At 45.3% G+C, this 71,381-nt stretch overlaps 1 protein-coding gene across 1 annotated transcript; it reads left to right on the forward strand.

Moving 5' to 3' along the window:
* The first annotated feature begins 858 nt into the window (after positions 1-858).
* On the forward strand, positions 859-44,673 carry IFT43 (intraflagellar transport 43). The gene is made up of 9 exons (XM_059474534.1): positions 859-942; positions 1,318-1,407; positions 17,306-17,373; positions 29,729-29,761; positions 30,254-30,300; positions 41,671-41,743; positions 43,169-43,244; positions 43,585-43,647; positions 44,429-44,673. Exons 1-9 carry the CDS (start codon positions 889-891, stop codon positions 44,537-44,539), a joined length of 615 nt encoding a protein of 204 aa, XP_059330517.1. The 5' UTR covers positions 859-888; the 3' UTR covers positions 44,540-44,673.
* Positions 44,674-71,381: the final 26,708 nt, after the last annotated feature.

A 71,381-nucleotide genomic window follows, 5' to 3' on the forward strand; every position in this document is an offset into this window, starting at 1 on the left:
TGAAATCTAGTGCCATTAGTAAAAGGTATTCCTAGGAGGCTTAAAAGTTTACTTAGAGAGTCAATTTTCATCATGGCAAAGTGTTAGCAGTGTTGTTTGTGGTGTGGTACAGTTCTCTATTGTAGCAGCAGAAGAAATTATTTAGGCTAATGAGGATAGGTGAAAATTGTGAGGAATGTGAGACAGGAGAAAAAGAAAACATAGGCAAAGGGACAAAGTATTGGAAAACTGAATGTTTGTTCAACATGTGGACCAAAAACCAGATTTATTTACAATTAATCTGTACATCTGTCCAGCCAAGAAACAGACTGGAGTCGTTTTATACAGCTCAGTGGAAATCTCTGCACAACTCACTTGTGAGAAGCATGTGTGCAATGATCGTTGTGCTTACATTTGATCCTTGGCACCGCCTCCACCGTGGGCTCTGGGGACCGGCTGCCCCATCTGGAAAGCTGTGTTAGAGAGCCAGGGAGAATTGGGAAGAGCATCAGAAGCCATCAGGAGACTGGCTAAAGCCTCTATCATGAGACAGATGTGTAAGGCTAGGATTTATCTGCCTTAGTGGGAACTTAAAAAGTGTCTTCGGCAACAAGCTGGAGAAGGCAGAGCGTCAGACTGTTCCTGGCCTGCCGCACCGCAAGTGGAACTAGAAAGGGCTAGCAGAGTACCCGCATGAGGTGCTGCAGCACAGGTGTGCCCCTCAGTCAGGCCAAGGTGTTAAGAGTGCGCGGGGGTGGACGTCTCCGTGGCTGCCAGGCGCCGGGTGCTCGGCCCAGCTCGCGGGGCTCGGTGGCCGGGCGGCGCGGGGCAGCCGGTGGGGCCGTGCCCGCGGTTGCCGGGGCGGCGGGGCGGGCTGTCCGCCGGAAGCACCGGCGGCCGCGGCGGCGGATGGAGGCTGAGCCGGAGCGAGTGGAGGCGCCGCGGAGAGGCGGCGTCGCCGGGGTGAGCGGGGCCGGGGCGGGCCCAGCCTCTACGAGCGGGGCCCCGGGGCCTCGGACCGCGGCCTGGAGGGGGCGCGGGGTCGGCGGCACGGCTGCCGTGGGGCACCATGCAGCGGAAGGGCCGGGCCGGGCCGGGGCGAGCGGCCGGCGGTGGGGCCGAGCAGCGCGGCTGGCGGGCCGGGAGGGGCGGGAGGGCTCACACCTGCGGCGGGCGAAGCCTCTGCGTTGTGAGGGCACCGCGCTTCGCTGCGGGGCGGGGCGTGGCGGCAGGGCCGTGCCTGGCGTTCCGCTCCCGGCGTTCCGCTCCCTTCCCTCAAACAGCTTTTGTCAGTAACTGTGTGTCCTCTGCTCCTTCGTGTTTCCCCCTGCACTACAGGTACTAAAGATGGGCCGTCGAGCCCGCCAGGACCTCTTTTCAGGTGAAAAACTCAGCACGAAGAATTCCCCGTCTGCTTCTCTTGGAGAGGTGGGTGTCCTGTCAGAAGGGCTTATCTGTTGTCCTGCTGTTGTCTCCAATGGAGAATTATTAATTTCTTCTGAATTTCCTTCCTGCATGGTGTGCTTTGCCCTTTGAATTTTGTCCTTAATTTGGGACTCATGTCACTGCCCTGTCCCTTTCCTGGTGTTGCCCTTTGTAGAATAGTTTCCACACAGGAAACTATTGGACTATGGTTTCTTACATGTCAAGTACGGAGAGTAGTATCATACAGGACTTGAGGCCCCTCCGTTCTGTGCATACATATCTTCCTGATATTTTAATTTCTAGATTTAAAATGTGGGCAGGCACATACTTTTGTGACCAGTTTTGCCACCACCTACAGTAGCAAGGCAGATAAATAGATGCCTTACTTTTGTGCTTTGTTTGCTAGAGCCAGAGTACATCTGACATGGTCTCTATCAAGTTTGTGTAGTAATGCTCTTTTTCATTTTCTCTGTGCACGGCTACAAAGGTCGTGCTAGGAGCCAGCTTTGCAGCATCTGAGACTTTTCCTTGGGTAATAATGTGCAAACTCAGCTCCCACTTGTCTTTGGAGGAAAACTTTGGTTCAGAGGCTGTTCTATTAGTACATCTTCAAATGGTAGAAGGGGGTCAGGAACTCCTCTTTCTCAGGAGAGTGAGGCAACATCCTCAAGTATTCAGAAATAGATCTGAACTGTTTCAATTGATTTTTTTGCTTAGTGTTGCAGAATGCTGAAATCCTTCCTGGAAGTTTGCTGTTGGATGTTAGCACAGCACCTCCACAGACATCTCCTGCTAGAAGGTGCAGCTCTCAAGGAATGACATACGAGTTTTGCTCCCTGACACATACCAGATGGAAAAAATGTCATCTGACTTCCACCTTGTTGACAGTGATATTTGTTTAAATTAGGTGATGCTTACTGTTTTGCAATGCCAGTCAATGGTCTCCAGCATACCATATTCCTGGCTTCTTTAAACTGGAAATCATTCTGTGTTGCTGGCCACCCTGGCACCACCTCTGCTTCAGGCTACTCTGCTCAGAGCCTTAGGACCTTCTGTCTTGGAGTGACTACTCCCTGATTCCCTGTGCAGTGACAAAACTTTCCTATTACACTGAGTAGCTGTGTCCCAGACATCTGTGCCAAAATGATTGTGGAGGGGGGATTTTTCTTTTGAGACCCTGTGATGCTGTTGAAAATAGCACTATTACAGCTTAGCTTACAGTAACACCTCATAGAGCAGACTTTTTTCCTGGAGAAAGTATGCTCTTTTCTTTTGGTAGGCATAATGGAGAATCATCTTCCACCTAGGGAATCTCCCCTTGGATATGCTGTAGGCATTCAGGATGGATTCTGTGAGGGAATGTGCAGAAGATGTGATTTAAGAAAGAGATGTAACCATCGACCTCATAGGTAAAGAAAGTCTTAGGGGAACCAACTGATGGTTTAAGGGGGTGTAATCATTAGCTGGCCTCCACATTAGGGTGGCTCACTGTCAGATTGTTCTCTTGTGGTTCTCTTGCTGGAACTGGCCATCCTAGTTCATGGTCTGATTCTCTGGTTTTAGAGAGACCAGGGCACTATGTAGAGGTACAGCTGATGGACTGTGACTTACTGCAGTTTGCTTGGGCTTACTGCTCACATCACAACCATTTCAATAGCTGGGAAGAGGTCATAGGGGCTCCAGGACTTGGGCCAGTCCTGAGGAAGACTAAGAAATATTTACAGTGTTCTGTTTGAGAGCAGTGAGCTTTTCAGCGGCAGAAGGGTGAGGACTTACATGTCTTACAACATTCAAATATGTTAGTACTGGATCTTAACCACCAGGAAGGATAGTTTGTGTTAATAGTCTCCTTCAGACAGGTCTTTGTTGCTAAATGTTTGTGTTAATCGAGAACCTCGGCGGTACTGGAAGAAAGACAAAATCCACTGTAAATAATCCTCAGCCTTTTCCCTTGCTCCAAAATTGGAGGCTTTTTATACGTGACCACGTTTGTTACCAAAGTGAGTATTTAACAAAACTAATATTGTTTTTTCCTTCACCCTAGATTGGCAATCCCCTTTTACTTTTCTGGAAGCTTGGCCTTGGCTTGCTTTTAATTGGTGGGGTTACAATGGATGTCTCATTCAGCCCATTTTGAAGCCTTTATAAGAAATCTTCCCAAAAGAAATGCAAGATTAAAAAAAAACAAACCCAGTCCTTTTAGTTTTTTTCTGGAACTGGCAGTAGTGGATTAGGCACTATGTAATTAATTTTAGCAAAGAAGGTTTTATTCTTATTACTGATTTTGAAGGCAAAGGGGTTTGTCTTAAACCTTTGCCATATTCATACCCTCATATGCATTTCACATTCAGGTTAGTGATTTTGCCTTCAGAGCTTTCTCAGAGTTTTAAAACTGATTTAATTCACCTTGACTCTTTTTAATTTTTTTTTTTTCTAAATTCCTTGCCAATCCAACCAGTTTCCACCCATCTCAAATTTCTGGTATGAACATACCAATTGTGCTATTGTTTGGTCTTTTCATGACACTGAGAAGCATCCAGGAAGTGTTTTCCAGTCACAGCAGCTTGCTTGAAGGAAGCAAAAGGTACCTGTCTATCCATGTTTCAACATCTGGGCTTATTACAAGGAAATTCACTTAGAGGGTGGACAATTATTGTAATTAAAAAGATCTTTGTTTTGAAGTCAATAGGCAAATCATCTGACTTGGAGCACAGATCTTATCAGGTTACTGCTGATCTCTGCTTGGCCTGGGCTCTCTCTCCCAAAAGACAGTGCAAACTCTGTGTTGTTCTATACAACAAATGTATGTTAAAGCCTCCTTCCCCAGGGTGTAGCTGCAATCTCTTATGCCTTGTAGCCTAATCTACTTCCCCCAAACTCTATGAAAACACTATGATATCTTAGTATTTTTTCAGAACCTGCTGTTTGTATGTCTCTCCCACAAGAATATTCTTAACTACAGCTGCAAATCTCTAATTCCTCTGCCCAAATCTCTACTTCATAATTCCCATTCTGTGTGGAAGTACCTGTATTATCATCAAATGTAGACCTCCTCAAGGGGCTCATGAAAGGTCACAAAGCTCACACTCTGCCCATGTGACATGCAGAGCATTCCTGCCTTTTCAGAAGTACAAGTACTAACAAACAACACTGCAGCTATGTGTTATTTCACCAGGCAAGATGGAACATGATTAGTTGCCGTAATTGGTGCAGTTGGCAGCCTCCTGCAGCAAAGGCTGTGTACGTTCCTGCCCTCAGAGCTCCTTGGCAATTCAGCAGGCACTTCTTGGGCACCCAGGGGAATATGCTGTAAGTGGGAATTCCTAGAGATAAATCTGCTTGCTGCATGCCAGAACACCACATTTCAAACATTCATTTCAGAGGGGTAATGTATCTCTTTTTCCATTGAGAGGCCTTTCCCATCCCCTGGCTTGATGTAGTACATTAACTCATCTTGATGCTATCAGGTTTCTGACAGTATGGGAGAATGTCAAGCTAGTTGTTTTATTTGTATAATGAGATGGACAGATCATGCAATGAGATCTGTTGAAGATCTTTGCTATCCCATCCTAACAGGACTTCTGGACACTTTTACAGAATTAAAGTCAAACCTTTTTCCTGGCTCTAATATCACTGCATCCAACAGCCTGAATGCTGGCTTGATGACATCCATCAGAAGTTGTTTGGCCAGGTTTGGAGCTCTTGATGAGATTGATTTGGAAAGCTGAGTGGAAAAGTCTTTTAAAAAATGTATCAGCAGATTTTTCCTTTCTTGTTTCTTCTCTCAACAAGAGTGAGCTATTTGTTGTCCTGTAAGAAATCTGTACGGAAAAATATTTTAATGTTATCCTACTTCCATGGTCTATTTTTCTTTATCCTACAGTGATGTGATTCCCATGGGACCTTGTTCAAGAGTTCCCTGGTTTCTGCCTCTTGCAGTCTCAGTATGATTTTGCCAGCATGTCTCTGGCAGCACTCTGTAGATCCTTTGAATGGAGACTGCTTTACTAGGCAATGGTCAGCCTAAAGGATGAAGGTTTTCCCTATTTTCAAAATATTTCCACACAGGTAGGACAAAATTACTTTATATCAGAGTTTGCCCAAAAATCAAGTTCCCTGCTGGTTGTCTCTGTCACATTTCACCACAGCCTGGGGAAAGGCTCTGTACTTTCTCTTCTGAAAATATGTTCTTTTGTTGTCCTAGCTGGTATTTGTAAGCTTGCTTATTTAGTTGTGGTCCTTGGGTGGTAGTAAGAAAGCAAATAAGAATTGCTGAAGGTGAAACACAAGTGAAAAATTGCTCCAAGAAGAGATTATTTAAATACTTTTCCAACATGTGTTGCGCAGCTGGATTTTCTTCCATGCTAGTGCAAGTCTTGTGCCACTTGGGCTCTGTACATCTGGAGAAGCTTAGGTCATGTTGGACCCCACAGAAGCCTTTCTGCTTTTGGCTGTGGGAAGAAGCAGGCTGACAGATACATGTTTCCAACAGATTTTTACCAGTTGGGCAAACCTGATTTCACTTGTGCTGCTCATTGGTAAGGACACCTTTGTACCCCAGCTGCTCTAACCTGCATGTAGCCCCCCTCTGCTCTTACTGCAGTAAGATGATAAGACCAGATGACAGCAAAGACACAAAATGAACTCAGATACCAAACCACTTCCATGAGAGATATATGCAATTTATTAATCACATGGATTCCATGTTCCACAGGAGAGATGTTTTAATCCAGAACAAAAGTCAGGTGGGTTAGTGGAGTGTTTCCAGCTATCCTATGCATACTCCTGGTGGAGGGTCATAGATCAATTTAGGATATTCTAAATTCTCCTCCTGAGTGCTTCTGAACACTGTGATTTCTAGAATAGAAGTGGATTCTTAATTACCTTCTTGCATTTGGTGCCTAATAGCTCTGGTTGCTGCAACTGCTGGTGCTGAGTCTGCTCATCTAAAAGGTTCTCAACCAGTTTGCTACTTTCAGAGTGATTAACAGGCTGATTTTTTTGAGTTCCTTATCTATATAACCAAGCTGCTCCCTTACAGTGTTAGCTTTAGATCATCTGGTGAAGCTAACACATGTAGGGGGACAGAATATAAGAAAATAAAGGTAGTATAGAAAGTAGTCTTACCCCTAAGGAGTTGCAGCTGAGCCAATTACTAGTGATTAGGAGCAGGCCTGACTTTAACAGGCCACAGCTGTAGCCAATGAGAAGAAGAGTGTTATAAAAGAATGGGTTGGTTGATAAAGAGGGGAACTGGAGTCAGTTGGCTGCTGTGAGAGGGGAGAGTCAGTGCTTAGAGGAGCTGACTACGAGAAATATCAAGGAGGTATGAAACTCTTGCAATAAGGAGACAACAATATGGAACCTTTGTAATATAATGATAACAAATGGTGGCCCCAACGCAATTTAGGAAAAAGGACTTAAGTATCAACCAACATGATCCCGTGGTGTTTTAGGAAAGAAGACTTAAACATTAAGCAACGTGATTCCATGGTGATGTGGGTAGAGAACTGTATGAGGAAAAGCAACAAAACTGAGAGAGGAGTGGGAGGATTTACTAAAGTAACTGTAAGAACTGGAAAAAGAATAGTTCTATTATTCAGTACAATGTGTTTATTGATTGGTGAAATATATCAATTGCAGCTGTTAATGTTTGTTAAACAGGAGTATAAAAGATTTTGAAGATAAGTACTTTGTAAACTGAGAAAAGCTGCAAAATGGAACCAACACTCAGAAATATATACATATTTGTACTATAATATGTTGTCTGAACATTTGTATAACTATTAGTTCTGAATGAAATATATGAATGTGTAGTAATGTTAATTTATTTGAACATGTCCTTCTAGAAATGCTGCAACTCTGTAATTAAAAGAAAAAGGGGGGATAGAATATAAGAAAATAAAGGTAGTATAGAAAGTAGTCTTAGCCCTAAGGAGTTGTAGCTGAGCCAATTATTAGTGATTAGGAACAGGCCTGACTTTAACAGGCCACAGCTGTAGCCAATGAGAAGAGTGTTATAAAAAGAGTAGGTTGGTTGGTTGAAAGGGGAACTGGAGTCAGCTGGCTACTGTGAGAAGAAGGAAAAGTCAGTGCTTAGAAGAGCTGTCCATGAGGAACATTGAGGAGGTATGAAACTCTTGCAATAAGGAAACAACAATATGGGACACTTGTAATGACAACAAACATGGATGGTAGCTATGTCTATTTTACACTAATTGCTGCAGCCTGTGCTCTCAGGGGAGAATCTGAGGTTGCCTTGAGAAACAGTAGCTTCTGAAAAAAGGGCTGTAGCCTGCTACAGTGTATAGCCTTTAGTATGACTGGTCCACCATCAATACTGGTTCCTGGCATGGCTGCAGTGACTCTACACACCTGAATAATTTTTTATTATGCTATAGGGCGAATGAACTAAGTCTGTTCTCTTCTTGCTCATGTTTGGGTTTTGGTTTTTTTTCTTTAAGTATCACAATTGGCATCTGCATAAATGGCTAGATATAAAATGTTATAATGTAGGATCAGCTTTGTGGTTTGCTCAAGTGAATAAGGTTGCAAAGCACATGCTGCAGGACAGTCATAAATGTCAGTCTTCAAGCTGTTTTGTGCAGGCTTCCATAGTGCTTCCTTTTAACTTCTTTCTCTCTTTTTCCCTTCTGACCCTTCAAGGATGAAGACCATCAGGAAAAGGTTGACCGTGTAAGACTAGAGGCTTTCTAGGTAGATGCTGGCTCCTCTGAAGGGGACTAGTAGGATTAACCTATTATCTGTCTGGAGACTACCTTAAGAGGGTACTCTAGTATTTGAGAATAATATAAAGTTTGCTTTGGACGCAGTGCCTTTCCTGCATCCTCTGTTTCTGTTGCTGACGGATTTTTAATTATCTTTGAAACAGCTGCTCTTATCAGCTGCTGCATCTTGTTTTGAGGTTACAGATGTATATGTGGCCACTGAAAAGATACTCTGTTTTCATTTAAAAGTCAGGACAGCAATTAGCTAATAGAGTACAAAGCCTGACTTAACCTAGATTGCTGTCCAGTATGGTTAGTTTGCTCTTGTAGCATGAAAACTTCTCCTTAGGGATGATGAAGTCTTGCTAGTGCCCCAGAGGAGAGGGCCAGGCAGGAGTAACAAGGACATGTGCCTTTAGATTTTCTATGTGTCTTTTCTTTTTATTTCACCAGCACTGAATGCCAGAATCAATAATAATGTCATAGTGCTTCTTCCCAGGCTCCTGTTACACACAGAGAAGGAATACACATATCCTTTTTTTATCCTGCACTAAAGATAAAATACACCTTAGCATTAATTTAGCATTAGGAGCCAGGATAATGCCATTCAGAACAACCTGAGAAGTTCTACCTGTTTCTGTTGAAGTCTCTGGGCTAATTGCCTTGCACTCTTCCTAACCATGGAATTGGTGTTGCCCAATTTTTCCTGTCTAGAGTTGCTCTGTTAGATAATTAAAACACCCTCTCCTGTGCTCTTAATTCCTTCTGCTGAAGGACCACTCCAGTACTGGTAGCACAGTAGATTCATCTGTGAAATTTAAAGCCCAGAAAAGAAACCCCTATCACCCATCTCATTAATTCTGGCTCAGAAGGGTATGCTCATCACAAGGAGTCAAGACTATTCAGATTAGCTCAGTTTTCTCTTGGTAGTGCAAGAGATGATATTGTAAAAAAGCTCCACTGGGTTTATTTGGCAGTGATGGATGGTTCAGGACTATGCCCAGAGCACTTTTCCATTTATCAGGCAAAGAGACCTCCCACTGATGAGTATAGTTTTGAGGACTGGTTGCCTAATAGAAATTTTTACTGATAATTGATCTAATCTTCCCCCCCCCGCCTCACTGGAACCGGTCCTTACAGTCGTTTCACTGGAACTAATTCCACCTCTATACAGTGCCCTAAATCATTGATTCCCAAGGTCTGCTGTTGAGTGCTGACTGGTCACATGCCACAGGCCCCTTCTTGCTTCTGGCTGCTAAATTTCATTAAAATAACTTTACTGATGTGACTCTTCCACATGAGCAATTGTTGCTTCAGGGATGTTATGCAATGGTGCCTGGCAAGGAGATTTTACTTAGTATGAGGGGTTCCTGCTTTGAAAACCATTTTGTTTGGCTAATTCCTGTGTCTTTTATTCAAGCTTGTGCTCTTAAGTATGACAGTCACACTTTATAGTATTTTTCCATTTGTAAAAGTTTGTAAATGGTATAAAGTGGTTAACTGAGTTCAGAAATCTGACTGATCAGTAAGCTGCTTGTAACTTATACTGCAGTATGCTTACAAACTTCTGTTAATTGTATCATAAGTCTCTGTCAAATCAACTGCTAGTGGAACTTTGTTATAAAGTGTGATGCAAATCTTGTTGCAGTATATCCCTCCCTTAGTCATTGCCTGGCCAATCTGAAATACTTGGCTTCTTGAATCATTTGTCCGAAGTTGGCTCCTTCGTCCCCCGGATGGCTCATATAACCCTTCTCTGAACTCCCTTTGGGCTTCGCTGAGTGTTACAATCTGAACTCTTCCTGGATTTGGTCCCTCTCCTCTTGCTGTGCTGAAGATAACTTTGTAGCTGCTTGAATATTAACAAACAACCTCTTCAGGGTTGTGGATGTGAACATACCTGCTGAAGTCCTGCCCTCCAGACATCTGCCTGCTCTGAAACTTGTTTTGCATCCTTTGGCAAACCACTCGTCTTGCATCTGAATTTTTGCCAGTTGAATCACTCATTTGGCATCACCTTCCAGGACTGCCTGGGATATTTAGCCAAAGGCTGTGAGGCTAATCAATGGTATAATAAAGGGTGTATCCTAATATTTCAGTTAATTTGCAGAGGCAGAATAAGCAGGAGTACGAATGTGGTTGTTAGCCAAGATTTTGCTGGTTTCTTTTTGTGGCTTTGCCATAGGTTTTCTTTGGGACCTTGAAGAAGTCCTTCCACTAGTTTTCTTTAGTCCCTATCTAAAAGCAAAGCTAGAGCTTTATGCAAAAGCACTGTGACTATTCCCTGAATAGACCCACAGGGGGATTTAAATGCCTTATCCTCATAACAAAATCTATATCCTGCTCTGGATGCCTGCATAGTATGTAGATAATCTCAGGATAGACTGGTGGATCTGTTGGGATGATAAAGAGTAGCTGGGAATGGCAGTGTGTCTGAAACCCTGTCCTTCTGTGGAGTTCTGGCCCCATTCTGTGAGCTCTGGGGGTGCATGTCCTTGCACTATCAGTGGGGGACCCTGATCCCCATCCTGTGTTTTCTAGCCTTCAGAAGTAGAGCAGGGCTTTTCCTTGCCTTCAGGGACCTCCAATTCCTGATAAGCAGATGTTCATTTCAGTGTTGGAACCTCATGCTTTAGATGTAGAGATTAAACTGGCCATCTCTTTTCTAAGCTGGAAAACACTGATTTTTATTGTCCTCTTTCTTCTCTGAGAAAGATGTAGCAAGTAATGTTTACCACCTCCATAGGGAATATTATATGTCATGACAAGTCTATGAGCTGTTCTGTGTCTGAGAAGGCTCTCAGTCCTTTCTCCTGAAGCTGCTCTGCTTTGCAAATGGAATCAAAAGAATTTTGATACCATAGGGAAAGACTGTCTAACTGAAGGCAACAACATTTGAGTGGGAAGACATCAGTTCCAATGGGTCCCTTGGGGACCTCATCCTCTAGTTGTGTTTTGGTAGATGTGCCATAGGTAGTCTCAAGGTCCTTCACAGACTAAAAACAGGGACAGCACCTGATTTCTGACCCTTATTCTGGTGAATGCTGGCCTCTGTGCCTCTATATCACTCATTGTTTGAGTGACAGCATGCTTTAAGGTGACAACTGGAAAGAGGATTTGAAGATCTGACCTTTCCAGAGGGGGCATCAAAGTCCTTTTGTAGCTCTAGTTGCCAATGCTTCTGAAACATTTGGGTGGAAAAATAGGCTGTTGCTTTTTAGGTTAAGTCAACATGCCAGCAGCAATTGTTTTCATTAAATGTTTGTTGGGAGAACAACTATAAAAAGGAGGTAAGTACCTGAAATATAAAGCCAATTATGTTCTTAAATTGCTAGGTCACCCAATTGGGTGAGGTCGAGTGAGTGTATTTGCATTCTAAAATACAGTGCAGAATGATGTGGAGATCCCCTGGTGAGAAGCAACCTGCGCTCTACTTGGGGAGGTACTAGCTTTGTTACCAGAAGTACCTAAAACGAGACAATTTCCAGACTTGGGCTGACTCATGAGGATCCTTGTGGATGCTTGCAGGTGTGTCTGCACCTGTGGTGTAGACATGGCCTGGGGCTTGATATGATCAGGACCTTTAATCAGAGCCGTATTTTCCTGACCCAGTTCTTACCCTTGCACAGTGGTTGGCACCCAGCTCCAAACTCTCATTCCATTGTCTGGTCTGGATCTGTGCAGCAGCCACCCCCCAAGTGCTCTCCCCTACATTCCCTGAAACTAAAACATCCAAGTGAGGAACCCAGCACCAGCTGTACTCAGCTGAGTGTTGATCAGGGGACCTTATTTGTGTAAAAATAATCACAATGGTTTGGGCACTGTCCTTCCACTCTGGTTTAGAGAGTTCATGACCTAGGAAGTCATAATTGTAATGCAGTCACTTACAGTCATTTCTATATCTACAATTTGTACTGCAATAAGATCTAGAGAGTGTTGGTATATGGCTGGAACAAAAATTTCCTATTCCCAAAGACCTTACAGTCTTACTGCAATGTTTTTCTCTAGCATCCTGTTCTCCCCTGTTATCCTCAGCTTGCAGAGGAGCCTTCAGCTGGGGTAGCAGCATTTTGTATACGGCATGTTGCCAGGGTTTTGCTTTCTTAGGCATGCAGTTGGGAGTAGGGTGAACTGGCAGTAGATAGCTCTTGAAGCAATTGGCATTTCTGAGAACCTGGGAGGGTTCTCTGAGGCAGAATTTCCCATAGCTATTGCACGCTGTGAATGCCCTCCCATTTACGTGGCCATCCTGGGCTGAGCTGCATTTGTCCCTCCATGTCTCAGAGTTTGTCATGTGTTTTGATTCTTGCATTATTCTAGTAAATACCCTCCACTGAAAGGATCCAGCATCCAAGGAAGCACTGGGTTTTTTACCTGCTTTCATTTTACAGGATTTGCATCTTTTTTTTTTCCCAGAGGTTTTCTGGTTGCTTGTAGAAATGCTGGACTCCCAGACTGTTCCTGGGGACCTCTCGTCTGGAAGTTGGCCAGATTCTCCAGGAGGAATCTCAAAAATGCAGCTGAACTTTTGTTCCCTAATTAGGCCAACTTCCCCAGTGTGAGCCCTTGCACTGCATGGCCTGGAGCTCCCCAAGGCCTTGTGCAGCCTCTGTCCCGTGCACCCCGACTGGCTGACCGGCAGGGCAGTTATTTTCAGCTTTCTGAGCTTATCTCCTTGCCTTTTGATGACATCTTCTGAAATAGCATTTCTAGTCAGCCATGTTTCCCAGCCTTTCCAGTAGTACCCTGCCTGCTTGTCTGCCTTGAAGTGGATTAGGGACAATCTCATTGAAAATAATTTTATTAGAAGCTTTTCCTTTTCCACACATTTATTTCATACTTTGAGTGCTTCTGGACCTACATCAAGGCAACAAAAGAACTGTAGGAGGTGGGAAGGTGGATGGGAAAATGTCTGACCATAAGTAGCATAAAGTGATAGCAAACTGAGAAATGTTCATGCTTAGGAAGACTGGAGAGGCACTTCCCTATGACTATGGATTGTGAGAGGATTCTACCTGGTGACCCCTTGTTCAGAGAATCAGATTGTTGTGTGCTGATTCACTATTTTCCTGCAGGGGAGAGCAGTAATTCCTTAGACAGGTTAAGGTGCCAAATGCTGCAAAGGTGACAGCTTTCCTCATGGGTGCGTGTCAGCTGACAAATAGCTGGCCACTGCTTTGGGAAAGCAATTCCTGATAGTTGGTAAACAATATGAACTGCTCCTTTACCTGTGATAGGTGGCAGAGAACATTTGAAGGCCCTCAAGAGCTTCTGTTTCAGTAACACTTTCCCTAGTAAAGGAAAGCCAGTGACTGTGAAAAGGGCAGTTTGTGGATGAAATGCAAATCCAGTATTTTCTGCCCAGTATTTAAGACATGCAGAACTCCTTGGAGGGTATTCATTAAAATCAGAGGCACTATTTGAACCATCCATGGACATGATAAACAGAGCCAGCAGAGATGGGTTGTTCTTTGCAAAAAAGCCCAGGCTTGCATGGATCTTGGAATTGATGTGGTTTTGATATCATACATGCTCTGAGATCAGTATAGATGATTTTATGTGGCTGTTTAGGAGCAGTGGGGCTATTTGACTTATAGCTCCTTAAATGGCAGCAATCAAAACTAATTCATCAGGCCTGGTTGTGTAGACTTGCTTTTCTTCAGTCAAGGGAGCCTCTGGCATCTTGCTGGAGAGGAGAATTGTTGAGACTGCCTGTACTTGTTTCTTTCCACTTCTCGGTCAATATTGGATAAAAACAAGACACCTACATACTGTGTAAAAATCTCACAGTGTTTGTATATTGGAAAAACATAGATCTACATATTTTAGGGGAAATATGACATAATAGAAGAATTGTGTCCTCTGTTGCTTGCTCTCAATGTCATTTGAGTCCCTGCATCCCTGCACAGAGTGCTCAGTGTTCCAAAGGAGTTGTCATGTTGATGAAGGTAAATTAATCCATATTTCCAGACCCACCTGAGAATTTGAGGGACTGAACATGCCCATAATCTGCCTCTGTTGTGGTTGGTCCTAAAAGAAACTTTGCTGGACCTTCAGGATTCAGAGACACACAGGATACTTTCTTCCATGAGGGAAGCAGCATCCAACTGGCACCTTCAGAACTGTAGACGTGATCTGACAAGTAGCCTGGAAATTTCTGCTTTAATGGGGAAGTCAGATTAGAATTCTGCATCTGTCTGATAAGAAAGGGCCTGAAAAACAATAAAAAAGAAGGTAGAGTTTCTACTTTGATGCAGGAGAGATGGAATTCAGGCCAGTCAGTTTTTCCAAGGGAGAGATAAAATACTGATTATGGATGTATCAAAGTATCAAAGTGTTGGTATGGAAGGTGGCCTAAGAAATACTGGAAAAATGCCTGAGCTGAATTTCTGAGGAAAAAAAAACAAACCACAAACAACAAAACAAAAAACTTGGACCATGGCAGTTTTACTTGGGAAAGGGACAATCTGCAGAAACTCAAGTAGAGGAGATCCTCTGGAGATAAATAATGGACAAAACTGAAGTGGAAAGGAAAATTCCAGCAAATGAGTGATTAGCTGATGCTGTGAAAGAGACTGAGCAGCAAGGGCTGAGAGACAACACAGTTGTCAGGAGCTGGTGGAATCTGTGTTTTGAGCGCTAGACTGTTTGGATGTATGGCTTTGCATTTGGGAACATACGTATAAATCTTGCCTAAGGTATAACAGTAGGTACCAACAAGTTCTGATCATTTAAATCCCCCAGTCTTTTTCACTAAAAAGGTATGTTTAAAAGCACATTTGCTGCATTATAGAAGGACCGTGTACTCTATTTCTGCTCTCATCCCTCTGGGGTTGACATTTGTCCCACTTTCTGTCTCAAGCTCTTGCTTGCAGCTGCAAAATCCCTACCTGTCACCATATTATGGTAAAGCACAGCATTGCATTCTCAATTGTAAATTATGCTAGGATTTTGGAACTGTGAAAGTATATGAAGGTAAGTTTATTTACTTGACTGAAGTGTATGTGGCATTTAACCTTATTGCAGCACTTTCCAGGCAGCTAACAAAGAAAAGCTATTTCTCCTCAGCTGACAGTTAACATTGCCTTTCCTGTTGCTAGTGTTCCTGTAGGCAATTCAGAAAGAATTACCTGATTTTTTGCAAGAGGAATAAATGACCTGTAGGTGTATGTGAGGTGTTTTTCAGGATCTGACAGACATTCAGGCTTGCCTGGTGTGTATGATCAATGAGAACATGGTATAACATTGGTAAGACATTGGAATCAAACCCCTAGATGCCCTGGAGTCATGCCTTGTGCAAAGACTGGGCCAGACATTGTCATCACCCTCTGATGTGGTGTGCCCCACTTGAGTTATCTTTGATCTGAAGGCTAGTTTTGATGATGAGTAAATTAAATTACAGGGACATTGATATGCCCTGGACATGCTGCATTTTCCCTCAGCCTTATGGCCCAAGTTCTTTGGTGTCATTTTTGTATCCCCATGCACCTTTGTGAGGAGTTGTGAGGCTGTGTGTTGGAAAGAGGCTCGCTGGCTATCAGAGGGATAGTATAAGGGGAAAGGGGGTTATTGCATGGGAAGCATCTGTGTGGGAAGGAGTGTGGTTTTGGGTTAGGGGTGTATGTAATGGGAATAAGGATGTTTATGTGGGCATGCACACCCATATGTGGTGTGTGTTCCCACTTTTTCTTGGGCTCTGGGTGTGTCCAGATCAACTGAATTCAAAATGCTCCTTTTTTGGCACTGCAGCCTCTTCTCTGGTTTGGCATCTTAAGAATCTGGGGGAATCATTTAAAGATCAGAAAACTCCATTCACTTGGGCCCCTGAAGGCTTCACATTCTGTGACATGGTCATTCCAGTCGGCTGAGCTCTGTCCCCCACGGATGAGCCCATATAAGGAGGCTGTTTCCTGCGTTTCACGCTCCCTGCCTGTCCCTCTGCCCTCCTGTGCTCCCTTTGCTGAAGAAAGTTGGTATTTTGGGACTGCAGCTCCTGCCTCATTCCTGCTCCCTGTTTATTTTTGGAGGATGACTATTTTTGCTCCTATCAGAGAGCTATGCAGGGTCATACCCCCTCTCTGCAGCAGGCAGAGGCTGCCCCTGGCAGGGTCTCTTAATTTCCCACACTCACAAACAATGCTTCTACTTAAAGAAATAAACATGTGAGACCCCTACCATCAGGGGTCAGCGCGGCCCTGTCCTCATCTGTGGCAAGAGGCTATTTGGCTTTGGCTCAGGGTTGACCCCACCACACATGCAAGGTCCTCTCTGAAGTCAAAACTCCTCGGGAGTCATCCAACTCATTCACTTCCTTAATAAAAGCTGTGGGAGCCACCTGTGCCCCCACCATTCCTTTGCACTGAGCAGTTTTTCTCTGTTTTGGGATGTGTTTCATGCAATCACTCTTTCTCACAGTGGTCCATTCACGGGTCCCTGTAGTCGATCTTCCCTCACTGGGCACCATCAGTTGGGAGCTATGTAAGCTGGGTTCACTTTGCCTCTGCTGTCATCATTGCCTGCCATGTAGAACACTGAAGGCAGTGTGTACAGAGTGCCTCAGGCTGGGGGAACCAAGCCCAAATCTGTAAATGGCAATGGGCAGCTTCCACATGATGGGGATTCATGGCCCCATTTGACAATTCCATCATAAGCCCCAAGCTGAATTCCCATTTTCTCTTGCCATATGGCAGAGTGCCACACAAGACAATGCAAGAAAATAGTAGGGAATGTCTTTAGCTCCAGATGATCTTCCCCTTTGGATTTCAGTGGTGGCAGTGGCGGGATTCATCCCAACTAACTTTGGAAGAGTTTGGGTATGGATCACTGTGTCTGAACTTGGCATCTATCCTCCTATTCTAAGCAGTGGGCAAAACCAGACTTTTTAGGAACAATTCCTCATCTAAAACAAGATGTCTAAAACATGCTGTCTTGTACCCTAGGAAAGGCATAATGTGATACCTCCTACTGCTAGGTGGGCAACAGTTATGATCTTTTGTTTACAGACAAGCTTAAAAACCCGTCCTGTAGTTTGTCTTCCTTTTATTTTATGATTAAAGAGCATTTTAAATGCTACCTCTCCATTATTTGGTAAAGCATTACATTAGTGTGTGTGGAGCTGGTGTCTCAATTGGCTTGACCAGAGCTGTCTGTAACATCTCTTCTCTTTATTGAAGGTTCCACCACCTAAACCCCCACGCCGGCAAGGAGGATGGGCAGATGATCCTGTGCAGGCATCTACCAAGTGAGTCCTCATCTCTTTCCTTATTGAGAGGGATTTAGATGTGGAATAAAGGAACATCACTAGTTGGACCTTCCTCTCACAGACATTGGAACAGTTTTCCTGGGTTTTACAGGTGGTCTTTCTTTCCAAAATCAATGTAACTTGTTCAAGCCATTTGAAATACTGCTTTTGCTTGGTTCCATTGGCTAATTGGCTTGGCAAGGTTTAGAACAGTGTTCGTGTCCCTGTTTGCCAGAGGCAGCATATTCCTTACCTGGTACAGTGCCTGGAAGGAGTCAAGAGCATAATAAGCATGCTAAATGCAGGAGCTGGGATGGGGGAATTTGACTGGTTCTGTCCTTTCTGGGAGAGTGACACATGACAGCACCACACTGAGAAGAGTGCAATGAATACATCAGGATTTAGTGATCAGCCTCGACAGTAAAGGTGAAATTTGTCAATGCTTATGTGTGTATGGGGTTATGGTATAATGGAGATGGATGGAGATGGTCAGCAAGAAGAGATGGGAGGAAAAAGTATACAAATTGTAGAATGTGTGTTGAGAAGCCCAATGCTTACATGAAGGACATGTAAGACAAAGTATCTGGACATGGTATTAGAACAGGTATGAAAACTAGAGGACAGTTCAGACTGGGAGGAGATTACTTGCTTTCAAATAGTTGTGGTTTTCTAAGCTTAGAAGTTATGCTGGTGTTGTATTTCGTATTCAGAGAGCTGAAGGGCTGAGCTGGGAAGTGATGTGAGATTGTTTGTGTACTTAAAGGCCTATAGTAAAAGTCTTAATATATACTTTGGAGGCACTCTGAGTTATGAAAAGTTATGTGTTTTCTTGTCTGAAACTGAGAATGGATGAGGACATCCAGAAACCTGTTATACAGTCAGTGTTTTTTGGGAGGGGAGAAAGATGGTCTGTATTCTGGGGTAGCCTTTCCAAAAAAACGTACTTTTCTGGGAAAATTATCACTCCATTTGTCTCTGAAAAATAAATAGTCTGGAAATCTGGAGACTAGAATAAAGCAAGGGAATAAAGATCTCAGCCTGAACTCCTGTTGCTCTCCAGTTTAACCCTGGTAATGGTTATTTTTCATAGGCTGGCTGTACCTAGAAGTTGTCATTTCAAAGATGTATCCACCTCAGGGTATTAAAAAAGTGCCATCAAAGATCCTGGATCTTTGTAGGACCAAGCAGAAGCTTTATGGAAATGTGACAGCAGACAAAAAGGTTCAATTTCATTGTTTAGTTATGTAATTGTTGGTTAGGTGAGGGACTGGGTTGGAGGTAATACATATGCAATATATCTGTGCCTAATGTGCCCTGAAGGACAGTGAACAAGTTCCTAATGTAACAGCACTGTGCCTTGTGCTATTTTACCATGTTTTCCATTGTTTGACATTACCCTATAGATTTGCAGCAGCTGTAGGTGGTGCTCCCCCAGCGTCTCAGCTGTGTGGGTTACAACGCATTGTAGGTGTCTGGAGTAAAGGCTTCTGTGCCACTGGATGTGGGTGAGCTGGAGAAGCAGAACAGGACACAGGGTTGCAGACCCTTCTGTCTCTGACAATCTGCACACTGGGACGTGAGACCAAGATGTGTCCCTTGCTCAGTCGTGCATGTGAAATGTCATATCTGAAGTGTTCATTTGTAGTAAGGGTTTTTATTGAGTAAATTTTATGAAGAAGTTTGTTCTGACTTTCTCAAGTCATATGAGGTACATATGAGGTTTTGTGCAACTAATTCCCCTGTATTTCCTTTCCTCTGTATTATCCCCAAGCTGATCTCTCTTCTTCTCTCCCTTAAAAAAGTCTGAGCTGCTGGCCTGTAGGGCTTGCTTTCTGACATATCCCAGGGTAAAGCCTTCATGTGAAAAGTCTGAGTCATCGGCTGATGTCATACCCATGTTGCTGTAGCTTTGTTGTTTCTGTTTTCTCAGGCTCTATCTCCCCACAGCTTTTTTACCAATTTGACTCAGTTTGGAAGCCCATCAAGTTAACTTGCTCCAAGTTCACTAGTGTAGATGTAGTTAGAATAACATGCTTCTGTTGTTATATCTGATTTAGGTTTAAGCCCTTTTTTGACAGTGTAACTGAACCTACACTTGGGAATCGTTCTGTTAGAAGTAATTTGATTTTCAGAACTGACAATGCTAAAATCTGATTTTTTTTTTTCTTTCACTTAGGAAGGATGAGCAGAGTGGATACAGTTAGATTTACTGTGTTGTGTAAATATATTGTGGGTCAGATGGAATACTGTGGCCACTTGTGCAACGATCTTGTAGCTATTTATGTTATTCTTTCTCCATTTGAAGTCTTATATTTTAGCTCAGTTTCTGACAGATTCAGTCAGTTATGACTGTATATGTATTGCTTTTCCTGCAAGGATGCTTTTCTGCTATATTTCTAGTTCAGAGTCTTATCAGTATGAAACAATCACTTGAAATTGTTCTTTTTATTTCCATTTGGCACATGTTAGAGTAGAATTTAGTTTGTGACCTGTTGTTCTACCTTTGTGCTCTCTTTTAGTCCCTTAACTACCCAGCTCATGTCATGCTTATGTAGATTTGTAAATATTTTCACCATCTTGCTGATTATTTCCATCAGACTGCTGCTCTCCCAGATTGTTGCAAGATAGGAAGAGGAGGAGGATTCTTAAAGTTTTCCCACCTAAATTATTTTTTAAATTGATTGGCACAGATGATGTGTGAAATATAGTGTTTTATCATGAGTTCCCATAGCATTTGCAAGTGTCAGATTTTTAAATTGCTGAGAACTATCAAAATGATCTATTTTACTCATGTTTTCAAATGCCAAATGTGGGAAGATTACTTTGCACTCCCAGTACTCTTATAGAACAGTTGTCATTGCTAGGAGTCCCATTTTGTAAATCTGGGAAATGATGAGGACCACTGGTAAGTGTCTGAGCAAACCCCCAGGTCCTTTGCAAACAGCAATGAAATGGTTCAAAGTAGTGTCAGAAAATTAATTTTTCCATGCTGCCAGGGCCATCTGTACCTGAATCTGCTGTATCTAGTTAAATCTGTACTGAGAAGAATCATTCTCTATGAGAAGAGGTGCTCTCATTGCTGCCCCAGTAAAGTTCTAGCCCCAGTATTAGCAGAAAGGGTACCAGCCAAGAACCTGGGCAGCCACTTGGGGCCTAGTAACCTGCTGAGACAAATAACAGTAATTACAGCTGGGTTTTCCTGCAGAAGCAGCTCTCCAGCCACTGGATGGAGCCCAAGTGCCATTCTGAAAGCTGTGCTGATGTTCTTAATGACATCAGTGCTGACACTTGTGACAAACAAAGCAAGCTCTAATGTCAGGTTATCTCATGCATCAAAAGGAAGAAACACAAAGTGCCTGCCAGTGGGGGAAGGAAAAGGGAACTCAGTTTTGCATACTGGTGAGGATTTGATAAAGGAGAGGCACTTCCATGATTCATTTAATTCCAACTTCTTTTGATCTTGTCTCTCTGACTTTCCTCATAGAATTTCTTCCATTTTTCTCTTTATCAGTACTGTAATTTCTTTGCTTCTTGGGTCTCTTTCAGTTTACTCAGATGCTTGATCCCTTTGGTCTTGCAATGAGCCCCCTAAAATTCCTACAGCTCTGCAGGCAGCAGCTAGGGCTGTTAAGGAAATAAACACAGCTTGGTTCAAGTAGCCCTGCAAGCAAACACAAGTGCTGCTTTCAGTAGGAAGTCCCTTCCAGTGCCTGCACATGTACCTCATTTCTTTTACGTGGTTGATGGCAGGTTAGCAACAGGTGCTTCAGCTACAAGTGAAATTTCCCCTTTCTGACTGACAGGCCACACAGAGTTGGAATAATCAAGGCTTGTTTAGGAAAATGACTGTGCTGAAGTTTTTTGGAACAGAAGTGGTACAGTGTCCAGCAATGCATTTGTCAAGAAGGTGAATTTTAAGTGCCTGTAGGAAGGAAGAGGATGCAGTTGGGGTGACCTTTAGAGGAGGGTAACCCAGCCCCTCTAATAGCATAGATATCATTTAAGGCTCTGAACGGTGGGCAGTGGTGAGATTGCACCCTGGAGCTAGTGGAAAGTTATTTAAGAGATTAAGGGGTTTTATGATTCAAGGTCTCTAGAGATAAGTAAAGTTAAAAACCTCCTGTTTCAAGAATATGGGCTTAAACTATCCTGTATTCTCTCTATAAGAAATGACCCCTGAGAGTGCCTGGTTTTAGAACCCCTAGCAATCCCTGTCTTGCAGATGGGAGTAGTAAAGTGCTCATGAATTTCTTGGTCTGGGACAGTGGGGGAAAGATGTGTCATTGCTTCTGTTCTCTACTCCCAATCCAGCAGTGTTGTGGTGAGTCTCAGTCTGGACTTCTCTGTGACACTGCCACATTAGGAGCAGGGCCAGACTCCTGGCTGCATGGGAGATGTCAGCCTTGCTCTGCAGCTTGCAGCCATCTGTGGATGTCCTCAGTGAAGTGAGGAGTATAGGCAGAGAGGATCAAGGCTGCCAAGTAAGGAGGCACAACTTAGAAGGAGAAGAAAGAAAAGGAAGTCTGATTAAGTTTTGTCTTGAAGTGTCTGTTTTTGGGTTTGTCCCTGCATTGATCTGCAAGGGAATGAGGCAAGTAATGGCCCCTTGGGGACCTTCAGGACTTTCCTCTCAATGTCAGCCGTCATTTTCAATCACCCTCTCCCTCCCAGCCATTAATTTTGGCCCAGGATCATGGGGACTTGTCCATCTATCACTCCTAATTGACACTAAATGATCTGTCAGTTTATTGATGAACGGCAGGAGTGGAATTGTCACAATATATTTTACTTTCTAACAACTCCTCCTGACAATTTTACCTTGTCCATCTCACTCTCCTCACATAAATCTCCATTGGCCTCTCATTCCTTCTCTTGGGCTGATGTGGTGCCAGCCACCTCCATGCCATCGGCACGCGTCAAGGACATCAAGATGGCGGTAAGCTGCACTGTGCAGGCCCAGGGGTGGGTTTTTTCCTCTCTCTCTCCCTGCCCCCTCCTCTTTTTTTTTTTTTTTTTAATAGGCTGGATGTTCCAGGAATGCTAACAAGCCCCTGTCCTCTTGTCCCTTCATGTCATTGCTGGGGTGAGCTCTCCTTGGTGTTTCTGTTTAGACTCAGTAAAGATAACTGGCAGAAAAAGAAAAGTCCCTAAAAGACAGAAGAGTCACCTGAGAATATCTCAGTGCCCTGGCTGTCACAGGGGATTTTTATTCCTTTTAAACCTGCTTAGTGTTACTTGCAAGAATTTCCTGCAAGGGGAAAGTGTTAGACTCATGTCCATTTATGTCTTTGCAGTGCTCATAGCAGCATGGAAAAAGAGTTTTGCTTATTCTTTTTCCTTTTTTCTCCCTTTTTTTTTCTTTCAAGGTTTTTTTTTACCATTTTTTCTTTTTCCTTTTTCTCTCTCTTATTTTAACCTAGATTTGTTAAATTTTTCCCAGTTAGTGATGTTTTCTTTTTTCTGGAAAGGTACTGGGCAATGGAGGGTCTAGTAGGATTGCAGCCTCTTGCTCCCCTAGAAATGAAACTTGAACAACAAAAACAGAACAGAAGTGTGGCATTTTTGGTAATGGTCCATGTAAGCTGCTGAAGTGGCAGAGTATTCTCAGGGTGAAGTCTCTTTGACTTTTTTTTTATGATTGAGGACAAAGCATCTTCCTTCCTTATTTCTCTTCTTATCCAAGAAATTTCCCAGCAAATTTAGGGGATGCTATTATTGCCGTTCCAAATATTTCTATTTTAAAATAGCAAAACCTTCTTGAAGAACACATGCAACTTCCAGCCCTTTTGTATCTGTCATGGCCAAGGCTAAAAGCTTGTCTGGCCATTGTAGGTCACCTGTATGTTGGCTGTGGAGTCTAGCTTAGTGCAGTTTACCTGTTGAAAGGGACCTGAGATTACTTGATGTATTTGCTTGGCCCTATTTCCCCCTCTCCCAGGCCCCTTCCCCATAAAACCCCTCTACTATTCTCAAATTCTTAATCCAAGTTCTTAAATTATCTTCATCCAGAAGCTGTTGCTCTCAGGTGACAGAACAAGATACCATTCAGTTATAAACACCTAATTCTTCCTACTGTTTCTCATATAAATGTTTTCACTGAGGCCAGTCATAAGTGAAAGGTCTTTGAATCTGATAATCATGGGTTTGTTCTCTAATGTGAGATTTTGAAAAAACTCAAACAATCTTAAATACATTTTCTGTCTCTTTTAGCAGTCAGTTCTTTCCTATAACCATGAGGATCCAGAAGTGTACTTTTTTCCTTTAAAAGGAAGCTAAAATGCTCCTGTAACCTCAAGAGTAATTTTTTGTGCAAGTTGGGCTTTGTGCTTACTGGAGGCCAAGAACACGATCACTTGGATAGGAGCCCCTGTTCTCAGGGACCAAAGATATGTGGTGAATACCTCTAGAAACTGCAGCACTGCTTTCTGTTTTCCCACACAGCAGGAATTTGTATTGAGTGTTGTTGTTTTTTCTGTTGCTCAGTGGGAGCTCTGAACAGCTCTGTTGGTCAGTTCTCTACCCGAGAGCGAGAGGGGGAGCCCTGGGAACATCTGCTTCAGGGATGATGCAGTCAGTGGGCTGAGGTTCAGGGATCCTTGGGAGCACTCTCTGGCAGCTTGTTCTTCTGTGCCAGTTCCTCAAGTCCTGCTTGCCAGTGCTTTCCTCCTTTGTTGTTTCTGTTAAGCTCACATATTAGGACATGAGGAGAAACAAAAACACTTCAGTTGGAGATTAAGTGCCTCACAAGTCCATTTCAGCTGGAGCTGACTAGCAGCAGTGTCAGATCCCATCTCACAGAGCATGCCTGCTCATTGCTGCAACTATCCTCTTCCAGAGCCATGCTCTGGGGCAGTGTGTTCGGCGTGCACTCTGGCCTGCACAGGCAGCTTGGGAGGGGCCAGGAGGTGGATGGTAGGGCCATGACAGCTTTAAAATATGTGTCTGCCCAAAACCCCGTTACAGTGATACAGATAGCTGTGCATTCCAGGCCTAGGAGGTGGAGGGCTGTGAGGTGACATCCTACGATGAAAATAAAGGCTCATAAGCATGCTGAAATCAATGGCAAAACTTGCCTCGATTGTAGAGGATGTGAAGATTAAACTCCTTACTTTTGTAAAGGAAAACTTGGCTTTTCCAGGCTGCCACAGGCCAGGAAGAGAGGGTGGAAACTTAACAGATCAGAGCTCCAGGGAAGGCGCAGTGGAATAGCTGAGAAGGCACCTGTGGTGCTTTCCAGCACCGGTAGCAGTTCTAATTTACAGACAGCCTTGGTGAATGTGTCTTTTCCTGTGCCACAGCAAACAAGCATTGACTGAGACCCACCCTTGGAGAGCCCTGAGAACTATCAGTTAGCACTTGTGTGTCATATTGGATGTGGAACTTAGTTGTGCCTTAGGCTATTGAACAAGCTGCAGCTCCTAGCTCACCACCCACTCACTGTGGTGATGGGCACTTAAGGAACATTTGAGCAAGAAAATACAACGTCTTTTTTAAAATATTTTTCCCCTCCTCCCTCAGGCCTAGACCTGAATTAGAGTCTTTGCCCGAGAGGCAAAAGGCTTTGTGCCTCCCTGTGGGCTGGGCCAAGCCTTGGGTGTTGAGGTGGGTCATGGTTTTGGATGGAAGGCAGAACGCCGGCTGCTGCCTTGCTTCCAGGGCACCCAGCCTGTCACTGCCCACCCTTTGATTACCCTAATGTCTCCAACCAAAATGCATTTCTGAACATCACGACCTTCTCCTTTCCCCCCCCGCCCCCCCCGTCCCGTTTCATTCTTTTAGCAAGAGGGATGCTTGGGGCGGCTTTCTGGTTCCACATGATTCGTAGCAGTGGTTGAGGCATGCCAGGAAACAGGGCAGCACACACACACAGATGAGTTTCTCCCCGCTGCCCTGTAAGATGGGAGCAGCCCTCGGTGCGCGCTGCCGGCGGGGCCCGGGCCAGCCGCGCTGGGTTACAGGCCGGCCCGGGCCCGCAGCGCCGCGCTTGCCCGGCAGGGGGCGGCCGCAGCCCGGCGATGCTGCGGCTGTGGCGGCGGCGCGGCCCGGAGCGGGGCGGGCACAGCGGCCAGCCCAGCCGGGACAGGCCCGCGCTCCTGGCCCTTTCTCCTCCTCCGCCGCGCCATACTGGGCGTTCCCGTCCCACCGCCTCCGAACGCGTTTTAGCAAGGTGCGGTAATTCCTTCCCTTCTCCTTAGCTGTGTTGCCCGCCCTCACACCTCCCCGGGCCGCATGAGAGAACCTCGGCTCCTGCACAGAGAACTCCTCGGAGCCTGGCTGTGGCACGGTGCAGGACGCAAGTGTGTCTGGAGCTCTCATGAGCTGTGGACATTAAAAGGTTTCAAGGACATTTTTCTCCATTCATCCCAGTTATGTCCTCTGCTAAAATAGGTTAACGGTGTCTAATTAGCCACTGCACATTGTCATGCTGCATAAAGATAGCATCCTGGCTGTTCTCTGAGCCCTGCCACTTTATCTCCATTTAGATCTCCGTGGTGGTCCATTTAATGAGAAAGAAACAGCTTTAACAAAGATGATGTCTACATTGGAACTGCCTTTCACCCTTTCAGCACAGAAGTTGCAGGCAGCTGTACATCAGGGCACTGTAAGAGTGGGAGTAAGGTCTCGGGTTTAGGGTTTAACCCGTTCTCATTGATGTGGACGAAGGATTCCTTGTGGGCAGAACTGAGCAAAGACAACACTCAAGAGGGAGATCAGATCTATATCCTCTGCCGCAGGGCAGAGCTAGGAGACAATAGGTATTCTGTACTGGGAGTGACATACCATGGGGTTACACAAGGACTGTCACGGTCTTTCACCCAGTTTCACAGCTATTCAATACTCTGAAATAGAGAGGGGATGAGCAGCTGTCCAAAGCCAGAGGGAATACTCTGAGCTTATGATTATGTTTAGGAGTGCTGATGGCCTCTCAGGGAAAGGGAGTTTAAAGGGAACTGTCCAGTGGATGGAGTTAGTCCATGTTCTTTGCCCCTCCAGATGTAATGGACTTGGGAACGTAAGTGAAAAAACCAGATGTATCCCTGTCTCACAAAAATGGGGAGTGGCTGGTGTATAATACAGCAGATTGAGTGTATTTCTGAGCTCTGCTCCTGGGATGGTATTCCTTTGTTTATCCTTACTTGAGTGACTGTATCTGTAGTTCATATTCAATTGCTCATTTTATAGGTCCTTGTTGCTGCCCTCCCTGGGCTGTGCATGCTGCTGCAGCAGACAAAGCAGGGCAGTGCACTTCGTGTTGCTGAGAATATGAAGAAAGGGTAGGAAAGCTGTGTATGCTGGCTTGTCAGCTTCATTCCATGCCTGCTTTCACTCACCACTAGAAAGCTCATGAGATAAATGAAGAGGGTGCTATTTACCTAGACTTGATATTCCTGAAGGAGGAAACGTTGGTCTCAATGTGTAGCAATTGGCATTGGTAAGATGAGACTATTCTTAGGAAAGGATACTCCACTATTCTTAGGAAAGGATAATCCTTAAAGCAATGTGATAACATCATGAAGAAATCCTGTATGCTGCCCATAGTACTTGGAGAGCAAAGAGACAAGCAGTTGATTGTTTCTGCAGGAATACTATCTCTATGCAGCCCTCAGCTGAGTTTATGGAATGGACAGTATTGAAGGGGGGCACCTTTTGAAGATCTATTAATGATTTCTCTTGCTGCCTTGGAGGTTTTTAACCTTGGTACACGAGACAGAGCTTGTCTTTCCTCTGAGTCAGTTTGTTATGTAGATTTAGGTACTGCAGTTTTGCCAAAAAAGCAAAAGACTAGTTAAACCAAAAGTGTTTTGTGATTTTTTTTTTTCCCCAATCTGAAACAAGAACTCAAAAAGTAATTTGGCACCAAACAAAATGAAAGGAAGACTTACTAAAAAAAAAATAGAGGAAATAGCAGGTTGTGTGATATCTTCTTTGCTCGATCGTTAGGGCCACGGAGAGCGTAAAACATACAATTCCTTCCTGTGCTACAGAAGCTTCATACTATATTTTTGGGATAGTTTCTACATGTGAGTTCATGAGCTGACTTGAAATGCTACTTTCATCAAATATAATGCTGTGCCAAATCATATATTAACAAACATATGCAGGACAGGTGACTGGAAGCAGATTTATCTCTCCTAAACAGAAGAGCAGTCATTTCTAGCTCCTGCTCCAGTGCTGTTAGTATATGAATGCTCTGTATAAACTGCTGTACTGTCAGCGTGACAGATTTGCCTCACCCAGTGCCACCATTGGCACTGGTGGCACAGGGACTAAGGTGTTCTCCTGGGGGCACTGACCATGGGGCTGTAACTTGCCCTGGGAAGAGGAAGGAATGGTCTTGTTTGATGTGGGAGTTCTAACACTTGGGCCAGTACTATTCCTTCCCTCCCTGCTGATGAGTTTGTTCCCCAGATTACTTTGTTTTCCAATATATAGTGCAGCTGTTTCATAATGAGGTATTTGCTTATTGTCCTGAATAAGTCCTTTCCTAACAACACAGAAAAGTTGAGAAAGCCCAAGTCTCACAACATAAGCAAAGCAGTCTCTGCCTCTAAGATTAACATGACTGCCTTCCCTGTGGGCCACCTGGATATCAGTCATGACAGGGAGCTTAGGAAGAAGAAACAGAAATTGCTTACAGGGATAGTACTAGTGACCTTTTCTCCTGGGAAGTATGAACATGTGGAGTGTTTCATTCCTGTCTCGAGACAGGAGCAAAGATGTAAGGAGTGTGAGTACTGAGGAAGAGAGTGTTACTTGGGGTTGGCCAATCATCAAGAGTAACGGGATTATGCCAAGAAGATGGTAAATTGAACCCCCAGGAAATCATCTGTGTGTGACTGTGCAATGCCATCATTTGGGATGTTTCAGCATGGAAAAGGCAAGGCTATGTGGAAACCAGTTCTGTGAAGGCATCAAGGAGGAATAAAATAGGAGAAATCTTGCATCATCTTTCTATCTCTATCTTCTCAGAGACTAAATGGCACTGGGTGCTGGTGGAGGGCTCTCTGAAGCCATCTATTTCTTTCTCCATAGTATCAGGAGGTTCAAAAAAGTGCTTTGTACTACCACTGGGAGAAGGATGGAGCTGGACAGTTCATCCTCACTGGAAGAGCTCTTTTCCCAATTATGCTCCATTTTTGCCTTTGAACAGAGGGTGCAGATATAGCTGAAAGCCCAGGTGCAGATGTCACCACACAGCTGCAGTTCTGATTACAGCAGTTGATATTACTGGGCTCAAATCACTGATTCAGACTGCAAGCTCCAGTGAGAGCAGTAGAAGTAAAGGGCTTTCTTCTCCTTATACCTCTTCTCTGTATAGCTAGTCATCCTCTCTGCCCTACTGCTTGCTCTTAGAAGAGTAGATTATTCACAAATGAGGACTGTGACTTGCTAGAACAGAAAGCAGATGAGGAGAGGCCTCTGCCTTGTCATGAAGTGCTTTGAAAAGAGCAATGCAAGGCAGTAAAGCAAGTTCTCTTACATCTTGGTGCGTCCTGGGACAATGCATGTGATAAGGGAGAGCCCCATGTATTCTTTGTCATGGCACCCTGACTTAGGGGATGGGAGAATATTTATTCCCAACACATAGACATGAAACTTCACTCTGCAAAATGGCCAAAGCAATCAGTGAGTGATGGAGTATCTGCTAAAAAGAAACCTGGCATTTAATTAACTTTTCAAAGTGCTGGTTCAGCAATCTCCATGTTTTACATTTTGAATATTGAACAAGCGTCCCTAATCGGGACTGAATTACTTCTGGGCTCGCTGGGGTGGAGAGCAAGGGAGCTGCCGGTGCCTCCCCACCATGTTATTGTTATGAACTCCTGTTAACTCAGCCTGATCAACCCTGTTTTTTTGCCACAACTGCATGTCTGACCTGAGCTTGGCCAGCTCATGTGGACTCCTAACTTGAAAGGCAACGAGAAAGTCTTTATGCTCAACCATGGGGAGGAGGAAACTGTTGATCTCTCAGGAGTAGGTAGACAAAGTATAGCACCTTCTTCACTCGTTAATGCACCAACCTCTCTACCCAGGTATGGCCAGCTTTACCTGCAGCTAATGGCAAAGGGAATAAAAAAGTATCTGAGAAACTAAAGAACCAGCGAGTATGGTTCTTGCCATATCTGGGCATGGCCCCATGTCTTTTGGGCCCCAAGTGGTTTTGTTTCAGTCTGTTGCACTCAGGGACTTTTTGATACACTGGTTTAATAGTCACTCAGAACTCTTTAAGGTGTGATGTGTTGTATTAGACCTGATGCAGGAACTGTTTTGCACAATATAAATGATATGGGGAAAGGTGAAGTTTTTCATTTTCTCTAGCCTTTTCTAAATATAAGCCATCCTTGTCTTGCAGGTCAGGAAGAAAGCATGCAGAAGAAGTAGAAGAGTAAGTTCCCATTGTTGCTGAGACTTCTTCCACAACTTTCACATCTGATCTGATCATCTAACAAGTACACCAAGATCTGAAAGTTGGGAAGGATGCAGAGCCTGTCAGGAATTCATATCATGTGCCCTAGAATGGAGCAGGGCTGGTCATTCTATAGTTCCCTGGATATGGAGTAGATGATGGCTTTGTCACTCCCTAAAACAGAAAGAAGGAAAATGAGAAAGCCACGGCTTTCCTCCCACCCCAGGCCCTACTGCCTTCAGCCTAGGGGTTTGTCTTGGGTACATCTTGCTTAAGCTGAGATTTCTGCTGAGCCCAGCATTGAAGGGTATGGAAGATCAGTCTTCCATGCAGGCTAAACATACTTGGAAACTCCCTCTTTGACAGCATACTTGGAAACTCTTCTCCTTTGAAGTCTGTGGGGAGGAAGGGGGCACAAGATGATGTTTTTCTGGGCTTGCAATTGGAATTCTTTCTTGTGCTTTGCTGCAGCCATCGTCTCAGACAGCAGAGCCTGGAGGCATCAGATGATGGAGGAGGTAAGGTACATGACCACAAGAAGTGCCCTCATGCATGTCTAGGGGGTCTCCAGTAAAGTGAGCAGAGGCATCTTGTAAGAAATTGCAAGGAAATTAACCACTCTGGGGATAAACAGATGTAAGAGCTGCTTAGGTCTCCTCAGATGAATGAGGGAGAAAGGGTCAAGGAGAGGGAGGATGAGGAAGTGAACTTGTAGTCTAACTCTGGCTCTTCATGAACACAGAATTATAGAGGACCTTGGAAAGCAGGTAAGTGGCAAGGATGCACTTTTCTCTGTAATTACCTCCATGGAGAATAGTGGAGTGGGCAAAATGAGAGCTAAAAGCACAATAAAAGGTTAAGAAGGGAGAAAGAGGTCCCTGCTCTCCTCTGACTTAGGTGGTAGTAGGCTCTGCTAGAAGCATCTGTTTTCTTTTGTAACAATATCCTTGTTGCCTGGGGTTTCTGTCATGATGGAATTCTTAATTTAAAAAATCTGCTTGCCCTAATCCAAGATCATAAATCATAAACTAAACATAAACACTGGTGGGTAATCCCATTTCATCCCTTTACAGGCTGCTATGAAATCTATTGGATTCCTGACCTAGCACTAGTTTTCTTTATAGTGTATATTACCTGCTCTTCTAGGACTGGATGAGTCAAGAGAAATCTCAGGAAAAATCCACAGGATTAATTTCAAGACAAGCACTAGACAACTGTGGGGAGCACAGAAATTCATTAAAGCCTCTAGGAGGTACCTCAGTTTTCAAGGGCTAAGAATTTTATAGAGTGTATAAAAAGCTGCATCTGTAAAATACCACCAAGTATCAGAAGAATTATCTGGAGTCACAAAGGATCAGACATCAGTACGGTTAATGAGATTAAATGAAGACTTATTTGGGTCTTCCAGACAGAATAAGCATTGCAACATATGACTGCCAGAAGTGGCACCTTTATAGCATTGACATCTTCAGAACAGACTAAATTTTCCCCCTGGGAAGTTCCTTGGGCTTCTTAAATTTCAGTGTATGTCACTGAGGCTGGTAGTCTGTTCTGAACAGCTCTGTTTGCATACATGCTGTCCTTTTTGTTGAACCTTGGTCATGCACTTGGAGGATGACTATCTTTGCTAACCAGACATAAAAATGCTTGCCACATGTTTGTTTGCAGCATGTGACTTTCAGCACTCCAAGACCTTGGGTAATAAATATAGAATAGAATTGATGCAGAGTTTGGTATGAGGACATATTGAATCCTAATAGACTTCACTTATTTATCTGTGTCTAACCTGTGGTTAGCAGCTGAATTTGGATTGTTTGCAAACTGCCATTTGGCTTTGGATTAAATGTATGCATTACAAGAAAGATATAGTATGGTTCCTAGCCAGGCAGCCTCTGGTACAAATATGCTGGGTTGTAGATCTACTTTGTATATAGAAAAATCTCTAAATGGATGGTGCATTGCATTGTTGTGTTCCTATTTTGACAGGGAGATTAGGCAGACTGTTCTGGGAGAGGAATTTTCCATGTGGGCTCAGCAATTGGAGTGAAGAAAAGTGATATATAAACAAACTCCAGAACATGAATAAAATTACTTTTTGGAATAAGCAGAGAGATACAAATAACTGCCTAGTGTAGAAGGCAGGGAGTAGCATGCTGTGGCTGTGCAGTAAATTGAGCTGCTTCAACCTCCCCTTTGCATAGAACTGTACTTGAGTTTGTGTCCTTAACTGGAACAGTAAAGCTCAGATTCTAAACAAACAAAAACCAAGACATTGGTGTATGGATCCCCAAGGATGGGTCACGGTTATTTTGTGCTGCATAATGTCTTAGCTTGTACACCTTAATATGAACAGCTGCGGTTGCGTAATGATTGCTGCTGTCAACCAATACATTTGGATCGCCTTCCTTTAACCTATTAAAAAGCTGAGCTGTACCATTCCATTAACATTGTTTGTCCCCCATCCAACCTTTTCATTAGAAGAATGAAGGACAAAACTATATGCCCTTAAAAAGGTGTTCTTGTGAATTTGAAATGTGCTTGTTTGTTGTGATTGTTTATACATCACTAACAGCCAAGGGCTCTGAGTTTGGAGTCCATTTGAGAATGTGTTTAAAAAGTACAGGGCCTGTAGAGAACCCAGTTTGGCAGGTGGAAGGTGGAGGGAAGTTTGCACAGCCAAGTAGAGACTTCTGGGCTTGACAGGCCTTGTAGTTTCAGAAATAAAAGTAGAATTCTTTCACTGCTCCTGGCCTGTGTATTAAATAGCATCTGATTCCTTATCTCTGTGGGAGTTAGGGGGAGAAGGATGGCCACTTCTCAGGCCGTGTAGAATGAGTGAAACCATATGGGAGGTGGTAAGTGGGTGGACCAGACAGGGACACGCATGGAATGATCTGCAATTTCAGCCATTCGTTATGGTTGCACAGGGAAACCCAGAAGGTGGAAGACAGTTTTGAAAAAGTGCAGTGTCTCTCCAAAAGTAGCTCTGGATTATCTAGTTGATAGCTAGGTTGATTTCCTACAGCAGCCACCGTGCTCTTAGTGCCAACCCTCCTGAGCACATGCTGGTACTGGTGAGAACTGGGACACAGCAAAGGGATAATGCCTCTGTTCGTGGGTGTGTGCCCACTGGACCTTGTCATGGGGGACCAGGTCCTCTGCATGGTGAGAAACCTGCTTTAGCAGGATTTAATGCATCACACTTGAGGAATAATAAACCTTCACAAGCAACACAAAAGTGTTTAATTCCTAAAGGACAGGCCTAGTTAAGACACTTTTGGCCAGGGGCAATTGGGGGCTTAATGCTTTGTATGTAGCAATCTGTGCAATCTGAGAGAGAGGAGTTTGAGGGTAATTGCTCAATTTTCTGTCCATGTCAACAGGGAAAATGAGCAGCAGTGACTGAGCTCTGTATGGCAGGGAAACTGCTTGAGATGGGAGATGTGAGACCCTCTGTGGAATGTAAAAGGTGCTATCTGCAGCACACTGCTTCCTTTTCTGTAGCAGCTAAGAGCTTGTGCCACGTGCAGACTACCTTTGTCATGAGGTGGGAGGGAAGATGGGACAACCAAGCTAAAGTTGAAGGGCTTTATCCTCCCTTTCCTCCTTTTCCCCAGCAGGGCATAGAGGGCTTTGCTCATGTGTGTCTTTTCTGGCACAGAACTAGATAGGGCTATTTCCTGTCAGGGAGAGAAATGCTGACATTCCTCCCCCACCTCAGCAATCTGATTTGTCCTTTGGTTAGAAGTTTCTTTGTTTTTCCTTTCTTGTCCACCAGCTCGGCACTGCTGTGTTGTATTCCGTCTGATGTCTTTCTCCTTACTACTTTGCCCTTGGATTTTTCTCCTCAGCACTTTATGAGGACTTATTAGCTAAGGTTGTTATCCCTCTCCCAGGTATTCCCACATTGCCCCACCATCAGAAGTCCCTGTCTGCTTTCTCTCTGTTACTCTTGGGATGCATAGCTCCTAGAAAATGGCTTTTCTTGGAAGACTGGGATGTAATGTGTGATTTTCTGTCTGCAGGAACAACAGCTTGTTATTTTAAAGCAGATAGTGTGTGTGAATGAGACAGCTGATTGAAATGAAAGCCTGACTATGCTACACAGACAACTGGAACCTGACCTGCAGGTGAGGAAAGCTGCCAGGAGACAGTCGCTAGATCTGTGCCCTCAAGGCAGAACCCTTTCCTGCCTGCTGGGAAGCCTTCTGAAGGAAGCAGAGCTGATGATTAGACCTTTCTATGCAATGTCAAACCTCTAGGAGGACTTACCTTTCTGGCATGTGCCAGCAGCTCCTTTGCATTTGAACAGGATGAGAGTCCAGACTTTGAGTAACAGAGGGGAAGTGGGCAGATGCCATGGTCCCCAATCCTTCTGGGTAGTGATATCTGTCAGGTGGGAGATCTAGAATTCACGGCCATAAAATATCCAACACTTCTTGAGCTGCATGCAAATATACACCAATGATGATATTGTTCCAAAGAGCAGAGAATAGAGCACAGTGAGAGTTATTGTTGGCTCTGTCATTCCTGATCAGTTTTGCCAGTTGCTTCCCTGGTGAGCTGCTGTTTCTACAGGGCACACCAAGTACTGGTGGACTCCAGAGGTCATGAGCTGCAAGGACAGCTGCAGTGGCTGAGCATGAGGGTAACAGAGGGCAGAATCTGCAGGAACAGTCAGGGATATGGCAAGCCTTCATAGGCTCAGAAGGCAGTGTTGGAGTGATTTGGGGAGAGCTAAATGGGTGAAAACAGTGAAATGAAGACAGAGTGAAAGACGTGCTGTTTTGGAAGTGGTTTGAATGGGCTGAATAGAAGGTTTTGAGGCAGAGAGTGTCAGTGGTTATTGGGTGTCTGTGACTCTGCATTTTGACTTCATGTATGCTCTGTCAGCACACCACAGCTCTCCCCTTTGCTGCTCCCCCACCCAATGCACTACTCTGAGTCTCAGTGCAAGGTCACTGAAGGGCAGACTTGGCCCAGCCTGATGGTTTCCGCTGAGCTGTTGGTCCAGGCCAGTTTGAACTCCTCCAATAATTGCTGGCATAGTGATCTAGAGCCTGTGGTGCTGGAGGAAGGCTCCCTCCTGAGAGCCACAGTGGGCAGGGGAAAGCAGAGAGTATGTCCTGAGAGACTGTCTGAGGTTCTATTTGAAGCAGCAGACCACTGGCCAAGGGTCAGTGGGCTCCTTAATTACAAGGAGCACACTCAGCTTGTTGAGGGCTGAGAATGACAGTCTGGGGAAGCATCTTCTGTTGCTAAATTCTGTGATATGGTGGATACACAATCATACTGGGTCTGTGATTGGTGAGTCCAAAAATGTATTTGACGGACTAGGTTTACCTAAAATGCCCTTTAAGAAAAAGCTCTTGAAAGATGATTACAGAATTGAGACCATCATTTAAAACTGCCTGAGGCAAACTCCTTTGAAAATTGCAGCAGTGGAGGGACAGAGAGAGAACCGCGTAGCCCTTGATTGTAGTGTCGTTCCCTTAGGAGCCGTCCCCCCTCCTCCTCAGTTTCTCATCTGATATGAGAGAAAGCAGCAGTAAGATTCCTCATCTGTCTTATGAAAATCCGATTCTGAGTGGCTCTGATCAAACCTAGCTGGCTGTCAGCAGTGGTGGCCTTGTGTGGAGGCAGGGAGGCTTCTGAGGAGTTGCTGGATGTGGAGGTGTCATGGGTGCTGCCGATCAAAGAGGCATTTTTTAATAACTATATATAAGAAAAATAAAAAACCTAAGAATTTAGCATAAAAGAAATGTAGTTTGTCTTGTTTTTCCAGTGTAACATGAAGAGGATGAAATAGAATCAGGCATGCCTGCTCCTGAACATACTTCCACAGGAGCATCCTGAGAAGCTGCTTTCCCTGCCCTAATAATGCTCTAATGCAAAGTCCCTTATCTCCAGCGTTGTTGAAGAGGGTTTTGTGTTTCTGAGTTCACTAGACCCTCTCAGGACACCACATACCTTCTCATCTGATGCCCCACTACCTTGTGAGTATGTTTTAGCAGGGGAATAGTGCAAAGGAACGAGGAACAGCCTTTGAAAAGAGGAAAACACATGTTACTGGGAAGGAGGGCAGGCGTAGTGCTCTGTCAGGGGGCTGTTGGTAAGACTGGGAGCTGTGTTATCACTCTAAATGCTGATAACCTCAGGAGCATGGTGGACTCCAAGTCCTGGGCCTGGCCTCCAGTCTCTCCTGTCTTCTGCTACTGCTGAAGAAACCTATGCATTAAGGGATTCCTCACCTTTAAAGCTGTCAGGGTCTGCCTCTACTTCTTGCATAAGTACAAGCCATGCTCTACTGCTTGTGAAGCCCTGCACTGCACCCAGCGACTCATCTGACATGGCTGTTCTGTGCCTCTCCTCACACTTCGAATGACTGAAACTGGGCAGGACCTTTGTGTCAGCAGCAGCCTTGGGAAGCAGCAGAAATGCCTGATGCCTGTTCCCTGCAATCTGAACACACCACACTATTGAGGCAAGTAGAATGTCACCCCCTAGCCAGCCATGCATCTAGCTGAGATGCAATATTATGCAAGGCAAATGTATAACCTTTTAACACAAGGCTGTAGGGTGAGTACTGAATCTGCTGTATGACCTTCCCTGCATCCTGTGGCTCCTCTGGCACCCACACACAGGTGACTTTTCCCATCAGCTTGGTCAGGTTGTGCTGTTACCATCCACTTCTCAGAAGGAGGCTTTGGGACATGGGACTCTCTGGTTATCTTCTGCTTTTGAGACAGTGCCCTGGTACCTGTGCTACTATCTGCTTTTCACTCTACTGTTTTCATCTCCCTGCTGGTTGATCAGGCAGGTATGCTGCTCCATGTTGGCCCGCTAGTAGGGCAATTTCAGTCAGGGAAAGACATCCCTATGAAATTTATGTCTGAGCGTCCAAAGAAGCATTCTTTATTCTCTCCATTTGCCTGCTGCTCTCCTGAGAAAGCTTCCAAGAGGCTTCAAGCTTGTTTGTGTGTTCAGCAGAAGCTGTGTCCCTTGTTCTTTGTTTTTTTGATGATTTTTTTTGCCTGTTGCTTTCCACTTTTTACTTTTTTTTCTTTTTAATTCTCCATTTTTCCACTTAGAAAAATTATTTATTGCATTGAGATGCACTAATTAAAGCCATTTTCTGGTATTTGGTTACTGAAGTGTTTGATGTCTCTCTGACAAGACCATGAAATGCACAGAGTGTCCACAGGGACAGAATTTGCTGAACACGGTGCTTTGTAAATGAGGGGACACAGTGTCGCAGCAGCTCATGAATATGAAACGCCCATGATGCTACCTCAGTGGACTTGGGAACACAGATGAATCCTGTCATGTGCTAAATGAGACCAATTTCTTTCACTTAACTTCATCTTCAATCAGACCTTCCATTTGCCTGTTTAAAATTCCCCAAACGTGATGCAGAAGGTAACAGCATTCAGTAAAACAAAGTTTTGCAGCAGCAGAGATATTGTAATTATTTTAGTTTTACATTTTATGAGCAAGCAACGTAAAATAGTTTCATTTTTATATCTGCTTGGTGGTAGGAGACTGCCAGCTCCAGAAGCCACTGCCCTCTTTGTGTTCTCTGGATATGGTGGTGTGTGCACGAGGAGGGCAGCACAGTACCCACCACAAGAGTGTCCATTCTGAATGGGCTTTGAAACACTGATCCAGCTGGGGAAGTGGATCAGACTGTGTGAGATGGAGTCTTCTTTGTTACTGGGTGCCAGGGTGGGGGCTGAGGGTACTCTTAGGGCAGCTTAGGGAGTAAGCAGCACACTCTGACTAACTGCAGCCTGAACTGGAGCATGGTTTCTAGATGCAGCTTTGCCAGTAATTTGTTGCCTGACCTGGAAGAGGTTCTGTCTGTCCCTATTTATGTGCCATCTTGTATCTAGCAGACAACTTAGTTCTTTGGGACAAGAACAAGATCTTACTGGGAGTTTACAGGATTTTAAGAGACCTAGCCTGCAGGTGTTGCTACTAAACCAAAAATCAGCCCTGCTTGGGAGGGGAGGTGCAATTTACCAACTTTCAAGAGCAGCTGGGTATTGGATTGGTACAGATTCTCCCATCTCCTGCTTGTTACTTTCTGTGGTTGTCTTCTTTGCCTGTCAGTTATTTGCTAAGAGGTAAAAAAGGTGATGTTTAGTACATGTACTTTAATATGAACACATAAAGCCCTCCTTTCTGTATGACTTGAAAAGCTGCTGTTCCTTGCTTGTTGTTTGACTGTCTGCATGTAGCATGGGTTGCCTTCACTCTTTCTTCTCCATCTTCTCCTCCTCCCATTCACACACTTCTGTCTTATGGCATTGGTGCCTTGCCATAACTTAGTCATGAAGGTCTTTTTGTGTAAGACCTAGCTAAGTTCAGCTGTTCAAATAAAATATTATTCCTAATTATATGCTGGGACTTGGATGTTCTGGGACAATCGGTTTTGTGCAGTGACTTAACTCCCCAATCAGCCAACATTTGGTACTGGTATCTCCTGCCCCACCATAACTTCCATATGAGTAAGCTCATTTTGATTTCATTCTTTGTTCACTTGTTCATAACCATCTGGGAGGTGGAGGGGAGTTTGCATTTGTCATCTAGCATGTGGTGCTCCCTCATCTTCCACAAGCCATTTGTTCACATCATTGTTCAGTACATTGAGCTGCTATCTGTGAGGGTGTGTCCTTTTTTGGAGTAATTTCTGAGGTTTGCCTACATGGGCATGAGAGCCTAGCCAGTAAAGTATGTGTCAAGGTTCTGCACCAGAAGCACAGGTTTGTGGCAAATTATCTGAAACTCCCACACTGAACAGGAGAGGAAAAATGTGGGTCACAGAGCAAAGCACACAGAGTGGGGGTTTGTAATACAACTGTGTTGTTGGAAAAAGATGCAGTGTGAGATTGGGAGGACATGGTCCTGTGAACATTTCTGCATGTACTAATGTTATATGTAAAGCCTCCCTGCAGCTAGTGGGAGTATTAAATGTAGAGCATATGCCTACTGCCCTGCAGCACAACAGCCCGTGCTGTGCTATTCCCCCTGCTGCTGACACTGTGCCACAACTTAGCTGTGTTACCAGAGCTTATAGGAGAAAAAGATGTGAGTCTCAAGAAGAGCAACAAAAACAATTAAGAGGCTGGAGAATTCGTGGGGGTAAGGTTGGGTTCTCGGTGATAAGTGAGAGCTGAGACACTTTGCAAACTGTACAGAGAGAAGGGAGAGGGATTGTGCTGAAGTGGCACCATGGGAATTGGCAGAGGGAAGAGCTAGTTATGAGTAACAAGTGAAATAAAGACCCAAATATTTCAGGAATTATTTGTCTCTGATAGTTAGCCCAGGGACCCAATATTTTCTTAAAATGTGAGACATTTCTGTACTGTTTCCTGTCAGTCTCCCAGTCCTAAAGGGTATTGCTTCTGCCTAGAAATGGGCAAGGCATCTGCACTTTGCAGTAGGAACAAGCGTGCACTGACCTTTGTTGGAGAGACTGGCAGGGGCCTCCAGAGCTTTTCCAGCTCTTCTGTCTGAAATGTTTTCAAAGTATCTATAAAATCTTGGAGCCTTGAATTTCTTTTGGAAAGAATTTCTAAGCAATCGCCTGAATTTTGCTAATTCAGAGTGGAGGTCATGCTCTGCGAGGGGTTTAGAAATTTCTCAATGGAATTCACTGGCAGTGAGATAGAATCAGCACTAGAGAGCTCAGGAGTCTTTGTGAACCTGCAAAATGGAAGGAACATAACTGAGCAGGGCCCTAAGTTTACAGCTTTTTCTAGTGTAAAAAGAGATCAACAAAACCAAAAGAGAACTGGGAAGAGTAGACTCCTGAAATAGCTGCCAAAATGAGCACTGAGTGAAGAAATTAGTTTCCTGCAAACACCTTGTACATTTCTGCTGTCAAAAGTGAATAAGGATCTGACCTTCTCCTGCTCTGTGGATGAAGACAGCTCTGTTCCCAGGTAGTTTTTAATTTACATGTGCTTGCTGAGAAACGTTCACAGTCTTGTCATAAAAGGATAAATTAGTTCAGGAGAAGTTAAACAGTTTCTCATTCCCGTGCTCATTTTCCTGGACTTAACAGGGCACCTCTGCACAGAGTTTCATTCCCTGCCTTGGACCAGTCTATTCCTTCCTTGCTCCTTCTTGCTTATATACAGGGACTTTCTCCCACATTATCCCTGAGCAGATTTTACCAGCTGCCTCCACATGTTGGTCGGTCTGTCTGTCCCTGGAGATGCTTTTGTCCCATAAGTGCATTTTGCTACACGTTTTACCAAGAGCTGGGAACCTCTGCAGGGAAGAGCCAGAGGGATAGCAGCTTCTACCAGATATTGTCCTCACAAGCAGAGGTGGGGAGATCTACCCAGCAATGCACAGGTGAGACATTCCTTGCACTTGCCTCCTCTGCCTTGGGGACAGCCTAGGGGCTGTTGCTGCAGTTTCCCTTTAAATGTCTTTGGGAAGTTTGCTGCAGTTGGAGAACCTCTTCACAGGCACCTGCTCCTTAGGAGCTAGAAGGCACAGCTCTGCTGAGGCCGGCCAAGCTGTCACCCCTCTCGCCGCGGCCATGCTCGTGACAGCCTCTGTCCCAGCCTTCCTCCAGGCAACCAATTAGCGAGAAATCCCACTGTGTGCCAGCTCCCGAGGCCGCTGTGCCGGGGCCCCGCTGACCCGTGCCCGGCTGCAGCTGGGCGGGGGCACACGGCGGCCCTGCAGCCTGACAGGAGTAGGGGCTTCTCGGGAAGAGCTGCCCGCGGCCTCGGCACCGTGGGTGGGAATGGCTCTCCAGCTCCTGAATATTCATCTCAGCCTGGGCTGAAAAACGGGCCGAAGCCGGGCTCAGCTGCCTGCTGCCATCCAGCAGGAGTGTTACTGTACTGCCGGCAGAGCTGGGAGCAGGCTGCTCGTTCCAGTGCTGAAGGGGCCAGGTCTGCCTGCTTACTGGGCAAGTGAAACCTTTTCCCTGAGCCAAACCAGCTTCTCTATGGTGTGAGGGCTCGGGGTCTCTGGAGAGCCTTTGTGGTCTTGAGTCTTTAAAGGAGCTCTGTATTGGTGTACTCTGTTCTTGCTTTGTACTTCCAGTTACTTTGCCTTCTCTTTCTCCTTTGTTTTTTGCACAAACTTTTTGCAGTGCTTTATCAAATGACAGACTGTGTAATGCTTTCAGGGCCTTGCTTCTTTAGTAGGATGAAAAGCACACTCAGTTCTTCCTCCTGTCCTCAGTTCTTTTGTTTCTAGCATCCTTTTTAGTTGGAGTAGCCATTGTCCTTGTGCTGGGAATACCCAGTGACCTTCAGCCATTCCAGTATGACACTGGAAGTCCTGGAAAAGTTTTGTGACACTAAAATAAGACCTGTGTTCCCTAGTGTTTGTATCTGCTGGACCACCAGCACTTCCTTCCTGAGGAAGGTCACAGGCCTCTGCACAGCCTGAGACCCCAACAGCAGATCCTTCAACATGCAGTTTTATGTGGATTCTCTTAGTTTCTGCCCCATGTTTCATTTTTAACAGAGTCTAGGTGACTGGTGTCTGAATAAATGATAACACATAACAAGCAGATTCTTGTAAGTACATGATGGCAACATAGGCAGCAAGGTTTGGTACAGGTGGCTTCTTTCAGCTTTAAGGTTGTGTTCAGATGCATAGTCCATGGCCTTTAGAGCCATACCTGGATTAATCTATTCCTCTTGCAAGATTTCTTGTGACTTCAGACTTCAAAGCTTTATTGCCTTGTTTAAATATTAAACAATATATTTTTAATTATTGCTAAATAACCATTTTGTGTTTCCCTCTAATAAGAGACAGGGTGCTTCAAATCTGTGAAGCAAGGGACCCTTTTTCTTCAGTGAGAGGAGAGCCCAACACTCCCCACTTACTGCTGCTGCTTTCTCTTGTTGCAGACATTCCTGTGATCCCTGACTTGGAGGAAGTCCAGGAGGAAGATCTGGCCATGCAAGTGGCAGCTCCCCCCAGGTAAGAGCACTGCCAGGTGCTCTTGAGGCTCTCATCAGCAGTGCAAACTGGCTAGTGAAATTAAACCCTTCTTACTCATGCTCTTTGCATGTCAGCAGCAGTGCTGTTCAGCAGGATTTGCCATGGTCTTTTGTGACAGTAGTGCTGCAAGCTGAACAGTGAAAAATTCTTGTTTCCTATTACACAGAGAAAGCAATTACTGCATATTCTCTCTATATATAAAAACCCCTACATTAGAATACCATATTTGATGTTGCAAAATCAAACTCTCAAAAGCAGGGAATTTCTTGATTTAACATTGCCTGCATAACCCCAAATGTCTCCAATGCACATGCATTATCCCACACACTTTAATTTTGATGGTTGTAGGCTGCTTTGCCCTCCACAGGATATCCTTCTTACTCAAGTGCGTAGTTAATTTACAAAGTACAGTTGTTTGAAGGGGCTGTTGCAGTAGCCTTGGAGTCAGCTCAAGGGAGACCAGAAAGTTTTAAGAAATGAAAGGTTTTGGACTTTTGTCTTAAACATACCAGGAAAGTCTTCTGTCCTCTAATGGGCCTATTGCCAAGGTCACAGACTGGGATTTCTGTTGATTCTTATTTGGAGGGGTGGGATATCTTACTCCTGGCCACAGATGCTTCTCTCACAGGTGAGAAGTAGTTATTGTAATTACTGTAATTATATTGTAATTATATCACTGTTAACAAAAATAATTGACAGTTTATGTAGTAAATTTAAAATTACTGTGTCTCTCACTGGAATGAATTTCTTTTTCTCTCTCTTAATTTTTTAAATAAAATTATCTGATCCTCCTATGTTCATCGTTTTCTTGCAGTAGAAAAGACAAAGGATTTTCATGGACAAACACAATAAAATTCAATGAATAGAAGCCTTTTCTATAGTGTTGGATCACTTGTGAAGGCAGGTGGTGCAACAGTGTATCACCCCCCTACACCATGTTTTTCTTGGAAGGCTACATTTTAGGAAGTCATATTTAATAGCTCTGATGCAGCTCAGACATAAAAAGCCAAAAATCCCTACTATTCTCTAGCTTGTATGGTGTTGCTCTCAGAGGATCCTTTGCTAAGGCACTGGAGCTGTTTTAATGCTCGCTATGGTCTTCTTTTCTTTCTAGCCCTTACAAATAGTCTGTGGATCTTCTTTTTGCATGCTGGTTTCTCTGAGGGAGTCCATGATTGTTCCACATGCTATTTTTATGCGTGTGCACACCCTGGTACATGGATTTGTCAATGACTGTTTATTTGCTGACTGAGCTGTGCTTCTGTCTGGGTACATCCATGCTAAGAGTCTGCATGGGGGATGTGGGCACTCGAGATGTCACCAGATGACTGTTCATGCCCCCCTTCTCCTCACATGTGCTTCCACACTGACACAGGCTTGTTCTCTGACCCTTTCTGGCTGCAGTGTGCAGGTGAACCGAGTGCTGACCTACCATGACCTGGACAAAGATCTAATGAAATTTGCTGCCTTCCAGACTCTGGTAAGTGGATTTTGCTATGGGCTGGCCCATGTGAATCCCTCTTCTTCTAGGCTCATGTCATCCTCCACAGTGATACTCAGCTGCACAAAATATACAGCCTTATCATCCAGAGAACTTGCAGTGTCCCTGTAAGTCTGTTCCTTTCTGCAACATGGCTTTTGTACTTGTGTCTGTAAATGATGTGGATATGGTATCTGTTTCTCAAATGAGGTTCTTGCTGTTGTCCTGGAAAGAGTGACCCTTATGAGGCAAATGTGGCGATGTCTAACAGATGTATCTGGTGAAATGATAGTGTTCATTTTCCCAGTGTCTGTAAGACTGTGACTCTGTATGTTCATAGGATGGGGAGGTAGACCTGAAGCTCCTCACCAAAGTTTTGGCTCCAGAGCATGAGCTACGAGAGGTAAGTCTTTGTTTTGTGGAAATACCAACAAGGTAAAAGTTTCTTGTGTGTCTCAGACTGTACTAGGAAAGGAAGTCTTGTCAGTGGGAGGGAGAAGAGATGTGAGGAGGAGTTTGTCCAAGCTATTGGAGGTTTGATTTCCCCAGCAGGTGATTTTTAAGATAGATAGTGCTTTCTTGGTGTGAGTCGGTGGCATCACTATGATTGGCCAGTATGAAGGAGCTGGTCAGGAGAATGTGCAAGGCTTAGTACGGTCAGGGATCCCTGCAGAAACAGTGCTTTGTCCTTTGGTGGCCACCATGATCTACAGGTGGTTCCACAGGAAAGCACAGAGGGACAAAGACAGAAAGCAATTTGGGTTTGGGCAGGGGGTTTTTAAAGCAGGACAGAACAACCTCAATACAACTGAGTGGGCAGGAGCTCAAGACTTGTAGCAAAGGATTTTTGCAGCTTTGAGCTGCACATGCTTCAGCAAAAGTGCAGAAGAGTAGTGAAAGGGCTTCTTTCTATTCCCTGCCTGGGAGTATCTAATATTAACATTATCATCAAATATGTCCTTTTTGGGATTTTAGAACATGAATAATTTTGTCCACATTTTAAAATTGTAGCAGATATTCACATATCATTCTGGCTAGTATTCCTGCTCTAGACAGCTAAATCTGAGACTTCCCTGGTCAGGGCAGTTGCCTTTTGGTTTCTCCCTTTGCTATTCTGGCATTGTTCAGAGAACTTTAGGGGCACAGTAACATTTCAGCATGTTTGTCTTTTTTCCTCTTGGTAGGATGATGTCAGCTGGGATTGGGACCATCTCTTCACAGAGGTGTCATCAGAACTGGTGACTGAGTGGGACCTGGGACAGTCGGAGAGGGAGGACCACCTCAGTCTCCCATAGAGCTCTGACACCCCAGATGTCTCATACATCCATCTCCTGTAAATAGTTAAGCACCTACATTTTCTATTCACTTGTTTGTATTTGAGAATTTATTTCAGACATGAAAATAAATAGGACCTTGCTTCATAGAAAAATTGTCTTGGGAGAAGTTTGGGTTATTTTTTAATAAGAATTTTTGTTCTCAAAAGAAATTAAGAATTCTAAACACAATAAAATATTTGCTTATAAAGAGTCATTACACCTCAGTAGCACCTCTGCAGATAACTGCAATGGTTGATCTTTTCTCTATGGAAACGCTGCCTCTCTGGAGTGGACTGTCATACAATGGAGTGTGGTTTCCACTGATGGCTATCAGAGAAGCTTGGGCTGATATGACTTGATTTCATAGGACATCCAGGTTACCATCTTCCTCGCAACAGACACCTCAAGTTGTCAGGATATCTGATTTATATTTCATCCAGCAGCCTTCAGCCTTTCCTTGTTAGTTTAACCTCTCTCTTGGAACATTACCTCTGTATTGACTCAGGATGCAGCACCACCTATTAAACTGCCACTTCTTACAGCCCCTCTTTGTACCTTGAGGGTTCCCAGCTAAATTCTGACCAGGCTTAACCTCACTTAGCTTTTGCAATCACACGAAACCACAGTCTGAATGGAGATTGCTTCAGGCCATAGGTACTTTGCAAGGAAAATGTTTATTCCATGTATGTGAAAGAATGGAGCCTGATGCTCTCAAATAAGATAACTCCCTGGTGGGTGTCTCCTTGGAACCAAGTAACTCACTCTTATTGTCATCTAGCTAAAGAAAAACTCACTTTGCTGTTAATACCTTGTCCCTGTAGAACCATGGTCATTATTTGCAGGAAACAGTAACATTACTTCTAAACCAATGTCCTTCAAAGCTTTGCCCTGTTGGAGAGTCTTGCTGTATACTTCTGGGGAGTGCAGGTGCTGGGAGGAAGCTTGCTGTGCTGCTTTTCTTTGCTTGTTTGGTTGGTCTAACAGAGCACTGCATTCCCACTTTTGTGACAGCAGAACAAGTCAAATAGCTCTCTGTGAATTCACTACTCTCCAGAATTTTAGGTGAGAGCTGACATGCCAAACAACTTTACCAACAAAAAAGAATGAGTTGGGCCCCACTCTGGGGCCACAAAAATAATGGGAGACTTATCTGTCTTAAGGAAACTCTAAGCTTTTTACAACCAAGACATCTCTCCTGTAACTAGAAAACTCAGTGAGGCATTAGCTTGGGAGGCCATTGTACAGAAGATAATCTGAAAGTCTTTCTCTGAGCATAAAAACCTGTTTTGGTAGGAGCAGAAACTTCACAGCTGAGCTAGCATCTACTTTGCTGTGATACTTATGATTGCTGGCCAAAGAGAATTTAGAATGTTTTGTACATCCAGGAAAAAAAATTAATTCAGGAAACTAAAATAGGTTAGTAAATCAGACAACAAACTAGTCTGAGAGGAAAAAAAATGGGTGCTTTGGGCAGCTGGGGACCCTGGGCAGGAATACTCTGGAGTGGGAAGCGGGTGTGTGTGGGCCAGGCCTGTGTCCAGTCTGGGACTTTGGTAACCCAGCAAACACCTGAGTAGAGCTGGAGAGAAGGGCTTGAAAAAAAAATGCCAGCCTCATCTGTTTTATGTCAGGAAGAGGTATCTTTGCTGTCTTTGGTATCTTTGATTATTTGGTCTGACCTGTTATAATGTAGGCAATGGCAGAGTCCTGTGAGAGGGGGCTGAGCTTTGCCTGTCTTTTAGAAAGGCAGACAACATACTTCAAACTCTTTCCTTGTTACTTTTTAATAAATGATTGCCCTTATGGTTTAAAATCTGCTTTATTTCTAGACTCAGTTTTTGAGTTTCATCTTTTGTTTCTCGAGCCTGCTTGACTTCACCTTTCCACAGCCATGCTGTCAGGTCTTTTCTCCTTGCTTCACTATTTATGTGCACTGGGATCAAGTTGTCTCTTTAATTTCCTTCAATAAACTTAATAGACTGAGACTTGTTTCCATGTCTCTCCCATTCCTTGCACAGCTGGAGGAGGGGAGGTGGGTGTTAGGCTCCTGGCCCTTCTCCACTAAGCTGTTCCCACCCACTTTACTTCCACAGTTGTGTTTTAGTTGCAGTGATGGGAAGATGAATAAGACCTGTTGCTTCTTCTTTCTCAGGTCCTGGTGCTGTCACACATGTTACTGTCCTTACTGAAGAGGAGCAGTGAGCTGCTCTTTCGTGCCCAGGCTTTCATGCACCAGTGTGTATTGGCTGTGGCAAAGCTGCCTCAGGAACTCACATTTCTGACAAGTCCTGTGGAAAGAGCATGCAGGAGAGGAAATGGCAGGTGTAACTTCTCCTTGTAGACTGCAAAGCAGTTGCTCTGGTTGATCCTCAGGTGAGGTAAGAAGAGGGAGCTGTTGTCAGAACAGTGTCCCCAGTTCCTAGGAGCTCAGATCAGCCCTCTGGGCTGTGCATATAGAGTAGTATTCCCTTGCTGGTCTCCGCAGACCTTGTATTGCAGAGGGGTAATGCAAGGTACAATCGTCTGCTTAGGGCCACATAACAAATCTTTGGCAGAATCAGGGTTAGAAATTAAGAACTTCAAGTTCCCAATTCATACATGGCTTTCATATACCTGGCAATCATTTTCCATCTTCAGTTCAAACATAGCAATTCAATGTAGAGCAGTCTTGCTTAGTCTTTGTTCTGCTGTGTACTTATATTGCTGAGGATGAGCTGCAAACCCATCAAGGTGTGTGTGTCAACAGCTTGTTTGGCTCAGTGAGCTGGCATTAGGTGTCTGCCCAGGGACTCACTGGGATTCTGGATGGCTGTAAATATCTACCTGCAGATAGCTTCTGGCAGACTCAAAGTTTAATAGAGCAATACTGGGCAAATGGTGAGCCTCATCACAGATAAAGTAAAAGAAGTGCATAAATGAAAAATTATATCTAGGTTCTATTGGTTTTAGAAATCTCTGGTTTTGCTTGTAATAATACATATGATATTTATAGGCTTTCTTGGTGGAGATGCCTTACTAGAATGCAGTTTGACAGGGGAATATTGGGGCTGAGATAGCCTAGGAAACACCGAGAAAAATGGAGGAAATGAAAGCTGAAAAAATGCCAGGCCCAGCAACTTTCCATTAAAGAACCTCTTAGAGGGACTCTGGCTGGCTGTTTTATTGTGTGATAAAGTGAGTGGAGGTGGTGGGCAGCTCCCATGTTAATAAGTTGGAAAGGCACTGCTGTTCCTCTCTGCAAAGCATCTCAGGGAAAGTGGAATTAATTCATGGCATATGCTCCCAGCATCTGCCGTGGTGACCCGGAGTGGCGGGAGCCGAGTGCCAGGCAGTGCGAGCCAGGGCCTGCATCCCCTGCTGCTCTGCTGGGCCTCGTGCAGGGCTGCTGCTGCTGCCTGTGGCTGCTCCTGTGAGCTCACCCAGCTGCCAGCCTGCTGGCTGGCCTGGGACTGTCACAGCCTGGGCCACAGTATTTCTGCCTTTGGAGAAGGAGAGATGCTCTAGCTTGGGGTGGGAGAAGGGGATGTTTGGATATGAAAGAGACCAGTTTGAATGAAAGCTAATCCAGTTTGTCTGAAACAGCCTAAATTCCTCCCACAGCATTCCCTGACCAAGACCGCCCTTCTCCAGCCATATGACTTGTTCTGTCTTGCCATGAGTTTTCCTCTTCATTCTTTTCCACCATATCTTTACAGATGATTTCATCCTCTCCTTGAGAGAGAGAGCAGACATATTTGGTGTTAGATGGGATTTCATTCTCTGTTTAATGGCTTCTGGGAAATAACTTTTCACACCTTATTTCCTCTTGACTGACTCAGACCACTAGTACAGAGTGCTGTGGTAATCTTTGCCTGTGCTTCATGATCTGCTCATGAGCTTTCCCTCAGGAAAGGGCATCTAGAGCCAACCCTCCAGGCTGCTCTTTCTGCAGCCACATCCTTCCACCTTTTTGGACAGCTGCCTGAGATATGGGACAATTTCATGGCCTGGAGAGCTGACAGAGCCAGTAGGAACTGGAGTGGTTGGGTGATCCCCAGGCAGGGCAGAGATGCCCCATGCTGCCCACGTGCTCTTCCAGCAACTGCTCCTTGCAGTTTCCCCACTTGTGCTCCCTTTTGAAATGTGGTGCCCCAGTCCCGGGCTGTGCAGGGATGGGTCTGTGCTGAGTGAGGGCCAAGGCAGGGCAACATAGGAGATCCACAACTGAGTGCCCTGGTGAGACCAGTCCTCTCTGGGCTGAGCTTTATCCAGGGGGGAACCTGCACTCCTGGCTGTCACAGCCTAGGAGGAACCCTGAATGATTCTATCATGAATGCTGTGTGGCATGGATGTCCAGAGTTCCTGAGCCCACTAATCCCTCTGCCATGATCCCTGGGGAGATGAAACATTTCCTCCTAGTGCCCTGTTACTTGCATCTGCCCCAGAAGGCTGCTCTGCACAGACCTCACTGGGGCCACAACAGCTCCATGCCATGGGCTCTCTTATCACACTCCATCTCCTGTCACTTTCAGGACCACTTCATTATCCTTTTATTAGCCCTCTTCTCCTGCTTATCATTATTAATAATCACACTGGATCAGCTGGAGTGCTGACAGCTGCCCCTTGTCTATTCTTTCTGTCTATTTTAATCCTGCCTGCTTATCTGAAATAAACCTGATCCTTTTCCTTTTAATTAAAGAAATTTGGTGAGCCAGCCCCTCCTCCATGCAGAGATAGGACTGATCACACCAGTGATACGGAGGGAGCAGGAAAAGGGGCAGATTACTGGGTGACAGTGTTTTCCACAGCCCAGAGATATGGGATGTCAGAATAGAGGCTGGAAGAGATTGAGGCACATGTGCTGTGAGAAGAAACACAGCACTGGGTCATTGTGAGGTACTTATTTTGGGGTCTCTGTGACTGATCAAATGTATTGATGCAGGGCTGTGTGACTACACTGCACTAGTGCAACACAAACAAGGGAGGTCTGTTCCCTTCTCTCTCTTTAGCGTGGGTGGCAATAGCAATGCCAGGCTCAGAGCCAGTGTGAGTGGCCAGGGCTGTTGGGATCGCTGCAGTTCCTACAGGGGCAGAGGAATTTGTTTTTCAGTGCTTTATAGTACTGCCAGAAGGTGCAAATGCTGGTCTTCACAATGATGCTCCTGCTTTGTGCTCCCACAGGCATTGCTTCCTGGGGCCACCAATCTCATTCTAGTCTCTTAAAAATGCCTCACTGGGCAGTTTGCTTGAGTTGAAATATTTGTGATGTCTGTAGAGACAGGTCACTCAAGGAAGGGCTGTGCAAATAGGCTGGGAGAAAATTGTTGTGCTAATTCACACTTTTATGAACCCATAAACTCAAATCTGCATTCATTGCAATCTGCAAAGTGACTGGAGTGTGGGCTGAAATGCTTAGAAAGTGTTAATCAGGGGTCCGTAACAAAGCAAAACGCTCTGAAGTGCAGCAGCAGGAGCTTGGCCATAAGCAGCAGGAGTACTCAACCTTAGTGCTAACCAAGCCAATTCCTTGGCTCTCAAACGCTTCGTTTCAGATGCTCACGTTGCAGGCTGACTGAATGCGTATGTACCTCTGTACAGAATATGGCAGTTGGCTCAGATTTGTAGGGCTGTTTCACCCGACAGGCTGTGGGCCCAGGAAGGGTACAGGGCAGAACTTCCTCATGCTCAAGTGAGAGTGTAGCTTTGAAATCCTGTCAAGCAGAGCCATGCTGGCTTCTGTCCTTGTGCTTCTGTTGCTTGTGAGTATTGCAGCTGGCTGGGATGAATGTTAACCTGCAGTTCAGATGTTGGTGATGGAGCTGCCCCAGTACAAACCCATGTATGTGGCTTTGCAGATCATTTAAAAATATGTGGTTCTCTAGCAGTCACAGGCAAGAATTGTGTATGGTGATATTTATGCTGTTGCTTCTATGTGAAATGTCCTGCTGCTTACAGAAAATCTCTTCATTATTACTTAATGTTGAACAAAATGTTTGGAAGATGAGAACATGCAGGATTCACTTGCCTAAACTGATATACTGTTAATTGATCAGCTTTTATTATCTAACCTTGCTCCTTTGGCAAAAATCACTCATGTTTTGGACCCAAGTAAGGAAAATTCTCAGGATGGTTTTTGGCCCTGAAATGATGAGGGACACTATATTTGGTGTTGTGGAACATTTTCAATCAGCCAAAAGAGATGGACTTGCTGTCCATATGATAGACTGAAGTCTTACTCTGATCATTATCCTGATCAGCAGAACTACTCACAAAGCCAGGAAAATGCCTTGGGAAAATGCCAAAGAATTTGATCCAGTTCAGGCAACCTTCTGAGTGCCTGGAATTCCAAAGCCAAATTGGAGCTAAGCCCATGGCTCCCTGTGGCCTGCAAGGTTGTATGTGAGGATGCCTGTTGGCTGGGTGAATCAACCTCATGGGCAATAAATGGGCAATAATAGTTCAGGCTATGGTAGCTGTACCTGAGCTCATGCACAGCTAGTCCAGTTAGCAAGCCCCATCTAGCCCAGAGGGACAAGAAACAGCCTGGACTTGCCCTGCTGAGTGCTGTAAGTCCTCTTCTCTAGGACCTGAGCTAGTTCCTTTAAAGCTTCTCTAGTGCTGGCCTCTGTATTGCTCTATGCCCCGCAGAGATACTCTTACTCACTTCCATGGCTTTCAAACCATAGTCCCCGAGACTTAGGATCCTGCATGTCTCTGTGCATAGGGGATTGGATGCTCTTCATTTCATACAGAGGGACCAGAACTGTAGGCTGATCATTCAAGTTCTCCAGGGTCCCACAGTGGGACTGTGACACAGCTAAGAACCGAATCAGCACCTCTGAGCATCCGTCCGGTTTCACAGCCACATTTCATTGCTAGCTGAAATTATGCACAAGGATGATATATTTGTTTATTTTGATTTTCAGCCAAGAGCTGGTTTCAGGTTATGGATCTCCTTCCAGATGTTCATAAACACAAAGTAAATCAATATAGTCTCTGTACAAAACATCTTCCCCAGGAACAGCACCAGAACACTGCCTGCCTGGTAGTATGCCCACTAAGATAGGAAACTGTAATCATGTCCTGCAAAAACTTCTTTCTTCCTTAAGGCTGCTCTGCTTATCCCAGAAATAGCCAGGGAAAGGGATAAGTTGTGAATGAGCCTGACTATTTTCCAGGGCAAACTCTGGAAGTCTGAAGCCATTAGGGCTCTTCAGCCTCCTGATGTCTCTCTCTACAGAGAGAGTTCTTCTGCTAGGTTCAGCAGAAGATGACCATAAAGTAGGGATGGAAAATCTCCATGCTGAGAGATGCATAGGCCATCAGTAAGGCTTTGGTAAGTCATACAGTATCACACTACCTTAAGGTTAACCAAGGAAATGCAGTGGGTTTTTTGTTTGGTTGGTTTCTTAAGTCACGTGGTGGTCAGAAGCCTTTAACAAAACTATGGGCCCTGCCTGTTCCAGGGCCTGTATGCTCTTGTCAGAGGGTGTCCCAGCCCTAGCATAGTTGTTAATCAAGTGAGACTGGTTGTGGCACTGTCTGTGACTCTTCTTGTGACATAAAACAGGCAAAGAGAGAGCTCTGTAAGATGTCTATGCATGACATGCAATTGAGTGTGGAGTTTGGAGAATATTTGTTCAGTAAAGGCAATGTCACGTTACTCAAATGTACCTGGAATAGTTGTGGGGGTCTAGAACATCCATCCTTAACTTGTCAGATAAACAGGTTTTTTGTTGTCATAAAGTGGACTTATATCTGTGTCATACTGCATACAGGCCTTTCCTTGGGTGGAGGGTGTCCCTGTGCCATATAGAGCATACCTATATCTCACCAGCTGAGCAGGTTCTGTTTTGTTGGGCCCAGGGATCTGTTTGTCTATCAGTATAATGTGCACATGCACCAGTGATGGCTGGGGTTGGAAGTATTTATGGCAATTAAAATGTTTTGCCTGGAAGCTGTTTTGGGGCTTTTTTGAAGTGAGAATTTTCAGACTTCAAGGTGTTAACAGCCCCTCTAAACGGTTTTGTTTTTTAATTGCAGCAAATGACTGTGGAGCCATTAAACATTCGCCTCTCTGCAGTTGTTTCTAAGCCCTTTCAGTCCTTCTTCTATTTATTCTGTTTAATTCAGTCAGGTAGCTTCGGGGCAGTGAAGATCAATACTTTACTTTGATAGAAAAGAGTCAGGTTTGAAACATAGAGATAAAACTGACACATTTTGTATAAATTTAATTAAAAATGCACCTTTTGTGGGTTGTTGCAAGCACAAAGCCACCCCTCCATCTAGCTATCGCTGTGTCTCACTCTCTGTCTCTCTCTTCCCTTTCTTGTTCCTAACAGGAAGATCTCTAAATCTCCCTCACCAACAAAGCACCTCGTTTTATGATTTTTGTCTTGAAAGTTTAGCACTGAGGGAGCAGGATAGAAGAGATGTGAGATTCTAAACAGACCTTCTGCTCTCTCTCTGGTCCCATTCCTTTTGGTGGTGATCGCTGGGGGAACAGGGAAGGAGCCAGCTCCCCAGTGGAGAAAGGAGGGGGAAGAGGCAATTTTTTAATTTTTTTTTTTTAACCCAGCAGATTGGATACCCTGGGGCACTTTCTGTTTGGATCTGTAGCTTTCCTCCATTCCCGCCCCCTCTTCTTGCTTTGTTAAACTGAGAATTATTTTTCTGACTACATGTGCATCCCTGATCCCACTAGGACAGTGCTGGCTACACGTCAGTGTCTTTATACTCTCTTTTTCCTACCCTGCTCCCCCTCATTTTTTCCCTCTTCCTCTCTCCCTAACCCTGCTGCCAGTGGGCACATTTGTCTTGTGTTTTATAATATGGCCCCTTTCACCCCCTTCCCCTGCATCTCTCTCTCTCAATCCTGTTTGGCTCAGTTCATTTTTCACTTGAGTGCCTTTCCTCCCAGACTTCCCTCTGCTCCAGCCTCCCTCTGCTCAACACCAATAAAACACACACAACACAGGTAGAACAAGGTGCCAGGGCTCAGTGTGACAAACGACTCACACACCACTCAATAAGCAGGGCTGTAAATTGCCCTCTCTTCACCCTCTGCCGCCTTCTGGGGACAGCAGCTTGGCTGGGCCTTGCAAAATGGGCTGTCCTGATACAGCGTGGGATCAGGAAGTCCAGTGGGAATTGGACACTGCCACCACCATGGCAGAGACTTTTCCAGTGCTGTCTTTTGGGGTTGTGGGATTTAGTGTCTTTTATTCACTCCCCATGGGGCCATGTAGCCCAAGGGGCTCCAGGGACTTGTTGGAAAATGGGGGTTGTGCCACTAAGGGGTGCGAATGACCTGCCTACCTACACACCACCTCTTTAAGTCATATTTTGAGGCCAAGAGTTTCAAGGTTTGTTCCATCCATACAAGCTTTGGGAGGGTTTTAAAGGGAAGGATGATTCCTGAGGGTCTCTGTTCCTGAGCTGGCAGCTCTGACTGAACACTTTCACCTCTGAGAGCAGGGCCGCCATGGCTGGTGTTCCCTGTGTCTGCACCAACCCAGCTTAAGCACCTCAGACACCCACTCCCTACTTTTGAGCCATGGCCTGGCCTTCCCTGGGAAACAGCACTGCCCTGGCTGCACACTCACCTTGCACACTGTGCTGCTGCAGTGCTCACAGCTTGGAGCTGTGCACTCGTGTTCAAACAAACTTACAGGAGAGAGAAGTAAACCACCACCTGAGAAAAAGAGACCACCTGTCAAGGAACAGGCAAGGGCAAACAAAAGGTAACAATAGATGTGAACAGCGCCTCTCAGAAGCCATCAGCCCCTGCAATTGGTTCTTCCTGTGTCTTTGAAAGCCCCATATGCTTGGTACATTATGGATGGTGTGGAGAAAGGGAGCGAGGGGACACTAAGCAGATGTCACTGGGAGAGACTAGACAGAAAGAAAGGAAAGGATCTAGAAGATAAGTAGCTTGACCCTCATACACAGGCCAGGTGAGCTTCTGAAGAAAGCTGAAGGACAAAGAGGCACAGCTGCATATACTGAAGCAGCAGCAAAAATTAACCTGCATGATGGGGCAAAGGAGAGTAGATGTCTGCTTGCCTTTCCACGACCCAAGTGATCTGAGTGTGTGTGTGTGTGTGCCTGTCTGTGGGTCAGCATGCGGGCAGTGCCCAGCTTGAGGCAGAGCAGGGGCTTTAAGGTCCAGCAGCAGAGAGTGATGTGCAGCTACTGCACAGAAATTTACTCTTTGAATTCCATTGTGTCTGACTTTAGCTGTGAAACTACAGTTGCTGTGAATTTTACCTGAGAATCTGAAGATGCTGTTCAGGTGGTGCCAAGTTGCAGAGTGGGGTCCAAGCCCAATGGATTTCAGGTGCCAACCCTTCTTGTCTGAAATAGTTGCCAACTCAGACAGGTGTGCATGTTTCCTGCTACTGGTTTTATTTAGCTCTGGGATGCCTCACCATCTCTCCCTGAGTTAATTTGTGGCAGTAATATATGTAGAACATCTCGCCTTCTACTTGCAGGAGGCTGCATTTCAGCTGTGAGTGAAGAGTGTATTTTGTAGGCTTTTTACTAGTGCTTAGCTCATCAGTGTAAAAGGAAAATACTCATCTTTGTATCGCCCTGTGCCTCAGCCTGTACTGGTGTCTCTGCCCTGCAGCTCAGGCTGCTCAGTTTTACCAGCAGTAAAGGCAGAGAGTTTCCTTCCTGAGCCAAAGCATGATGAGTTAACTCAGTCAGTTTGTCTACATTATACCGGCTGGAATACCAGTTCAAGTTCTCCTGAGCGATTCGTGGAGGTGAGTGCTGAGGGCTGGTGTCCCGGGGAATGCGCCGGGAAGGAGCGCGCCGCTCAGTGCGCGTCTGCAGACCGACAACTCTCGCGTCTGCTGCCTTTAATCATGGCAAATGAAAGTTTCTAAACAGCGGAAGGTGCCAGGCTTTGTGTTCTGCCACCGGAGCTGCCTCTGCGCCGCCGTCAGTGCCGGTAATTGCAGACAGAAGCCGCTTTGTGTTAAAGTGGCATCGGTAATTGAAACGGAATTCAGAATCAGGACCCTGCAGGCACCGCTCGGTGAAAGAAGAAATAAAGATCGTTTGGGTCACATCTTTTGTAATTTGCGTTTAATAATCGTACCAGGAGGTACATACAAAGGGAGAGGAGAGATAAGACACAGCCCGCTCCCCCTCCTCGCTCTGCCTTGCAGCCTTCCTACGGAACGGAGGAGCCTGGTGGGAACGCCGCGCTCCCCCCGCCCGGGCTGGGTGCTGGGCGAGCTGCCGGCTCCCTCCCGCCGCGGCTCGGGGCTGCTTGGGGAGGCCAAGCCACAAGGAGAGAACGGCTCCTTGGGTTCCTGTTAAACTGGATGCTTAGGTTCTGGTCTTATGGTTAGGCTGAGGATTTATGGGCCCAGGTGCTGGCTCTTGCCCAGTGGGTTTGGTTCAGCTCTGAGCATCAGAGGGTACTCCACTGGTTTGCAGTTTCTGAGTTTCCCACTGCAATGGGATCCTTTTAGTATCCTTTGATGGGCTTCTGCAATTATGCCTATACAAGTATATTCAAGAAAATGCAAACTGTAGGATGTGGCTTATGCTGAAATGTCCCAAATTTTCCTCACCACAGCACAACAAGGCCTTCTCTGTTCTTCTGCTTCTAGGAAATGGAATATTGCCTGTGCTTCCCACAAATTTCAGCCAGGCTGTCCCTGAGAAAGCACAAGGCTGTGCACCAGCACTGGTGGGTGCCAGCACTGTGCCAGGAGCCTGCTCATGCTGAAAAAGCCCCAGTACCAGAGCCTGTGCCCTCAAAAATTCATTTGTGTGGATGCAGCCTTGTGGTTTCCTTCTTGACCTGTTTGGTGTGTGACTTTTGATGTCAGGATATTGGAGTTACCAGGGAAAAGCCGTGTAGTAATAAAAATATTGCAGAGGTGCTCAGGAGAGGACTGTGGTAGAAGACACAAAGATCCTGTCAAAGATTGTGAGGAAAATGTAGGTGCATGCTGAGTGCAGGTAACTTCTGTTCTTTTTGGCTTCATGCAGTGCTTAGCTGATGCTTGTTTGGCCCTAAAAGAAGACAGATGCAGTCTCTCTTTCCTTCATATCAAAGTGTACAACAGTGCTTCTGCTGTGGCCAGTGCTGTTCTCTGTCTGCCTTTTAGAGCAGGATAGTGGGTTGGGTGGCCCTTCGGACTAAGCAGGTACAGCCTATTTCTCTCATGCTCCTGGCAGCTTGTCATGGTGTGCTTCTGTTGTGCTTACCATGCAGGCTGGGCTGGAGGCCCCAAAGAAGCCACAGCCGGTGGTGATACGGACCTTCACTTTCAGCCTCATGCTGATCAGGGACATTCAGCTGTTCTGACAGTGCCCAAAGTGTGCACTCATAAGTTTCTGCTCTGAAGAAGAATCTTCATCATCCAGTACAGGGTTCCCCTTAACCTAAGGCCCTGTTCCTGAAGGAGCGAAACCTGTCAGATACCTCCACCATAACCTCTGGGGTGGTCGAGGTGACATGTCATCTAGAATATGAGAACCAAGAGGATCTGGTTCTATGATCATATGGTCTACTGATCTGCCTATGATTTCCCTTACCTTTGGCTCTGTTGAGCCTTGCTGTAGTGTGAATATAACCCAAATTTCTTCTTCAGTAAAAAAACCCAGCAACACTTTTATTTCTTGTGCCAAGTCCAACCACAGGAAATGCATACATAAGAAATGGCAGTTTCCATTCACATATATTCCATTTTGGTCATTTTAAAACCCAGTGACAACCTGGGAACTACTCTAAATCCAGATGAGATGAAAGCAGATGCAAGCAGAAACAGTCCATTCCACCCTTGAATAGTTGACCTCGTTACCAGAGATTTCTAGTCCATTATGGGGAGCAAACTACTGCCTGGGCTTATTTCACGCGGTGTACGTTTTCTCTACCACTAGGCTTGGCTCATGGGCAGGCTTCATTGTCACTTTTGAGGATATAAAGGAGACATCTCTAATGTCCAGCAACTCCCCTATGCTCTGTATTGGTGCTGTAACCTCATGGTTTCCCTTGTACACAAACTCTGCATTTCTTCCTTAAGCTGCTTCTGGCAGCTCACCATTTCACAGTTCTTGCCTATGGCCAGGAAGAGCATCATCTGTCAGCTACATCTGGAGCTGCCATCCTGCCTTCTCCCAGGGAGCCCAAGGGGTCCTTTTCAGAGGGCCAGAACAGCAGTTGTGACAGGATAAATTTAGGTTGGGGAGAGGTACCTTGACTTCTGCTATTTGTAATTGCAAGGAAGAATCTTGTTAAATTTTGAGCCAATATCCTGACTTTTGTTTAGCCTACAGAAGGCTAAACATGACTTGGTGTCCTCCTGCTCAAATGTTGTTAGTAAGTACTCAGAAGTAAATACCCAGACACCTGGAGTCAGATGAGGGAGAGTATCTGAAAGAGGTAAAGGAAAAAACTTTCTCATCATGGTGGAGTGTCCAAGCTCTGTGTAACTACATGCAGACACCCAACCTTTCCTTATGCCTGAGAAACTAAGGCTGAATTAGCCTTTGGGTGCACAGCAGAACTGCTGGGGATGTCCCTAATTGGCTGAGGCAATCCATACATGGAACTGTGGATGCTTTGGCCTTTTCTATCCAAGCCTTCCTCTCACTTCATGCATGGCAAAGATTTAGCAAGCATCTCCACATTAATACTGCTCCTTGCCAGCATTTCAGGAAATTACAGAGTCCCAGCCCTGCAAAGATACCCAGGTGAGCTGCACTGCTGCGTATGCATGGCCTTCTGGCTGGGCATGTAAGTCCTACAGTGTCATCAGCCATGGTGAGGTGCTGTGGCAATACTGCCTTACTACTCTCTTTTCTCCTTGGTTCAGACTCAAATCCTCAGGTTTTGGCATCTCCACACTCTTCCTCAATGGAGAACTAGAGATCTGAGGTGGGTGGTCACACTTGGGTGATAGAGAGAAAACAGATATTGAAGAAGAAATGAGCCCTTCAGGCCTTGCCTTTCTTTAGTAATGCTTTTGGGAGGCAGTTTTCATGGACCTGCTGTTTGGCCCTCTGACAGCTGTGTCTCCTTTGTGCTGTTCTGTTAGATCTCCTTTTGTGTGTTGCAGAAGATGTCATTAGGAGGCAGAGGCCACAAACCTTTGAAAACATCTTTCCTGTACATCTTTCTCACACACCCCTTTCATCACTATCCATCCCCACACAGGGATTACATCTGCACTTCCCACACACTCACCTGGGAACCCCATACACCCACACCTACACACACTGACACAAATGCACCAGAGTCTTATTTTCTGTGTTCCCTGACCTTCCTTTCCTCTTCCCATCTGTTTGTTGAATAATTCCTGGCTAAATAACTTTCTCTGGGCAGCCCCTGGGCTGGGGCACAGGGACTTGCCCCCTCTCCTGCCTGGCTGTCCAGGGGGCCTTTGAACATGTGTTTCTGGAAGGCAGACACCAGCTGGCTGGGTGACATTTGCATAGTCAGCTAAAAGCCCATGAGCTGAGCTGGGAATGTCTGGAGTAGCCCGTGGCAGGATGGAGGGAAGAGGGAAGCGCTGGTCAGCTCGAGGTCAGCTGGAACAGATTTCTCAACAAACAGACAGATGGTGAAAGGAGATGAGGGGTGGGGGGAGTGTGCAAAGGCTCCTACATCAAATATGTTAGTCACTAAATGCTATATAGGTGACCAATGTGCCTATGGGCATGGCAGTCACTATGCTGCTTCCTTCCAATCCCATGGGGTGGATATATCAGGTGAGCACTGGCTCTCATTGCTCTTTGTGCAAGGAAGGGGAACAGGGTGTGCCATGGAGCAGGCAATGGGCAGGGAGAAGCATGGGCCCCTATGGGGTCCCAATGCTGTGAAGCAGGAGCAGGAACTGGAGGCTCCATGCAGCCCCCTGCAGTGAGCCAAAGGGGCCCTGTTGCCCAAGCTCCATCCAGGCACCAGCAGGGCTGCATGATTGTGAGGACTGATCCCCAGTTTCTCAGGCCACACGGAGCTCACAAAGCATCACTCAGCTGGGCAGGTTTGGGACTGGGGTTGGCACGGTCCCAACACAAAGTACCCGCATCCTACAGATCCCCCCATCGCTGTTGTTCCTGCCTGCTGTTTGCTGCACTTCCCCCCCTACTCCAGCAAATTTCATTGGACTGAAAATAATAAAGCAATCTGTATGGTTTTGCTCCTACAAGGACATGTCTTTGCCATTCCAAAATAACAGCAAAACATATTTATGAGCCCCTGTGCTGCCTTTGCCTTCTCTGCTGATCACTGTTCCCGGCTGCCTGCCTGCTTTCATGCTCTTTTCCCTCTGCACAGCCCATTCCTCAGGACAGAAAATGCACTTTATTTTTTCATCCCACAGCACCTTTTGGAGCACTGGAGAAAAAAGCACTCCCTTAGCATTGGAATTACTCAGGCAGAGAGAACTGACTTTTGTCCCCAGTGCTTAGAGTGGCCACAATTGAATACTTCAGGATAAAAAAAGCCAGGAAACACTGTCATGGACAGTTAGGGGCTAAGCTGCCCAGGGATTGCTGTTTTCCTCCTTCCAAGGTGTTGAGCAGTTGCCACATGTCCTTGACCAGAAAGGTTCACAAATTACTTGTTCTCTTTAAAGTCCTGGGCTTATATCCTCCATGTACCACTGGTAACTGCTAGAGGCTAGTTATGTGCTGTATTATGAGGTATTCCCATTACATACCCCATTTTTTTTTATTCTTTAGGAGAAATGGAAATGCAATGCATTTATGTAATTTTTAATGCACTTTGAGTTTTACTTTTTTTCCCTAATGCTGTTGCCTAGATGGTGCTAAATCCTCTCCTCGGGTATGCAAACACATGTTACACCTGTTCCCCATGATGACTGCAGGCAGACAGATGTTACAGGAATGTGTAAGGAAGTCTGTCACTCAGGCCAGCTAGAGCAGGGAAATTGCACATAAACTCCTTGTGCGTATGATCCCATCCCATGTAAAGTGGGTCTGCATGTTAAGCAAAATTGACAAGGTTCTGATGGCACCAATAAGCCTTAATTGCCCTGGTCTCACCTGGGACCCACACCCAGGAGCTTCATTTAAGCTCAGCTTGGGCCACTCAACACCCTCCTGAGCTGTGCTATAGTTCTGCCTCTCTCTAGCTTGGCCTCATTTCCTGACCTCAGCCCTAGGCTGCAGCAGTGTCTTCATCCCCAGCTCTTGCTGGTCCTGATGGGACTCCCTGCATGAAGCCTGGGCCTGGTTCCTCACTTTGCCATGCTAGGGCCATGGGTGGGCCCTGTAACCAGCACTCAGCTTTGCCTCCAAGCACCTGCTCCAGTTCTGCTGAACTATGCCTTGATTGGTGAGGACACTGTCTGTTCTGGGATCATCCTTGGCTATTATCTCATGCCAGAATTTCATTGTCACTTTTACCTTGTCCTGGCTTAGCTTCTCAGCAGCCTCTTTATGGTGACGGGGTTTTTTTGAAGTCCAAGTAATGGTAAGTAATCTCTTTTCTCACAATTATATTCAGATTTCTGGCAGGCTAAGGATGGCTGATTTTCTTTTAGGAAAGCATTTCTGACTTTTCCAGTTTGGTTTTTTTCCCTGTAGTCTGGAGATACTGATGGGCAGAAGCCCCTAGAACAATCTAGACTGTTGAGGGCATTGGTCAATGGTATAATCCTCTGCACTCTGAGCAGTGAACACAGAAATTCCCCGACTGCTCAGATCCTGCCTTCAACTTCCCCAGTTAACTGTAGACCTTTTTAATGTAAGAACACCTATCTGGAAGAAATGGATCTTATCTTTCAACACTGCCTGAATTTCTAACCTATTGAGTCCTTTTTTTAACCCATAGTTTCTTAAATAATTGACTCCACTGAAGTACCAAGTCATCTTAACTGACCCCAGCTCCCTTGGCATTTGATCTAGACCTCTTGTTCTGATACACTGGGAATGAGCGAGAGAGATGTCCTTTGCAGTCAGAAAGTGTCATGCATGCCTGTTACAAGATAGAAATAGTAATTGTTACTAGAGCTCACTATATATGAAGCAAAAGGAAATGTACTGCCATTGTTTTTCTCAAAAAGTCTTGAATTTGGTCTTCAGTGCCTTATTTATCACTTGAAAATATTCACACGCCTGTTAGGATTTCATCAGAACGTTTGCAAATCCCCCAAGTTTTCTGAATTCTCGCAGAGGAGGCTCTTCTGTCTTAGGTGTAAGTTATTCTGTTGTTCTGTGCCTCATGTTTGCCCTCTAAAGAGGGAAGAGAAGTGTTCAGTGCAAGTGTCCTATGCAACCATCAGAAAGTTGCATTTGTACTGTGTGGTGAAGTGTGGTGGGATGCAGCAGGGCAGAGAGGGGGCTCACCACACAGGCTGTTCTCACCTGCCGCTTGTTCTTGTTTGGGTCAGATGTGCTCCTCAGTCTGAATGTACCTCTGCACTCCACTGCACTGTCTGAATTACCACCAATGAAGTGTGCAGGGAAAGAGAAAGTGAGGTTGTGCCAGCTCTCTGCATACACACGTGCACACCTTATCCCAAACCCTGCCAACTCCTGGAAATCTGAGTGCTTTTGTACCTCAGAACTTAAATGTGTGCTTCCCACTCTATGGGCAGCTGCTGCCAAATGCCTAGCTCATGTTTTGTTTTATGAATCCCTTGCTTCTATGAGGCTTTATTATTATTATTATTCTTTGAGCTAAAATGGATCCATGACCTTGTGGGACAAGGACATTGGCCTGGCTGGCAGTGTACATGCTTTCTTGTGCTTGCACTCTCCCTCCCCTCCACAATTACTCTTCATGCAGCACAGAAAATAAAGCATTCCAGCAAAATATGACTGCCCCTCTCAACGGGAGGTCACCAAGGCTTGGGCTAGCACAAGAAAAAGAAAGCCCAGGGAAAGAGCTGCTGCTTTTTGATTTACATGCTGGCTGGGCAAAATGAGAGACTGCTGAGTGCAAGGAAGGTACTACAGCAGCTGCTAATTGAGTAATCACAGCTCAGAGCTGTGGAGAAGGTGGCAGGAGCAGGCAGAGAGACCTTCTCTCCTGCCTGGCAGGAGCCCTTGATTTCTCTTCTTGCCATGGGTTTGAGAGCAACAGGACAGGTCTATGTATCTGGTTTGTGACATTGCATAGCACAGTTGCTGTGCCTCTGCCATAGCCAAGTCTGCCCCTGCATTTTCCTCTTTTCCTCATGTTTCCCTTAAAGCCTTTCTCATACCTGGAAACTTTTATGCACTAGTTGTATACCTGAATAAACAAACCCTTTTCTGGGCTCTCTGTCCAGCCCTTGGTGCAAAGAGTTGAGAAGTTGAATAGCTTGCCTTCTCCCTGTGCTGGACGTGGGATGCTCATCATGAGCATGCCCTTATGCACACTCCACCATCTTTTCTGTTCACATCTGGACACTGGGGTTTTTGAGGCTGAATTTGGCAAAAACTAAAATCATGCCTTCCTGCAGCTGAGTGCAAGATGCTGCAGTTGACAGGGTTGTGCAAGGGGGATATGACATCTCCTGGTATGACTGGGCTCAGACAGGGACCTGCTGTTCCTTGCTCCTGCCTCTGTCCACACTGAGCTGGCAGCCACTGAAGTTCCTGCCTGAACGTGAATTTCCAGGCACACATTCCACATTGCCACTGAGATGAACATCATTTCCCAGCCCTGGTAATAATCCATTCCCCCCATGCTGAATCATATCTCTGATCCCAGGACCATGCTGGAGCTCAGATAGCTGCAATTGGAGAGGCAGGGTGTGGGCAAGACCTGAGCTCATGCCTTTGTCAGTTTTTCTGAACTCCACAAGTCTGGCATAATCATTCCCCTGAATCTGAATACCACTCCTCCACCTCCTCCATGGATGAGCAGATATTATTGTGATAAGCCTGTGTTTTTCTTATTCTCTGGAGGAAGGCTATTACTGCACTAGTCAGAGCAACCAAGATATTTGTTTCTGGCTGTGAGGGATGCTCAGAGAGGGAGGACAGGCAAAATCCCTCCAGCATCACTAGAGGTCTCTCTTTATCTTTATGTGCTTGTCTGCAGGCCAATGGGAGAAAAATACGCTTGCTCAGAATAATTTCTTTATCTGCTTCTTGACATGTCACAGCCCTGCAGAGCATGCAAGCCCAGGAAGTTATAGGACTGAGTTCTCCTTGGCTCAGTTTCTCTGGAGAGTGTTTCTGTCTGTGATCACTCTTCTGCTGATCTTCTTTCCCAAGCCCTTCTCAGCTCTTCAGCTGGATGGCGTCAATAGCCCTTTACCCTTGGTCAGCCCATCCAGGCTCCAGAAGTGATTTGCCAAAACCGTGATCTGAGCTTTCTAGGATCTAGTGAAGAGCCGGTCCTCTCCTGACTCCTCACCCTCTGGATCAGCTGTGAGCAGTGTCTCAGCTTGCCCTTCTGTTCCCATGCCTCTGTAACTCCTCTGTGTGCTTGATGGGTGCTGCAAAGTCCTCCAGCATCCCAGCAAAAAGCACCAGCAGCAAAATATTGATGTTGTTTGGAGTTGACAGCAGTGGAAGGAGGGAAACTGTGTGACTGGTGCTAAGATTTTTGGGTCATTGTTGTCTGCTTTCCAATGTCTCGCTTCATTGCAACACTGGTGAGCCACATTCTCAAACAAAAATTTGCTTTGCAGGCTACTTGGAGCACAAGGCCTTCTCAAGGAGCTAGAGTATCCACTTTTATGAGAAGCACTTTTGTCTGAACATTGTGGCTTGTCTTCCAGGAACTGTTCAGTGGCAGGCAATGAGCCACAGGGTGGTGACTTCAGGCACAAGCACTTCCCTTTGATGTGAAGGCCTGGGCCCAGCACTGTGATGAAAGAAGCATCAACTGCTTTTCCAACATAGGAGGGAAGTTTGCTTCTATATAGTTTTCTTTTCCATATGGAGAGATATGGAGCAGCCATCACTGGTGCAGGCAATGCCACAGCATGAGGACCCCTGCAGCAGTTCTGCAGGGTGATTTTGTCAAGGGCAAGAGTTACCCAGCCTGTAACCAGACTCCTAGCAGGCAGTAGCTAGGCACTGGACATACCAAAAGCAGCCTTTGGAGTGTGCAAGTAGACTTCATGTGGCTTCCACCTTTACCCTGCTGCATGCTGAGCTTGTGTCCCCTAAATAAAATCACTAATAGCAAGGGTGAAGGATGTGCTGCAACTTTTCCTAGCTCTGCCCAGCTCTTGGGCTCAGCTTGTTATGCAAGGTTCTCCTTTATTTTCTTCCTTCTATTTTTCTTTTTATTTTTTAAGGTGAGAAATGGATGAAATGTTTGGGATTAAGTAAGACCTATGAGGTAGACTGCAAAGCCAGACTGCTTCTCAGGGCTCTGTCAGTGCTCCCACAGTCTCTTCTGAGCTTACTGCTGGTTTAGCCCTCTTCACTGACACAGGCTTGCAGCTCTGGAAGCCCAGAGTAGCAGCCTTGCTGCCAGCCCCCAACATGACCTGTAGCCCTTGGTGGGAGAGATTCAGCAAGATAAGCCATGTGGATCTGGAAAGCCCTGGTGGTGGGAAGTGAACTTAGAGAATCCCTGCCACAGCCTAGAAAGGTGAAAGTACTGTAGACACAGGTGGTGCAGTCTGCTTGCATGTAGCTAAAGATACTGATTTTGGGATACTACTGGCCCTTTGGAAGTATTTTAGATTAGATCTTTGTCTTGTTTTGTATTCATCAACTGCTCCCCCAATATATCCTTGCTAAACTTCCACTGGGCAGAAAGATGGACAATTCATGACATGGCATATGAGAGACTTGGGAAACATGAAGAAATAGAATGTCTGCAGCTTTCTTGTGATGCAATTTAACTTCTGAGCCCAGCAAGACAATGGTTGAGATGACTGGTTCATTCATCAATTGTTTCATTTTTTTACTATCTGCTCCTTTGCTCTCGTGCTGTGCTAAATGCCAGCAAAACCAGTGAGAATCTAATATTCCATGCCAGGAATATTTTCTAAGAGGAGCTAACAAGTGCCTGTCTCTCATAGATAATAAAGGTAGACATACTAGAGTCCCGTTCCTCATGGTGAGGTCCTGCCATCTGCTTCTCCTAGCTGCATTGTGAATTGATTATTTTTATTCTATCCCTCTGGCAAATCTGCAAAATTGTTCACTGCTAACTTTGCATCCTGCTGTGGGTTCTTGTGTGAGAAGCACTGCAAGGTGAGATGGAGTGAGGTGTTCTGAATGCTGTAATGCTGTAAGTGTGTGAGGCCTGATGGTGACAGTGACACAGAAGCCTGCCTCAATGCACTGAAGAGGGAGAGAAATGATGCAATAGCTGTGCACTGCTTCTCTGTGCTTGTTCCTGGAAGGTTGAGATGCAGTGGACCAGATTTAGTCTTGCTGGGTCTCTGCAGCTCAGAGAACTGCTCTGAATTAGGAGCAGAGTGGATGTTGAGATGTGCTACTGTCATTTGTCTTTCTGATAGATTTTTCCCTTGGATAATCTCTGTTTGAGAGAGCTCAAAAGGAGAAAAATTATTCTTAGGGCAGCTTTTCTTCTGTGCACATGTAGGCTCACTCAGGTCAACATTGGACACATTTGCAGAATCAGCCAGCTTAGTAAAGGCTAAGAACATAAACTAGATTTGCAGAGGAGTGGGGTGCTTTGGTTTCCCAGGCAAGAATTCACAGAGGCCACTGTGTAATAGCCAGTCCAAACATACCTCAAAAAGAACCTCTGGCAAAACATTGTCAGATGGTATCCTTCACTGTCCTGTGGATTCCAAATTTGGTGGTTTTTCCTACAGTATGCATGGTGAAAGAGAGTCAGTGCTTGAAATACAAAGATCATCTGAATTTATTGCTTGGGAAATGGACAGCTTTCCAAAGAGGGAGAAACCAGTACATTAGCTGAGATCCAAGACCCAGAAAGGGTGGACACAAGGGATTTGCCACATCAGTCCTTTTTAACATGGTGCACTAGTACATAAAACCCAGATATATTTATCCTGTGATCTCTCATCCACCAGGGAACTGGAAAAATTGCCAGATATATTGTGAGCTGGGGAGAGGATTGTCACCCACAGAGCAGGCACTTGCCTTTCTTTACCTGCTTTCAGTGCAGTGTGGTTTATGCACAGGTGTATTAATATACCTGTTATGTATGAGAGAAGCAGAAAGAGTGACACCAGCTGCTGCTGCTGGTTTCAGTGGGATTTAGGAGGCCTAAAAGCCTGGCTGTAGATATGTTTAACCCTACTCTGCTGTGTCATTGCATCTCAGAGATTGCTGTACATGTTTGCAGGCACACAGGCAATTACTGGCCTGCATTTCACTGTGTGCTCATGTGTTGGTGGCATCTCCACGCACCTGAGTCTCTGCCTGGGCGTACAGTACAGTGCTGTAACCAGGAATGTCCTGGAGCCAAAGCTGCTGTAGTAATTACAGCAGATAAACTGCTCTGCTTGAGGGTTGCTGTCCACACCAGACTGCAAGGCAGGCAGCCTGGCTTTACCACTGAAGTCTATTCATTTTAATAAGAGGGACACCCTGTGTTATTAAGAAGAGTGTTTATTACTGTCGCAGCACGCTGACAGCAGCTTCCATCATCGTTAAAAGGCAGATGTGGGGGAGGAGGGTAGGAAGCAATGTGCTCCCATCTCAGAGGGTAGGACCCAGCTGGTGAGGAGGCTGAGGGCTTCAGGGCTTTCCCCTTGGCCCAAAAGGAAGTTGCCAGTAGAGAAGAAGCCTTCAGAGAGGATGGAGAGGGAAGTGAGGGGCCCTGTTCAGTCTAATCCTCAGGTTCCAGACTAAATAAAGTCTGTTCTGTGTAGGAGAGAGCCTTACCTGCCTCATGCTATGCAGGGACTGGGAGGCTGCAGGTAGTGGTAGGGAAACTGAGGAGGGCAGCAGCACTGGGTACTTGTTGGGAGAGGAGGGTGTAGGATGTGTAGGATGCTGATGTGGCTGCTTGCTCCAGGAGAGAAGTCTCAGCACCTTTCTTGGCTCTCTTATTTAGTGGTGGCACCAGCACTGAGCTGTATGGTTTGTACAGCCCTGTCTGGGGCCCCTCACCTGTGACGTGGGAGAGGATGTCTCAGTGTACAAAAGCAAGCTCTGACTCAGGGAATGGCACAAGCAGACCTTCACCCATCGCTGGTCTGGACACACCTCTCATTTTAGCAATCATCTTATAAATGAGATATCTGGCATAATGCTGGAGTTTGTAGGTTTCAGGGAAGAGTACGAGGAGTTGGTGAAGAGGTGGTGCTTATGCACAGAGTGAACAGCCAACATTAGTAGATGGCTTTGTTGATGTTTTCACTCTGCAAATGAAACATGAAGTTTAGAGGAGCCACTGCCAGTGCAGGACAGGATACATGGCACCAGTGTAAAAGATCTGCACACTACGTTCCCACTCTGCCCCCAATGCTTTCACATTTCTGAGCATCCAAGACATAGTAGTTCTCAGATATAGATGTTTATGGAGCCAAATCCCTCCTGGTTACTGGGACTCACCTTTCTTATGTTCAGTTGGAAACAACTTCACCCAAAGCTGGAAAGGGGCTTCATTACTCTGTTCCATGATGCACAAAGGAAAGTCATCAAAGTTTTTTGCTTTCAGCTGATGAGCTGTAATTTCAGATACTACTTTCAGTTTTCAAACAAAAGAAAGAAAATGTACTTCAAATTTCCCTGTATTCCTCCCACATGTTACCTCTCCCTAATTTATTCTCCAGTATATTCAAAACTCCCCCAGTCCTTCTCTCTGGTCTTCCTTCTCATTTCTGCTCCTTCTGGGTTAGAATTCCTGACTTCTCTTCTAGGTTAAGAACCAGAAAAGTTATAGCACTACTGGGGACATCAGCTCTCCTGTGCCACTTTCCCTCCTGAGGGATGAGGGGAGAAGATGACCTCGGTAGTGACTGTCATAGGATGGAGTTGATGATCCATATGGATCTTCCTGGTGTCCTTTGTCTGCTGCAGCACCTGTCATAGGTGTTAGTGGAAAAACACACTCCCTCCTATGCTCCCTATAGAAGTTAAAGGTCTCTGCAGCCCCAAGAGGAGCAATTCTGTCCCAGCAGAGGTGTGATGGAGGACCAATCCTTGGTGGAAACTCCAGATGTCCTGTAACTTCATAATGGAAGTAGCTGACTGAATGTACCAGTGATTTTATCCTAACAAATGACAGATGAGTGCGAGGGAGTAGATGGAAAAGAGATATATGGGAGGGCAGTCTGCAGGTGAGCAGAAGGCTGGTGGGAAGCTTGGAGGAATGTTCCAGTTAGGGAGAAGCCTGCATCCTGAGCCAATGGTGTGTGCTCTGATGTGCAAGTCCTGCTGCAACCGTGCTCAGTAGAGATGAAGAAGGGTCCTTGTTCTGTGTGACTTAGTGCCTTGCTGACTGCAGAAGATTTTGCTGGTCAGATGCCTCTGGTGGCTGGGGACAGCTCTGGCTGCTCCCCTGGCCCTCACCCACCTTATTGAGGCTCTCCAGCCATGTGTGACATTAAGGCTCCTCTAGGTCTCAGCAGGTTTTGCAAGGTTGATTGGGACCAGCGCGTGTCACTCTCGGCCACTTCCTCATCACCATAACTCTGGGCTGAATAACAAGAGGCCGAGAATCTGCTAACGTAGGCCCCGGCAGAATGCCCCATCACTCTCTTTTATTCCTACTGGAGATTTATGCTGCCTATCTCCCTTCCCTTTGTCCACCAGCCGGGCCCTATAAGTCATGTTCCTGGGCTGACAGGTCACGTGTCCAGTGCTGCTGCCCTGTCACAGTGACTGATGCCAGGGGGTGATTAAAAGAGAGGAGGGGTGAGAGGTCAGCAGCAGGCGGCATGATGCGAGCGGGGGGATGTAATTATCACTCCTGTGACATACTGCTGAGGGCTTTCATGGATCGTCACCCGGGCTGGAGGTGGGGAGGGCGGTGCTGGAGAAGGGAGGGGGAGTGGATGGACACAAGGCAAGAGTGGGCAGTAGGGTTATGGGAGGCAGGGACTTTCTGCAACCAGAGAAACCAGAAAGTGTCAAGCCCTGGCTGTTCCCCAAACTGAAAACTTCTGCCCTGCAGAAAGACAGAAAGGGCATTGGGAAAGCTGCTGGGATCAGGAGGCAGCCCTCTGTTTGGAGAGGCTTTTGACCACTTAAAAATGTTTTAAGTTCCTTCCATTGCTGCATCTCAACCCTGATAACAGACCATAGACAAAAGTGCCTTCAGACATGTGTGGTCTTCCTGGTATGATTTAATGGAGAAACTGGCAGCCTCAGTAACCCAGTGCCTTGTGCTGGCACTGCTCATTTCCTTCTGCAACTCCCTTGTTTGGAGCCTTTTATGGACAAGATGAGACTTTTTGGGTAAACGGTCTCCCAGATACACTGTGCAGTCTTTGGATGTCCCCTTGGAGCCCCAAGGTAGAGATGGGATCTTCAGCAGAGCAAATAATGAGGAAAAAGTGGTTGAAAACAAACTGAAAGGTAAATATCTCTGTCCCGGAAAAGAGAAGTTTAGATGGAACAGGAGAAAATGATCATAAAGGCATATAAATGAGAGAAATAATTTAGATTCTGACAATTGGAAGATTAAGGATGCTGACTGGCAGATATGGGATGGAGAGTCTTAAAATGGTGTTGAGAATTGTCTTAGCAGTGAGCAAAGTTTTGAGTATGGTTAGATTCCAACACTGCTGAGCTTTGGGGCAAGAGTGAGAAGAGAGTTCACTGTTTCTGTCTCTAGTCTGACTTAGGTAATTCCGGGGTACTAAAATTTTGCTATGGATTCTATTCGCGCTTTTGAAGGTTCCATTGCTTAAGCTTGAGTTTCTAGTTTGGTCTTGTAATGGGGAACCACTTCATCAAGGTGTTTCCTAAGCTTGGACTTAGATACTCTTAGCCTCCAAGAGTGTATATGACACCACTTCCAGTTCCTATGCTTTCAGTGACTCAAACTGTCATGGTGAGCCACAGATTAGCACAGGTATCTCTCATTACAAGCCTGAAGTTTAGCATTAGGCTCTTGGACGGGCCTGGGAAGGTGGTGAAGAGCATATGGTTCTGTCATGCCCTCAGAATTGCGAGAGGCAGGAATGCCCCTGTAGGATAGGCAAGTGTGGCTCAGGTAGGCCCACAGCCATCCTCTAACAGGAGCTGCCATCTGTGAGCCACAGCAAGTTTCATGAGACAGGCAGATATGCCCCATCACTAAGGTGTTCCCCTAAACTTCTGTAGTTGGATGATGGTGATGTGGACAGCTGTAACTGGTGCCATTTTGAGCCTTTGGTTACTGTTTTTGACAGTACAGGGAATGACATCTCTTTATACTCAGGAGTGAGTATGTACATCAGCACTGCTGTAGTTGTCTTTCAGAGGCAGAGATGGAACTTTTTGGTGAAATTCATTAGCCAGAAATAATTTATATTTAGAGGAGAAATATCACTGAGTCAGCTAGGGTAAATATTATTCATGCAGTCTAAATTAAAAGATAAGTGTATTCTAAACATTGTCTTTCTTACTAGCTAATTCTTACAGAATTACTGTCACACCTCATTGAAGCTCAGAACTTAATTTATCATTAAATTACCTAAACTTAGAAAGAAACTCAGCAATATTTGCAGTAGGTAATATTCAGGGTCCAAGTTGCCAGGCATCTTTGCCTTTCATTCAGAAAAATCAACATTTCCTTCAGACACATTTCCTCAGATTCTCAGCAGTATCATGGTACATGTATAGTGTCTCTTCTCTCATGCTGGGAGCCATAGACAGGGCTTTGTTAATGCCTCAAATTATTATTATCATCATCATCATTCAGTGCTAGTGTGGCTCCACTGTAGGTTTTCAGATAGGTGTTCATTTCTGGAAGGGACTATGGTTACGGGTAGCCTCTGTCACATTAACAGAATGTTGTCAA

Source organism: Ammospiza nelsoni, chromosome 6, assembly GCF_027579445.1.
Source record: "Ammospiza nelsoni isolate bAmmNel1 chromosome 6, bAmmNel1.pri, whole genome shotgun sequence".
In the NCBI taxonomy this organism is placed as follows: domain Eukaryota; kingdom Metazoa; phylum Chordata; class Aves; order Passeriformes; family Passerellidae; genus Ammospiza; species Ammospiza nelsoni.

Coding starts and splice junctions, on each gene's coding strand:
- IFT43 (XM_059474534.1), top strand. CDS start 889: ATGGAGGCTGAGCCGGAGCGAGTGGAGGCGCCGCGGAGAGGCGGCGTC. Junction 17,374..29,728: donor CCTGTGCAGGCATCTACCAA/GTGAGTCCTCAT, acceptor CTTGTCTTGCAG/GTCAGGAAGAAAGCATGCAG. Junction 43,245..43,584: donor TTGCTGCCTTCCAGACTCTG/GTAAGTGGATTT, acceptor GTATGTTCATAG/GATGGGGAGGTAGACCTGAA.